General features: G+C 40.5%; 1 protein-coding gene and 2 pseudogenes across 1 annotated transcript; all 3 read left to right on the top strand.

The window, feature by feature from the left end:
• The first annotated feature begins 43987 nt into the window (after nucleotides 1-43987).
• Nucleotides 43988-45506, top strand: LOC130542588 (zinc finger protein 280A-like; annotated as a pseudogene).
• A 5563-nt stretch (nucleotides 45507-51069) lies between these two features.
• Nucleotides 51070-55470, top strand: LOC130542587 (uncharacterized). Its single transcript, XM_057306481.1, has 3 exons — nucleotides 51070-51445; nucleotides 52248-52308; nucleotides 55170-55470. Exons 1-3 carry the CDS (start codon nucleotides 51070-51072, stop codon nucleotides 55333-55335), a joined length of 603 nt encoding a protein of 200 aa, XP_057162464.1. The 3' UTR covers nucleotides 55336-55470.
• An 8148-nt stretch (nucleotides 55471-63618) lies between these two features.
• Nucleotides 63619-70171, top strand: LOC125283147 (zinc finger protein 280B-like; annotated as a pseudogene).
• Nucleotides 70172-72089: the final 1918 nt, after the last annotated feature.

Below are 72089 nucleotides of genomic sequence, written 5' to 3'. Positions count from 1 at the left end.
GGATTGTGGCATCGAAATAAACAGACTTCGTGGAATACCATCGTTTTTGCCTGAGGAAAGGTTCATCTAGAGTTTCCGACATGGACGTGCTCCGGCCATGTAAGCAGATGCTGACGCCCTAAGGAAAGTTGAGTCTTCATTCCTGCACTCACGCTTGATGCACGTGCCGGTGCTGTACTTCGTTCTCTGTAGAGATTTGGACCAAGTGGGAAGATTTGATTTCTCAGATGAATTAATTTCCTAGGACAGCCTGTTCCCTGAAAATCTGAGAAGTCTTGTTGCAGACAGTGAGTTCGGAATGCGAAAGACTTGTCAGGGGTTACAGCTGTGAACGTTAAAGGGAGGAAACGTGATTCAGTTGGGGGAGTTACTAGACCAGGATGCTGCTCCGGCAGTGTCTACCAGCTCAGTGAGAAGCCCTGGAGCAAAGACTGCCCTTTTTAGAAGTATCTCATGTTGGACGAAAATGACTATGTCCCTGAATGACTTTCTCACGACTTCTCCGGAAGTGGCACCATCACCTTCTTTAGCTCTTCTGCTGGATCTGTCCTGAAAAAAGCATGATGTTGGCTAGAGAGCTGAAGCAAACCCTGAAGGAGCTAGCAGTGAGCTGGCAGCGATCAGCTAGCCATTTTCTTCTGAGTTGGACGGATTTCCTCTCTTGAAGGGGTCCTGAGAGCATATCTGTATCCCTGCCACACCCTACCCTAACCTGCTTCTATGAAAACCTACTTTGCAGAAACTAGCAGTTACACAGGATAAAAAACTTGGAGTCATTACTCTCTCTTCTCTTTAATAACCCCTGTGTGATCTATCAGTCTTGTTGCTTCTCCTTTCAGACACTGTCCATGTCCCTGCCTCCATACCTGCTGCCCCAGTTCAACCCATCATAATCTTTTTTCTTGGATTACTGTGATAGTTTCCTCACTAGTCTTACTGATTTTAAGCTTGCCTCTGTAGTCTATTCTCTGCACAGTATATTATATCTCCTTTGTGTTCTCAAATCTTGCTGTCCATATCCTTGGGTCCTATCATATCTTTCATTTACTCAGACTCTCCAGTGATTACCCTTCTTACTCTTGAGAAGAAAACCACATTATCTAGTCCTCTCATTGTTATTATTAATCTTTATTCTGACCTCTAATTCTCTACTTACTCTGTTCCAACCTTAGTATTCCTTAAATATGCTAGGCACCTTTTAGCCTCAGGGCCTTGAACTTGCTATTCCCACTCCTTTCATACATATTCAGGTCTTTGATAAAGTGTCATCTTTTCAGAAAGACTTTCCCTGACAACTCTATTAAAAGTGCAATTCAAACCATAACTCCAGGTTGAAAGATGGCACTGCCATTTCTCCATCTATTATTTTTTTTCATAACACTTAACAACAAGTGTCAACTACTGTATCTCCAGGACCTAGACAGATTTTGACATTTGTTATGTTTTCGAATGAGTATTTGTCGAATGTGCAAACTCTCAAAAACTATCATTTTCCTACCTTCACTCCGTGATGGTAATAGGAACTGTGTATTTGCACATTTTGTGTGGTTATCAGTGAGAGACTCGGTTGGGCCTGATCCAAAAATAACCAGAAGATTATTAGGAACAAGACAACAACATAAAAAGAGATCCATGATGGGGCGCCTGGGTAGCTCAGTCAGTTGAACCTCTGACTCTCAATTTCAGCTCAGGTCATGATCTCAGGGTTGTAAGATGGAGCCCGACATCAGGCTCTGCCGTGGGTGTGGAGCCTACTTGGAATTCTTTCTCTCCCGGTCCCCCTGCTCTTCCCCCTTTCCCCCTCGCTCACACAGGCACTCACTCTCTCTCTCTCTCAAACATAAATAAGCAAGTAAATAACAAAAGAGACCCGTGACATAAGAAATGTAACGCCAAGTAACGTTAAATGCTTACTCTGTGACTGGCACATGCAAATTATGAATAATTAATTATTTAATTTGTCCTTAAATAGGTATTAATATCATCTGGTCTACTGATAGAAACAGGTTTAGAGAAGTAAAGTACTTAACCAAGTCTCTGTTTATATGGAGAAGTAAAGATTATCTTCCCCATCCCTTTATCATTTCTACTGCATTCTGAGAATTAAGTACAATAACCATTTGTCAGGAATCATGCAATAACTTCCTGAATTTCACCAAAAAAATTCTGCATTTCCTAGTCTTTTATGGACCTCCCTCAAATGCACATTATTTTTTTTATCCCAACCTTGATTTAAATATATAACTCAGTCTTTAGCATAGATTTGTAACTCTGTAAACTCAGATTTTTCACAAAGTAGCATTTACTCATTCATTGACAGTTCTGCCTATCCACCCACAATTGATTCAGTCACGCATCCGTTCACTTATTAGATTTTTCTTTAACTGTGCAATCTCCTGATGGTTTATTTGAAGATCACAAAGACAAAGTTTATACCTTCATGGGAATTAAATATATATAAGCATTTTGTATAAGCTAAGTGACACCGGTATTAAAAATAAGATTTTCTGTCAGTGGGTGCAGACATCATGAGGCTCTAATTTAGTTTAGAGATTAAAGCATTCACATAAACCCCACGTACACCAAGATGAAATAACAACATCTTAAGAATGTGGTCTTGATGGAGCCAAGTGAAGAATAGCTCAGGACTGTTCCAACCCAAAGGAATTGCCAAAGTCAAAAAATGGGGGCATATGTGAAGAAATGAATTATGCTTAGCTGAGCTTTCTAAGCTAAGTGTATCTTATCTTGAGAGAAATTGGAATCCGTGAAAGTATTTTATTTATTTATTTATTTTAAAAAGATTTTATTTATTTATTTGACATGGAGACAGCCAGTGAGAGAGAGACAAGCAGGGGGAGTGGGAGAGGAAGAAGCAGGCTCCCAGCAGAGGAGCCTGATGTGGGGCTCGATCCCATAACACCAGGATCACGCCCTGAGCCGAAGGCAGACGCTTAACGACTCCGCCACCCAGGCGCCCCCCGTGAAAGTATTTTAACTGAAAGACTGAAGTTGCCAGAACTGTATAATTGAGGAATTACTCTTACAATAATAGGGAAAAAGGATTGAAAGCGAGCATCTGCTGATACCTGGTTTCCCATGCCCTAATAGTTGAATGAAACTATTTTCACTAAATTTAACAATGACTGCCTGTTGCTAAATATTGTTTATATATGTCTTATACCTTCATCTTGTTTGACGTCCCATTATCACTTAGTACTTACATAGTAATAGAAAGTAAGCAGCAGGACAGAAAGGTTAAAAACTCAGATGAGATACAGAATGAAAAATAGAAAAGACCCTAAATGGGGCATACTGGGATAGACTCAGAACCCAATTAGCAAGACTTATCTTTAATGCAAGTAGGAATGTGAGTGTCATGGGGGAAAACAGCTTGAAAAATGTAGACTTGATTTGAATTTGGTCATTTTGGAGAATGGCATTGGAAGTTGATTACTGAACCATATGTAGATAAACCTAATGGGATTACTGGGCCATAAATTATACGGACACAAATCTTGGCTTTCATGCCTTTGTCTCCTATAGATCTCAGCTAACAGGTGCAAGAACCAAGTCCTGACCCTTGGAGTCCATACCCTATTCTGGTTTTGACAGGCGCAAAGGAGGGAAGAAAAGGTAAGAGTTTGGGATGCGGGCAGCAGGGTGACTGAATTTGGGCCCCGACTTCTAGTAAAGTGAAGAGAGGTTAATTAGAGTTAAATGAATAATTATTAAATAAGTGTTGTTCTGAGTTGCCATGTACAATGAAGTAAAGGTGATATTTCGTCAATTATGTAAGTTTCAAATTTTTCTCTGAAAGCAAGGTTACTTAAATAAATTGCTGGACTTGTCCGGACCAAGCATGTGCTTAACCCATGTTATTCCAGAATTTTTCAGGCCTCATAAGCTGCATTTAAGTTGTTTTTGTTGAGCTACCAGAATGTTAAAAAAAAAAAAAAGTGTTCCAATATCTCTAGTTTTAGAGCTTCACCGCAACTATTGGTTTATAAGAACCTTTTTAATCTATAAATGAAAATTGCTTAACCTTTAATGGCATTTGAATATAAATCAAAAGAAAACAAGCATATATGTACAACATGAGATATAAAGGCAAACTATAAAGATAAGGTATTTTCAATAATTAAAAATCATTATTCGTAGAGCTTATATTCTTGTGAGATTTTCAGACCCACATAAAGTATCTTTAAGCATGTCATTTTTTTTTTAAGATTTTATTTATTTATTCGACAGAGATAGAGACAGCCAGTGAGAGAGGGAACACAAGCAGGGGGAGTGGGAGAGGAAGAAGCAGGCTCATAGCGGAGGAGCCTGATGTGGGGCTCGATCCCATAACACCGGGATCATGCCCTGAGCTGAAGGCAGACGCTTAACCACTGTGCCACCCAGGTGCCCCTAAGCATGTCATTTTTAAAGAATTTTGGTATAAACTAAGAAATAATGCAAATGTAGCTAATTCTTAAGCAAATATAACCAATTCTTAGAGCGTGCTCTCAAAGATTTTAAGGTCTTTTAATGACAAAGAAGTGAGAAATTCAAATATCATAACTGCTTCGTTGTAAGTTTGCCTCCATGTTATAAATTTGTCTTCTCCGCCCACTCCAAACTTCACACCTCATTTCACACAACCCTATATACTTGGAAGAGCATTCTGATTAATGTTTACTCTTTTCCCTCTGTCTGAAATCATTTTTTTTTCTCTTTCTTAAGCCCATCTGTTTTGTGGCAAACCCACCTGCTTCAATTGCTCCTTTGTCTTTTTCATTTTTCTTAGCACCGTCTATGGTTGCTGATAAAACCTCTCTTCGTGAGAATTGCGAACTCATTGAGTTAGAATTTGAATGTGCTTGACCTGTTTTCTTTCCTACACATTTCTGTATGAAAGCTAGGTACTGGGGCGCCTGGGTAGCGCGGTGGTTAAGCATCTGCCTTCGGCTCAGGGCGTGATCCCAGCGTTCTGGGTTCGAGCCCCACATCAGGCTCCTCCACCAGGAGCCTGCTTCTTCCTCTCCCACTCCCCCTGCTTGTGTTCCCTCTCTCTCTCTGGCTGTCTCTCTCTGTCAAATAAATAAATAAAATCTTAAAAAAAAAAAAAAAGAAAGCCAGGTACTCATAAATAATATTAGGAGTAATAATATAATTAAAAATACTAAACAAAAGATTTATCCTCTCAAATCAGTAAAGATGCATAAAATTCTGAGATGTACATTTCTGATTTATAGTTAAGTGCTGAAAAATATTTGAAGACATAGCACTGAAATATATTAAGTAGTGCTTTTATATAGCTCACTAAAGGATAGGATAAAATTTCCACTTTCCTGTAACAACAACTTTAAAAGTATTTGAGAGTATAATTTCAAAAATCATATTTACGGTGTATGTTGCTGACATATATTTTATGCTATAAATGCCAGAGTATTGAATTACAGTATTTCCACCTTGTTTAATGCATGCTTTTTCTGTTAAAATTATGAAACATTGATCATTTTGAAGACTGTCCTTTTTTTTCTCTCAACATCATAGATAGGTTTGTTTTTTCTAAGATTTTATTTATTAGAGAGAGAAAGAGAGAGAGCGCAGGGGGAGGGGCAGAGGGGAAAGGAGAGGGAGAGAATCTCAAGCAAACTCTGTGCTGAGATCATGACCTGAGCCAAAACCAAGAGTCAGATACTTAACTGACTGAGCCACCCAGGCGCCCCTCTCAACATCATTTATACATTATTTTTTCCATAAAAAGCCAAAACAAAAAAAGGTTTGACGAGTACAGCTTCAACTTTTCAAAGACTAAGTCAGAATGTTTTTATTCGGAAGTACAGCTGGATTCATATATGACATAAATTTGCATAATAACTAAGCAAAGGCAAAACAGGGTTTATAAACCACTTTTTTGTTTGTTAAATAAATAAATAAATAAATAAATAAATAAATAAATAAATAAAAATTTCCCTCAACATCATTTATAAAAATTTTTATAAAATTTTTAAAAAGTAGTTCTACCTCGGGGGCGCCTGGGTGGCACAGCGGTTAAGCATCTGCCTTCAGCTCAGGGCGTGATCCCGGCGTTATGGGATCGAGCCCCACATCAGGCTCCTCCACCATGAGCCTGCTTCTTCCTCTCCCACTCCCCCTGCTTGTGTTCCCTCTCTTGCTGGCTGTCTCTATCTCTGTCGAATAAATAAATAAAATCTTTAAAAAAAAAAAAAGTAGTTCTACCTTCCTGAACACATAAACACACCACACCCACATTCTATTGAATACCAAAAAGAACGGTGTCCTAGGTTTTATTTTTAAGATATTAGTAAAATTACCAGGGCCATTGATTGTTGAGACCTACCACTTTAGAAGACTGACGGTTCTCAATAATGACTTTGTGATTGATTATAGGGTTGCAGTTCCATTTAAGAGTGATTGTCATACTGTCTTGTCAGTTTGTGTTTCTTATATAGTAGAAGTCTCGTGGATCCTCTGCAATTTCTGTCTCTTAACCGTCTGGAGAAATATGGTTTTGGTTTTGTTTTGTTATTCCCATACAACTGTGTTCTCAGCGTGACCAGATAGAAAACACGTATTAATGCACAAGAAACATCACATATAGGGCGCCTGGGTGGCACAGCGGTTAAGCGTCTGCCTTCGGCTCAGGGCGTGATCCCAGCGATCTGGGATCGAGCCCCACATCAGGCTCTTCTGCTATGAGCCTGTTTCTTTCTCTTCCACTCCCCCTGCTGTGTTCCCTCTCTCGCTGGCTGTCTCTCTCTCTGTTGAATAAATTAAAAAAAAAAAAAAGAAAGAAAGAAACATCACATATAGATAACTTCACATCTTTTTCATAGCAGCCTGTCAAAAGGGAGACTTGATGACAAGATCCATTCCACACAGATGTTATTTTTTCTATCCCCTGTGTTCAAATGGACTTTCGGGCTTCTATGACGGCGTTTATTCTATTTGTGTATTAGGGCTCTATGTGCATTGATCCCCATTTTAAAGTATATTTAAAGAACTTGCAGGTAAGGGATAATTTTATTTTTCATCTTTGCATATGCTGTAATACCGAACAAAAACTTTTTGCGCATCAATGCATATTTATTGAAGTAACTACTTAAGAATACATTAAGCATTCAGTTTTTTTTTAAACCTACCATGTGGATTTAAGAATTTAATTGTATTATATTTTATATTAAAGTGTTTTTTTCATATAGCAGTTGTAATAGTATGTATGGAACCTGTTGTTGTAACTCATTGCCTGGGTTCAAATGTTAGAATTCTTCAGTATAAGTGTGTTCTTCGAAGACAGGAAACTACTATTCACCTAGAATGTGAACAACAGGAAAATTGCAATGGCCATGTATTTTACTTAAGGTTCTGTGAGCCATTTGAAGTAGAAGCATACCAATAGAATGAATAGACCTGTAGTGAACACAGCCAAGAATCAAAGAAAAACAGGGGCGCCGGGGTGGCGCAGTCCGATTAAGTGATCGACTCTTAATTTCAGCTCAGGCCTTGATCTCTGGGTCCTGAACTCAAGCCCTGCGTTGTGCTCCGCACTGGGCCCGGAGCCTACTTAAAAACAAAACGAAACATAAATATGAAACTAAAAATACCAAAGGACATAGGACCACAGAATTAGAGGAGCAAATTTACATAAGATTATGCATATAGTTCTCACTTAATAAATTGTCAACATCACAAACAGAATTCACTGGGAAAATGTAAATGACCAAAACTGAGCCAAGAAATAGACAACCTCAGGCGGCCAAACAGCAGAGAAGACATCGAAAATGTCGTCAAAATACTACGTCTAAGAAACGTGGCAGGCCTAGCCATAAAGGCGAATGCTTTTTGTATATTCCAAGAAGAGATCCGTTGAGGATGTAATATAAACTCTGCCATAGGAAAAGATGGCATGCTTGCTGGCTTATCGTATGAAACAACATAACCCTGGCAGAAAAACCTGTTAAAATGTGGGAGGAAAAAAAATATACATTGATATTTGTGCAAATATAATACAAATACAGCTATAAATAGAGATTCGGAATGAAATATTAGTGCATCTCTTCAAGGATTCAGTATGGATAAGCCATCGTGGGTGGATAGACAAAAGGCATTTGGTTAAAATTAGCATTCGCTCGCAATCCAAACTCTTAGTAAACTAAGAATAAGACATTCATCCTCAACTTGATGAGGAGCGTGTCCTGGAAACTGGCACACGGCATCACACTTCAGCGCTGTCACGTATTCCCATTCGCCAGAAATAAGAAGTGAGGTCCGGTAACACCGTGGTTAGAGCAGTATTCAGGGTTGCTCTATCCAATGCAAGGAAATGCGAGACATGCATTTGAGACCAAATTGTTATTGTGTGCTGATTATATAACTGGCTAACAGAATCAACAACGAATACTTTCAAACAATCAGAATTTTATCATATATTTATTTTTTTTAAGAAAATACATTTTTATTAGATTCTTTTTCTTATAAGTTTTCTTTTTTTTGGTGTATTTTTTTATAATAATATTTTTTATTATATTGTGTTAGTCACCATACAGTACATCCCTGGTTTTTGATGTAAAGTTCCATGATTCATTAGTTGCGTATAACACCCAGTGCACCATGCAATACGTGCCCTCCTTACTACCCACCACCAGTCTATCCCATTCCCCCACCTCCCTCCCCTCTGAAGCCCTCAGTTTGTTTCCCAGAGTCCATAATCTCTCATGCTTCACTCCTCCTTCTGATTACTCCCACTTTCTTTATCCCTTTCTTCTCCTACCGATCTTCCTACTTCTTATGTTCCATAGATGAGAGAAACCATATGATAATTGTCTTTCTCTGCTTGACTTATTTCACTTAGCATTATCTCCTCCAGTGCCATCCATGTTGCAGCAAATGTTGAGAACTCGTTCTTTCTGATAGCTGAGTAATATTCCATTGTATATATGGACCACATCTTCTTTTTTTTTTTTTTAAGATTTTATTTATTTATTTGACAGAGATAGAGACTGCCAGCGAGAGAGGGAACACAAGCAGGGGGAGTGGGAGAGGAAGAAGCAGGCTCATATCAGGAGCCTGATGTGGGGCTCGATCTCATAATGCCAGGATCACGCCCTGAGCCAAAGGCAGACGCTTAACTGCTGTGCCACCCAGGCGCCCCATTGCCACCCAGGCGCCCCATGGACCACATCTTCTTAATCCAGTCATCTGTTGAAGGGCATCTCGGCTCCTTCCACGATTTAGCTATTGTGGACACTGCTGCTATGACCATTGGGGTGCATATGGCTCTTCTCTTCACTACGTCTGTATCTTTGGGGTAGATACCCAGTAGTGCAATGGCTGGATCATAGGGTAGCTCAATGTTTAACTTTTTAAGGGACCTCCACACTGTTTTCCAGAGTGGCTGTACCAACTTGCATTCCCACCAACAATGTAGGAGGGATCCCCTTTCTCCACATCCTCTCCAACAATTGTTGTTTCCTGCCTTGTCTATTTTTGCCATTCTAACTGGCGTAAGGTGGTATCTTAGTGTGGTTTTGATTTGAATTTACCTGGTGGCTAATGATTTTGAACATTTTTTCATGTGTCTGTTAGCCATTTGTATGTCTTCATTGGAAAAGTGTCTGTTCATATCTTCTGCCCATTTTATGATTTATTTATTTGTTTCTTGTGTATTGAGTTTGAGAAGTTCTTTGTAGATCTTGGATACCAGTTTTTTATCTGTAGTGTCATTTGCAAATATATTCTCCCTCTTTTCCCTTGTTTTGATGTACATGTATGGGGACTCCATAGGCAAAACAAAACAAAACAAAACAAAAAACCCAAAACAAAACCCACTGAGGCTCTTTCACCAAATTTACTACCATATGGTATGTGTGATATTTCAGTTTCTGCAAAGTTGGGTTAAACTTGACCCATCTTCAAACACAGAAGAGAATTTAGCTTCAAAATTATTTCACCTGTCACGGAGAAGTTTATACAGGTCACGCCGGTTGCTATTATTTTGTCAGTAGCGTGCTCTCTTGGGTAGAATGGGCCTTTCAGTGGGTTGTAGGATGTCATTCTGAATTCTGCAAGTCTGGTGGCTGCTGCTCCCCTAAGAGGCATTAGCGGGACCCTCAGAGTTCACCTCCCAAGCTGACAGCCGTGCCCCTGTTGTCGATCTCTGCTAACACCACCCTTTTTGCTCAGACCACAGAACTATGGCAGCAAACAAGACTTTGGGGTGTGGTTGCACAAATACATTTTGCACTGAGCCTGTGTTTGCCTACAGTTGGCTCTGAGGGAGCCTCTTACCCTTAGGGACTGAGTTAACTCTTAGAGAATCTCTAAACCCTGTGATGCGAAGGAGCCCTGAGCCATGTTACAGTTCAAGCCTGAGGCACCAAAGAAGGTCCAACCTGTAGCTTCTAGGCCAGCCTAGAGAATGACCTGAACTTAGTTGCAATGACAACAGCATAGGAAATAAAATTCATGAAGGTATTTGTGAGAGCAACACAAATTGAATTGGAAAATATAATTATAGGGGCGCCTGGGTGGCTCAGTCAGTTAAGCGTCCCACTCTTGGTATTGGCTCAGATCATGATCTTGTGGGATCGGGCCCTGAGTTGGGCTCACGCTCAGTGGGGAGTCTGCTTGAGATTCTTTCCCTCTATGCCCCACCTGCCCTGCGTGCTCACTCTATTGCTCGCTCGCTCCTTCTCTCTCTCTCTAAAATAAATAAATAAATCTTTTAAAATTTTTAAAAAATTTAAAAATTAAAAAGAAGAAAAAAAACACATGTAATTATAATCATTGCTGAATTAACCATGAGCATATCCACCAAGCAACTGAGGGATGATTTCAGAACCATTGGTAGTTTTCCTGCTATGCTCAGTCTTTTCTTCAAACACTCCTTCTAATAAACATATCCTATGGTATCCTAGAAAAAGGGGCTTGAAACTTTCTTGGGATGAACGATGTTCACACATGTGAAATATTTGTTTCAATGCCCATAATAGAACAACACAGTTAAGTTTGGGGAATGAATTAGAAAGAGGGCAAAACTTCAAAATAAATTTTAAAATTTCATGAAATCAGCCCATGGCAATTTGTGTCTGCGTTTTAAAATAGAGATAATTTACTGTGCTACTGAAAATAGCCTATGAAATTATAAGGGGATAACAAAAATTAAAAGATCAAGGGGGAAATGTTGCTATTCCTGGAGAAGAAAGCTGAAAAGGAATGCTGTTTAAAAAAAAAAAAAAAAAAAAAATTGTCAGGGGCAAGGTCATGCTCCATAGCTATGGTACTAGCGCCACCCACTGTTCTAAGTATAAATTGCAGCTATGCCAGAGCCTATTCGTTCTGAATTTTCAGAATTCTTTTAAAACCTGCCCTTTCATGGCAGAAACAGGTGTGTTTTTGTTTTTGTTGTTTTGTATAATAATTTTTTATTATATTATGTTAGTCACCATACAGTACATCCCTAGTTTTCGATGTAAAGTTCCATGATTCATTACTTGCGTATAACACCCAGTGCACCATGCAATACGTGCCCTCCGTAATACCCATCACCGGCCTATCCCAATCCCTCACCCCCCTCCCCTCTGAAGCCCTCAGTTTGCTTCCCAGAGTCCATAGTCTCTCATGGTTCATTGCCCGTTCTGTTTACCCCCCCTTTCTTCTTCCCTTTCTTCTCCTACCGATCTTCCTACTTCTGTTCCATAAATGAGTGAAACCATATGAATATTGTCTTTCTCTGCTTGACTTATTTCGCTTAGCATTAGAAACTGGTGTTTTGTGTTGCTTTCACTATTTCCACTTACCTAAATCTTATTAAGGATTACTGTGCTAAGAGCTTTACATAGATCTTTGTACTTACTTGTCATAACCTTATCAGGCTGGTAGTATTTTTATCCCCATTGGATAGATGAACAGAACAGAACTTAAGAGTCCCTAAATAACTTAGCCAAGGTCCCATAGGTGGTGACGGACAGAGCCAGGGGTAGAACTTTCTGATCAGCAATCAACCTCAAGGCTGCTGTTCTGCCTTTGTCTGCTTTATGGCTATGTCTTGGTATCTCTCCTGTAGGAGATCTTCCAGAATGTATGTTTCCATCACTTCAGCCTTCGCTTATCATCTTTAGAAGAACTCACACAGAGGAACGAATTATTATAAAACACTATTAGGGCAAAAAAGAGCATCTGCAGGATATTTTGGGTGGTCCTTCCTATTTTAATTAAAAAAAAAACGGGTATCGAGTTTCAGGCCTTTATGTGCCTTTGTACTAATTTGTGTGTCTGACAGTGATAACTTGTATTTGGATATTTTCAGATTACCGTAAGTGAGAGATAGGAAGATGGGTCAGATTTTCCCTGAAAGGCACCCCCTCTAAGACTAAGGATTCCACCACCAATGTATTTCTATCAGGGGGACAAGAATGGCTTATTGGTGCTTACTTTGTATAGAAGGCTTGTTATCAAACCTTCACTGGCTGTCATATGGAGATGCTAAAAACTCTTAGTACTATCTTCCAATGAATCCCCGGGTTGTGCTAAATGTAATGGTATTTTGTGTCCAAGGTTTGAAAACACAAAACGGAGAGAGGAGGAAGCAAATGGAAAAGTATAGACTGGATGAAGTCCAGGAGGGCGGAGGGCAAAAGTAGAGGGAGACACGGACAGGGTCGCAAATCCAACTGGAGGAGAGAAGCAAAATCAGGGAAGTGTACCCAGGAGCCAGGTCCTAGGAAAAGCAGAAGTTGGAGATCCAGTGTCAGCACGCAGCCACGAGCTGCACAAACGCCGAGTGATGTGGAGTTGAGACCAGTTGGAAGCCCACAGTGGGGACTCCATGACAGTGTGTTGGTTGTTAGGAGGACAGCTTTCAAATCAAGAGAGTCAACACCAGATGCTATTAGAGTCCCTTCAATTCAACGGCATAAATATTTATCCAGTGCCTTTGGAATGAAAAGCACTGTGGTAGTTGTGCACTGTGAGTAGTCAAAAAATCTGCCTCAACAGACCTCTTCCCCTGTTCTCTCTGCAGATTAGCACAGGTAGTATTTAATGCCATCTAGCGGTAAAGACCGGTAAAGCTCAATGGCTGAGTTCCAATCTGATTAAGCATGGTGAGCCCGAAAGCTACAGTTTAGTTACCTAGTTACAGCCTAGATTGGCATCTCCAAGCTGTGTAATGATTCCCGAGCCAGCATCCTACTTCTAGCCTGGAGAACCCTACTTCTTACGTGTGTGTATTAGTTGTAATTTTTTTTCTCTTTTTAAAAATTGTGGTTAAAAAACACATAACATTAAGTTTATTATCTGAATCATTTTTAAGTGTACAGCTCAGTTGCCTGAAGTATATTTACATTGTTGTGCAACAGATCTCTAGAACTTCCTCATCTTACAGAACTGAAACTCTGTACCCATTAAAACAAATTCCTCCTCCCTCCTCTCTCCAGCGCTTGGTCACCACCTTTCTATTTATTGATTACTTTAGAGACGTCATATGAGTTGAATCACACAGTATTTTTCCTTTTGTAACTGGCTTAGCATAATGTTCTCAAGGTTCCTCCAAGTCTTAGCATGTGACAGAATTTTTTTTCTTTTTTTTTTTTAAGGCTGCATAATATGTGCTTGTATATACCACATTTTCTTTATCCGTTCATCCATTGATCACATCTCTTGGCTGTTGTGAATGCTGCAATGGGCCTGGTGCTTATTTTTTAAAAACCCAAACTACCCCACCTAGAGGTTTAGCAGTCTACGGAGTGTTGATGGAAACAGAGGCAGAAAGGTGATGGGTTGCAGGCTAAGTGTCTCAGGAAGCAGAGCATGTAGCAGAATTGTTGGCTGCCATGCCTCACCGCCTGTACCTTTCACTTAGAAGAAAGTGTAACTGTTGGTATGACCCCTTGGGTTTACAGAAAGACAAACTTGCAACAAAGGGCTGGAACTTCTCTTCAGTGACTCATGCCGGTCACATAGCTCAGATCTCTAGTGTCCTTGTATGTCCCCCAGAGATTTCATGGGAGTCATCCTCATCTGCTTCCGACATGGACACATGTGTGCTTTGTCCAATTCCACAAAGGAAGGCATGCTAGAGGGGAAGAAAGAACACGGATTCTGAACTCTGGCCTCTGAGGATACTCGTTTTAGTCCATTGTTTTTAAACTTGGGAAAATCATTTAAATTCTTCGAATTTCAGCCTTCTCATTTATCAAATGAGGATGATAATGCAGACTACAAATTTTTGGTGAGGATTTAATGAGAGTAATTGTCAATTCTAAAAAAAAAAGCCCAAGGAGGGTGAGCTAATTTAGGGGTTATCAACAGCTGCTACCACCACTGGGTCCAAGGGACAGAGGGAAATGATATAGATTATATCATTGTTCCCATTTATTCACTACGCTCCCAGGTTTGTATGTCTTGCCTCATGGGTATGTGACTTGCTTGGCTAAGAAAGTGTGAGCAGAAGTGATAGACACTTACAAACAGCTGGCATCACAGTCTTTCTGACAGCTGGGCAGCTTGATAAGTAGGCAGCACTGGGCTTGGAGTCAGGACATCTGTATTAAATTCCTGGCTCGGCCACTTACCACCTAATAGATCTTGGGTCAATCACTGGGCTTCACCTGAAGGCAATTTCTTCACTGGGGAAGTGGGCTCTGTGATGGTTTTATACTGATCTGTCAGTGTCCTTTTATCCTGCTACCATATACCTTGGCTCAACCATACAACAACGGTCCCTTAAAGGAGGAATTCTTGTCCCTAGATTGAGTACTTTATTTTCCCTGTTCTTTGACTAAACATTGTCTTTGTCCTGGTACTTATGCACCAAGCAGGGTTTTTTTGTTTGTTTGTTTGTTTTCTGCTAAGAATGACTATTTCTTCTATCAACCAAAGCACTGCAAAGTCGACTCATTCCAATTTTTAATAGAACGATTCCATTGGCTGGGAAAAAGAGTGTCAGTTTCAGGAATGATTTGGCAGGTGCAGGAAAAACCTCAGCACTGTAGGGCCTCAGACAGATGCAGATCCTTTCAAGTGGCGCTGAGTGTTGTGATAAAGCAGTTTTCAAAAAGGAGCTGTAATGCAATCTTTTAGTCCCCCACCTCCCCCCAACTACACTTCCAAACTCCCAATTGGGCTTGTCACCTGCCCTGCCACCACCTTCTTTTCCCCCTTTTCATTGGAAGAAAGATTGTATTTCACTTGAGTTACTCCAACCAGATTTCCTGGACTGACTACCAAGGACATCTCTGGTGGTTTTAAATCCTGCACACAGTTGTGATAAAAGTGAAGGGGTAAGGGTGAAGAGTGCCATTTTAGGTGATCACCAGTAAGTCTGAGAGTTGTGGTGCTTTCCAAATCACTATATCAATATCCATTAACGATGTGCTTACAAGTCATCCTGCTAGGTACTTCTGAAGTGTAAAGTCCCAGCACTGGGGAAAACAGTCACCCCAAAGAATGGTAGAGAGGGGATGGGATGAAGGAAGGGAGGTCTCTCGCCTACCTGGCTGAGACAGAGCTATGCCCATCTTTCCTAGGCACCGTCTTGGAATCTCTTACCAATCCTACCTGATGGCCACACTGATTTCTAAATAAAAGGCCACGAGTGGGGCCATCACCCTCTCACAGGGCCTAGATTGCTCAGAGATATCCATATGTACAGGTGTCAGCTTGATCCCTAGGCCAACCTCCCTGGGCAGCACCACGGTGGGTGGGATGGCAGAAAGTTCTTCAGGTTGAAAGTCTTTCAAAACAGATTATCATGTCTGATAATCCCGTGTTTGGGTTTCCATGACAATGGATCTTCCTGCAGTTTTTCCAGCCTGGTTAAAACTTTTTAAATGAATACATGCAAAATCAAAATATGGCCTTCCCTGCTTTCACCAAGGAAAGAGGGTGGGATTTCATCCCACTTCCCACCTTTCCTCCACCAACAGGCTTACATCTGTTTGTTTCTATTTCTTTAAATTTTTTTTAAAGTAGTAATAATAATACACACGGAGTGTGTTCGTTTCCTGTTACTATTGTGCAAATGACCACGAACTGAGTGGCTTGAGACAACACAAACTTACTATCTTCGGGTTCTGCAGGTCAGAAGTGCAAAATGAATCTCAGGGGCTAAAATCTAGGTGTTAGCAAACCTGTATTCCTTTTGGAGACTGTAAGGGAGAATCCTTTTTGCTATGTTTTCCAGCTTCTAGAAGGCTCCTCGGCTCCTGGCTGCTTCCTCCTCAAGATCTGTCGCTTAATCACGTCTGCGAAGTCCCTTGTGCCATGTACATACAGTACCATAGTCCCAGGTTCCAAGGATGAGGAAATAGACATCCTTGGGGATCACGTTGCGTCTACCACACTTATTAAAAAGATAATAAGTAGTATAGAGAACATAAAATAAAAAGTCAAATCGTGCCCCAAGTAATTTTTAATTGCGTCTGTTGTACATCCCTGAAACTGTGCCTCTTGGAGGAAAAAATTCCAAGCATCAAGGCCAATGGAATCCCCCCACTCACCCCAGCAACTACTCAAAATTGGCTCACGTTTTAATTTGCCTCATAGAGACCTGTGACCTCCTTGGATAGAGGCCCTTCTGGCAAATTACAGGAGAAATCAAAACACAACTCCCAGGGCTAGAGCCCTCTGGGCACTTGAAGTGTGGGCCATGCCCAGTTAACAAGGACAGACATTAGCAGTCAGGCCATTTCTAACTGGAGTTTGTCTCCACAAAGAACATAAGCGAGTTTACTTCTCCTAAAAGACTTTTTGCCTCTGTGGTATGAATGGTTCTGAGAAACGAACCCTGAGGCCTAATTTTATGGGAGGGAAGGGCTTGTTTAAATAAGAACATTCTGCCACAGTAACATGACTAAGAAACTATGTAAGTAGAAAGCCCTGGGGCGCCCTCCCCCGATGCAGCGGAGCCCGGTGATCTGGGCAAAGTGTGTAGACAGATCTTGTTATCTTGAAAGAAGTGAGCTCGGGAATACTGCCCAAATAGGAGGCGAAACCATCTTGGGCTGAAGCCATACCCTGAGATTGCAGAGTATTACTTTAGAATGTTGACTGCATTTTAACGTGAAAAGTTTGTTAAGCTATCATTAATGGGCTTGGCAATCACAGATTTGCTTGATTCAAAGAATGGCTTTCGAACGATCCCAATTTAAAATCTTGTAATCCCAATGAACAATCCCTAAAACGTGGAGTTACTCGTACTGTGGCACGAACAATCCGAGGCTGAATGTAGGTTCTCTCAAGAGAATAAAAAGGCTGACGTTCAAAAAACATGAATTCTGAGACCAAGGACAGTTACAGAGAGCAAACAGCGGTCTCAGTGTTAGTGAGCTAATGAATGTGAAAGCATTTCAGAATATTACTTATCTGTGTGTCCAAACGAGATGAGAACAGGGTATTGAAGAGATACCTGCACTCCCATGTTCACTGCAGCATTATTCACAATGGTCGAGATATGGAAATATCCTATCAACGGATGAATGGGAAAAGGAAATGTGGTGTATTTATGCACAGTGTGATATTATTCAGCGTGGAAATAGAAGGAAATCCTCCCATTTGCAAGAACATGGATGGATCTTGAGGGTATTAGGCTGAGTGAAATAAATCAGACGGAAAAAGACCAATACTGTACGATCTTATGTATATGTGGAATCTAAAAAAAAAAAGTCGAACTTATAGAAATAGAGAGGAAATTGGTGGTTACCAGGGCCTAGGGGGAGGGGGAAAAGTTGGTCAAAGGGCACAGACTTCCAGTTATAAAGTGGATAGGTTCTGGAAATCCAATGTACAGCATGGTGATTATAGCTAACAATACTGTATTATGGGGCGCCTGCGTGGCACAGCGGTTAAGCATCTGCCTTCGGCTCAGGGCGTGATCCCGGCGTTATGGGATCGAGCCCCACATCAGGCTCCTCCGCTAGGAGCCTGCTTCTTCCTCTCCCACTCCCCCTGCTTGTGTTCCCTCTCTCGCTGGCTGGCTCTATCTCTGTCAAATAAATAAATAAAATCTTAAAAAAAAAATACTGTATTATGTCCTTGAAACTTCCTAAGAGTAAATCTTAAATGTTTTTACCACACACACAAAGTGGTAGAAGTGACAGAAGGGGACCTTACTGTGGTCCTTATCTCACAATATAGAAGTGTATCAAAATCTTTAAAAAAAAAAAAAAAAGGGGGCGCCTGGGTGGCACAGCGTTTAAGTGTCTGCCTTCGGCTCAGGGCATGATCCCGGCGATCTAGGATCAAGCCCCCCATCAGGCTCTTCTGCTATGAGCCTGCTTCTTCCTCTCCCACTCCCCCTGCTTGTGTTCCCTCTCTCGCTGACTGTCTCTATCTCTGTCGAATAAATAAATAAATAATCTTTAAAAAAAAAAAAAAGAAGTGTATCAAGTCATCCCATCGCACACCTTAACCACATGCAATTCGATATGTCATTATATTTCAGCAAAATTGAAAAAAAAAAAAAAGAACTCCTATCGGTCTCTGGTTCTACAGTTTCAACACCCTCCTTTCCCTGCCAAGTCTCCCTTCTAGTATTTCTGGAAAAGCCCAGAGGGTGTAACTCAGAATTCACACCCATCTGCCCACTTTGCTTTCTTTTCTTCTGCTCTGACCTTTGCCAGGTGATATCATCAGTAGCTACCTGGCCGTGCAAACGTTTTCACAGAGGTTGTCACATCTCCTTCTGGCACCGTGATCTGAGAACACCCATTGTCATTTCCACTGGGATACTCAGGAGAATGCCCCCTCCACTCATTTCCCCCTCAGCTTTACTGAGATATAATTAACATATAACATTGTGTAAGTTTAAGGTGTATAACATGTTGATTTGATACCTTCATATATTGCAAAATAATTACCCCCGCGGCTATGGCTAACACCTTGATCACATCACGTAATTACCATATGCTTTCCTGTATAGTTCAGGTGAGAACATTTCAGATCTACTCTCTTAGCAGCTTTTAAGTATATAATACAGTATCGTTAGCTATAATCACCGTACTGTACATTAGATCCTCAGAACTCATTCATCTTTGACCTGGAAGTTTGTGCCCTTTGACCAGCATCCCCTCGCTTCTCTCAACCCCCAGACCTGGCAACCACCATTATACTCTCTATGAATTTGGCTTTTTTTAGACTTCACCGTTAAGTGAGATCATACAGTATTTATCTTTCTCTGTTTGACTTATTTCACTTAGCATACTGCCCTCGAGGTCCATCCGTGTGCTATCACACATGCCTGTCTTTCTCATGACTGAACAGTAATCTATTGTATGTACACACCACATCTTCTTTATCCATTCATCTTTGGATGGACACTTAGCTGTTTCCATATCTTGGCTGTTGTGAACAATGGTGTGATAAATGTTCCTCCCCCGTCCACCTGTAGATGTCTACTTGTTCAGCGGGTAGCAAAGCAGTTGCTTGTATGCTGTCTTACAGAGGTTTAGTTATGTTTATTTATAGTTCCTGTCATCCAGAATAGAGTTCAGAGGGCTAGGCCAGGAGACAATTCCCCCAAACATACTGTTTTCAGAAGTGCCCCAACCTCTAAGGTAACTTGTATTACTTGGAGTCCTTCTCTTCACTCAAACTCATACAGCGGACTTCTGGTGGAAAGTTCCTACACTGATGTCTCCCTTGTCACCCTGACCCTTCTCCTGGTGGCACCCTCAGCCTTTCCGCTCACTTCAAAATGTGGTAGTAATGGTTTTGAGCAGGAATTGGCCAACTATGGCCCCGGGGCCAACAACAACACACAACCTGTTTTTGTACAAGCTTCAAGTTAAGAATGTTTTCTACATTTTTAAAGGATTGAAAAAGTAAAAAACAAAGATTATTTCATGACACATGAAAATCATATGAGATTCAAATTTCACGTCTACAAATAAAGTTTTATTGGAAAACGGCCCCATTCATTTGTTCACGTATTGTCTATGGCTATTTTCCTGCTCTAATTACAGAGTGGAGTGGTTGCAACATAGACCAGATGGCCTGCAAAATCTAAAATATATATATGGGCCCCTTATAGCAACGGTTCACTGACTCCTGGTTCAGAGCATGGACCCTGGAGCCAGTCTGCTCAGGGTTTGAATTTCGTTCTGACACTAACTTATGATGTGGGCAATATCTTAGCATGTTCTGGGCCATGCTTTCCACATTTGTAAGGGGGGAGGATGAAAATAGTTTGATTTATCTCATTAGCTTGTGTGAGGATTAAACAAGTTGATTTAGAATAGTGCCAGGCACAGGCCGTGAATATTAATTATTATTGTTACACTACAGCTGGTGACCATGGAAAATCTATCTGGTGTTAAATAAAAATTCTAGATCGAATGTGTGTTTCTTAACTGACCATGAAGTAATAGGAAGACAAATCTGCTGACTATGACAGTCACTTAAACAATATAGTCACAGTGTCACTGTTACCAAGGGGCTGCAGAATGAAACTTCACTCTTGTCCCAAATAAAGGTCAAATTTAGGCATTTAATTTCCTGGTTTCCTACAGCGTCCAGGAATCTCAGCAACCAAGTGGTTTTCTTTTGCTTATTTTATTTTGAAGAAGGCTGAGTAAAACTTTCCATTTTTTAATGGTCCTCTATAGTAATTTTTCCATGTAAAATATAATTTTATATAGTTGTATTATGGCATATACAATTTAATTATTTTTTACTTAAGCTTACATTATAATTTTTTCACATTGCTTCTTAGTTCCCACCATCTCTTGTTTTAAAGAGTTTAAGGAAGACAGATTTTCAAGTTCATATAGGAACTTTTCAAGATACATCTATAAGCAAAGTTTTGAAAACTCAGGTGGTTTTCATTGCTTCTCACCTACGTATTGATCCAATTTTCATCAGACTGATGACTTTGAATTGCTCATGTCATTGGTTTCTCCCAAAGGTGATCTTGGAGCATATTTCGATATTTGCAGCAACGAGCATTCGTTTTAGAGGGTTTTTTTTTTTTTTTTAGATTTTATTTATTTATTCGACAGAGATAGAGACAGCCAGCGAGAGAGGGAACACAAGCAGGGGGAGTGGGAGAGGAAGAAGCAGGCTCCTAGCGGAGGAGCCTGATGTGGGGCTCGATCCCACAACGCCGGGATCACGCCCTGAGCCGAAGGCAGATGCTTAACCGCTGTGCCACCCAGGCGTCCCAGCAATGAGCATTCTAGAAACAAACTAAAGGCTTTTTGCTGTATTCATGAAGAGGGTTCCCAAGCATAAATCTTGCAGCGATGGGGATGAGGATATGACTGGCATTAGAACACCGACCATCATTTCTCACTCAGCAGAGAAACAGGACCTACAAAGCCACATGGCAGAGGCAAGAACAGACCCAAAGATGCTTACCAGACAAATCATTTGGGGGACAGAGAGTAGATAGTGATGTGAGTTTGTAGGGTATATTTTTAAAAAAAAATTTGCTCCTAGGGGTGTGGAGGTCAGTTCCTTTGTCCCATTTAGCTCACAGGTCCCAAATAACCATGCATCGCCCTGCACCTGACCTACATACAACCACCTTGTCCTAAAGCATTTGCCCTTGAAAGACCTTAAAGTGGTGGTTAGAGCCAATTACGTTTTTCCTCTATTTTGGGGGGGGGTGCATTCTAGCAGCTACATTCACTCATATGTAGGCTCAAAGAATGAGCCTCTTCTACCTAGAAAAAAAAAGAGACGCTTTTTAAGCAGAATCCATAACTTCCCTCAGAGAAGCAATCAAGTCAGTGCAAAATAAACCTGGTAATCAATGGAGGAAGTGAAGCTCTTGCCAGTTACCCTCACATGCATCTATTCTCTTAGGCATTGTAAGGGATAGCCACAATTTTCATGTCAAACTAGCCTCCAAATTCATGTATCCTCATTTCTTTCTCCAAGGCACCTTCAAGCAGAGTGTGCTGGTGCATAAATATGTTTGTATTTGTGTAGATTTTGGAGTCTGAATATCTCTGGTTGTGAGGTATGCTTACTGTTTCTTCTGAAAAGATATCAGAGGAAAGAGCAAGTGGTATTTCTGGGAATCCTGCTCTTATTCCACCCACCCATCTAGTTGACTCCCTAATTCTCAGCCTCATTTTAATAAAAGACATTGAGTAGCTCTGCGTTTATGATTTAAATGGACTTTCAAATTGGGATTTAACCATCTGATATAACAAAGTGGGCGGACTTCAGTCTTCAGAGGAAAAAGAATAAACATACCGAAAGCTGTAATTAAAATTTTGCCTTTGCCTCCAACCCTCTTCATGCAACTATTGTCAAACTTGAAATATCCAGTGCCCAAATTCCAACCTCAGGTTTTACAAAAAGTGGTAGGGGGTGGCAGCTGAAAACATTCCAGAAAAGGCAGCTGAAATGATTTTGGTAGAAATCCAGATCCTCCGGATGAGCATGAACACGCTGATGTGTATTAAATTCAGAATGTACCGGAGGTTAGAGACCATTGGTCAATTTCCTTGAACAGAGGGGGTTAAAATAACTTTGTGAAGCCCGCATTCTAGAACGCAAATGCTTCAGCTCCTAACGGTCCACGTGGAGGCATCACCGAGGAAGGTATGACCAAGTAGGCCCTAAAGAAATAAGAAAGAAAAACTTCAATACAGAACAATTGGGTATATTTACCAGTTACTCAAGCCCCCAACCTTAGAGTCATCCTTGACCCATCTTGTCTCTCACACCCAGGGATGAGATCCAAGGTCTCTGGGGCCTGAAGCATATATAGTAAAGATCTTAAGAAAAGACACACACACACACACACACACACACACACACACAGACACACACACACACACACACACACACACACACGGGTTTTTTTTTTCTTTGCAAACTTTCCAGAAACATAAGCTAATGAAAGTGTCCAGAAGCCTCACAGTAAATTCCCCTCTGTGCACACTGCGCTCCTGTTGGTTCTGCCTTCAGTATATGTAAGAATCCAGCCTCTTTTCCATCTCTCCCCTACCATCCTGGACCCAACTACTTTCATTTCTTGCTTGAACTACTGAAATATTACTATGTCTTCCCTTGGGCCTTTGTAGTCTGTTCGTCCCACAGGCAAGCAAATTAGATTGTGTCCTCGGTTGGCTTAAAACCCTCCAACTTCGTCTTCTGTTGTACTCTGTAAGTCCTTACAGTGCCTTTCAGGGTGCCACTCTATCTGGCCACCCTGTGCCTCTTGGACCAAGTTTGCTCCTCACTCACCTCTTACCGACCAGGATTCCTTGCAGTTTTGGGAACCTGCTAAACATGCCTCCAGGCTTCTGCATTTGTCATTCCTGATATCCAGAATACTTTCCCCTGGAATCCATACTTCTGTCTGGTCTTACACTTCAATGTCACCTTCGCAGACCACCCGGTATAAAACAGCAGCAGCCTGTCCCCCCAGACATCCTCTCTTCCCTGCTTTGCATTTGTCTCTACATGCTCAGCGTCATGTGGCATATCTTTGTTTGTTTTACTCTCCTCTTCCAGACTGCAGGCTCTATGATGGTAGGGATTTTACTGTATTCACTGCTGCGATCCATTCTTACAACAGTGCCTAACGTTTGTGGAAAGAAGAGATTATCTAGCCTGGGTCATTAGGTTAATCATGATGTCATTGGCAGGGAAAGAAAAAAATATATTCAGGGAGATGGTGGAATGCCTTCATGCCTTCTGGATGTTAAGTCTAAAGTGACAGATTCTTAAATTATCACTCCATGCTGTAAATAAATACCTATTTTTAAGATTTTTTTTTTAAATTTATTTATTCGACAGGGTAGAGACAGCCAGTGAGAGAAGGAACACAAGCAGGGGGAGCGGGAGAGGAAGAAGCAGGCTCACAGCAGAGGAGCCCGATGTGGGGCTCGATCCCATAACGCCGGGATCAGGCCCTGAGCCGAAGGCAGACGCTTAACCGCCGTGCCACCCAGGCGCCCCAATAAATACCTATTTTTGATGGAGAAGAAAGTGAGTGCTAGGAGTAACCCACCTAGAACAGGACCTTTTTTTTACATTTTTTATTTTATTTTTTAAATATTTTTTTATTATGTTAGTCACCATACAGTACATCCCTGGTTTTTGATGTAAAGTTCGATGATTCACTAGTTGCGTATAACACCCAATGCACCATGCAATACGTGCCCTCCTTACTACCCATCACCGGCCTATCCCATTCCCCCACCCCCCTCCCCTCTGAGGCCCTCAGTTTGTTTCTCAGAAGTTGTGGTCCATACACACGTAGTAAAAGGGAGTGAAACTTGACTGGAGAATTCGTGCATTGTAACTTTAGTAACTTTTGTAAAACCAGATATGAAATTAAAAAAAAAAAAGCATGAGAGAACTATGGACTCTGGGAAACAAACTGAGGGCTTCAGAGGGGAGGGGGTTTGAGGATTGGGATAGGCCGGTGATGGGTATTAAGGAGGGCACGTATTGCATGGAGCACTGGGTGTTATACGCAAATAATGAATCATGGAACACTACCTCAAAAACTAAGGATGTACTGTATGCTGACTCACATAACATAATAAAAAAAATATTTAAAAAAAGGAAAAAAAAGAAATCTGTGTAACTGATGGAATGTCCCAAAAAAGAGAGTCAGGAAAAGATCTCATTTTTTCCTGACATGCACCTTGTCCTAGCATCCCTAATGTAGACCCAAGTTACAGGGACTAATTTCCAGAATGGGAACCAACAGCTCTAGGATTTGAGCAAAAGTGTACAAAATGGACAGCTTCTCTGGGAAGAAGAGGAAAAAACAAAGCATCACATGATCTCAGCATTGGGTTGCTCAATCACAAAATAGAGACAATACTCCATAATGATGTGGTGAGATTTACCTATGGGACTAACATGAAAAGCATGCATTGGAGTGCCCTGTTCATGGATGACCTCATGTAGGAAAGTGATGGTTATATCTGCCCAACACAAGTAAAGGAAGAACAAAAGTCACCACTGCATCTTGATTTTAAAGCAGGTTGTCCTACAGTCAGGGCTCTATTTGGCTGACCTCATTTGAGAGAAATCTGGCAAGATTCTTTACTCGGAATTTAGGCTCTGCCGTCAAAATGTTCAAAGAGGCATGTTATCAAGGCAATGAGGTTTTTAAAACCCGGGATTGGTTGGAGAGAGTCCTCATCAGTAAGGATGGCCATACAAGGGGCCTGGGGAGGTAGTGACGGCTGGTGGCAGAGGGACCATATAGATGAAGGCCCTGTTGGGGGAGATAGGAGTCTCCAGGTCATTAGAAAGCAGGCAGGAGATTATGGCACACATAGTAGATTGTTCGGTAATAATTCACCTTGGAGCCACTTGATTTGCACAGGAGATAGGCATATTGGATTTAGGGCAGCTGGAGATAAGGATGTGAGAGGAAAGAATATGGATAGAAAAGAATCAGAGGGCAATCTCATGTAACAAGACTGGGGAATCATCCGGAGGCCGAAAAGACCCTGGAAGGAGACCGGAGGCCTGGGCAGAACGAAAATGTCAAATAATTCTAGGAGAGGGAGTTGGGGAGAACTGAACTGTAGTAGTTTCAGTAGTAGTTTCACTTTTTTTTTTAATAATAATATTGTTTTATTATATTATGTTAGTCACCATACAGTACATCCCTAGTTTTTGACGTAATGTTCCATGATTCATTACATGCGTATAATACCCAGTGCACCATGAAATACGTGCCCTCGTTAATACCCATCACCAGCCGATCCCATTCCCCACCCCCACCACCTGAAGCACTCAGTTTGTTTCCCAGAGTCCATAGTCTCTCATGGTTCATTCCCCCTTCTGTTTACCCCCCCCTTCATTCTTCCCATTCTTCTCCTACTGATCTTCCTACCTCTTATGTTCCATAAATGAGTGAAACCATATGATAATTGTCTTTCTCTGCTTGACTTATTTTGCTTAGCATTATCTCCTCCAGTGCCCTCCACGTTGCAGCAACTGTTGAGAAATCATTCTTTTTGATGGCTGAGTAATATTCCATTGTTTATATGGGCCACATCTTCTTAATCCAGTCATCTGCTGAAGGGCCTCTCGGCTTGTTCCACAATTTAGCTATTGTGGACAATGCTGTTATGAACATTGGGGTGCATATGGCCCTTCTCTTCACTACGTCTGTATCCTTGGGGTAAATACCCAGTAGTGCAATGGCTGGATCATAGCGTAGCTCAATTTTTAACTTTTTAAGGGACCTACACACTGTTTTCCAAAGTGGCTGTACCAACTTGCATTCCCACCAACAAGGTAGGAGGGATCCCCTTTCTCCACATCCTCTCCAACAATTGTTTCCTGCCTTGCCCATTTTTGCCATTCTAACTGGTGTAAAGTGGTATCTCAGTGTGGATTTGATTTGAATTTCCCTGAAGGCTAATGATTTTGAACATTTTTTCATGTGTCCATTAGCCATTTGTATGGCTTCATTAGAAAAGTGTCTGTTCATATCTTCTGCCCATTTTTTGATTTGTTTGTTTGTTTCTTGTGTATTGAGTTTGAGAAGTTCTTTGTAGATCTTGGATACCAGTCTTTTATCTGTAGTGTCATTTGCAAATATCTTCTCCCATTCCGTGGGCTGCCTCTTAGTTCTTTTGACTGTTTCCTTGGCTGTGCAGAAGCTTTTTATCTTTATGAAGTCCCACACGTTCATTTTTTCTTTTGTTTCTCTTGCCTTTGGAGATGTGTCATGAAAAAAGTTGCCGTGGCTGAAGTCAAAGAGGTTGCTGCCTATGTTCTCCTCTAGGATTTTGATGGGTTCCTGTCTCACATCGAGGTCTTTCATCCATTTGTACTTGATCTTTGTGTATGGTGTGAGAGAGTGGCCAAGTTTCATTCTTTTGCATATAGCTGTCCAATTTTCCCAGCACCATTTATTGAAGAGACTGTCGTTTTTCCACTGGATGTTTTTTCCTGCTTTATCAAAGATTAGTTGCCCAAAGAGCTGAGGGTCCATTTCTGGGTTTTCTATTCTGTTCCATTGGTCTATGTGTCTGTTTTTGTGCCAGTACCATGCTGTCTTTGTGATCACAGCTTTGTAGTACAGCTCGAAATCCGGCATTGTGATGCCCCCAGCTTTGTTTTTCCTTTTCAACAGTTCCTTGGTGATTCGGGGCCTTTTCTTGTTCCACACAAATTTAAGGGCTGTTTGTTCCACTTCTTTGAAAAATGTCATTGGTATTTTGATCAGGATGGCATTGAAAGTGTAGATTGCTCTGGGTAGCATAGACATTTTAACTATGTTAATTCTTCTGACCCATGAGCATGGAATATTTTTCCATCTTTCTGTGTCTTCTTCAATGTCTTCCAAGAGTGATTTGTAGTTTCTAGAATATAGCTCCTTTTCATCTCTGGTTAAGTTAATTCCGAGATAACGTATGATTTTTGGTGCTATTGTAAATGGGATGGATTCCCTAATTTCTCTTTCTTCAGTCTCATTATTCGTGTATAGAAATGTAACTGATTTCTGAGCATTGATTTTGTATCCCACCACATTACTGAATTGCTCTATAACTTCTAATAGTTTGGGAGTGGATTCTTTTGGGTTTTCCATGTAGAGTATCATGTCATCTGCGAAGAGAGACATTTTGATTTCTTCTTTGCCGATTTGGATACGTTTTATACCTTTTTGTTGTCTGATTGCTGTTGCAAGGACTTCTAGTACTATGTTGAATAATAGTAGCGAGAGTGGGCATCCTTGTCATGTTCCTGATCTTAAGGGAAAGTCTTCCAGCTTTTCCCCACTGAGAATAATATTTGCTGTAGGCTTTTCATAGATCACTTTTATGAGATTGAGAAATGTACCCTCTAATCCTACACTCTGAAGGGTTTTAATCAGGAAAGGATGCTGTATTTTGTCAAATGCTTTTTCAGCATCAATTGAGAGGAATATATGGTTCCTGAGTCTTGTCTTGTTGATATGTTGTATCACGCTGATTGATTTGCGAATGTTGAATCACGCTTGCATCCCAGGTATGAATCCCACTTGGTCATGATGGATAATCCTTTTAATGTACTGTTGGATTCTATTAGCCAGGATCTTGTTGAGCATTTTGGCGTTCATATTCATCAGGGGTATCGGTCTGTAATTCTTTTTGATCAGGTCTTTGCCTGGTTTGGGGATCACGGTCATACTGGGCTCATAGAATAAGTTTGGTAGTTTTCCTTCTGTTTCTATTTTTTGAAACAGCTTCAGGAGAATAGGTATAATTTCTTCTTTGAATGTTTGGTAGAATTCTCCGGGGAATCCATCAGGCCCTGGAGTCTTGTTTTTCGGGAAGTTTTTGATCACTGCTTCAATCTCTTCATAATTAATTGGTATGTTTAAAAAATCAATTTCTTCCTGTTTCAGTCTTGGTAGTTTAGAAGTTTCCAGGAAGGCATCCATTTCTTCCAGGTTGTTTAGTTTATTGGCATAAAGGTGTTGATAACAATTTCTAATGATCCTTCCTATTTCGTTGGTGTTGGTTGTGACCACTCCCTTTTCATTCATAACTTTATTATTTTGGGTCCTTTGTCTATTCTTTTGAATAAGTCTTGCCAGTGGTTTATCGATCTTATTTATTCTTTCAAATAACCAGCTTCTAGTTCTGTTGATCTGGTCTACTGTGGTCCTGGATTCTAATTCATTGATCTCTGCTCTAATCTTGATCAACTGCTTTCTCGTGTGCAGGTTAGGCCTGTTCTTCTGTTCCTGTTCCAGCTTCTTGAGGTGAGAATATAAAAACTGCATTTTAGATTTGTCTATTCTTTTGAGTGAGGCTTGGATGGCTATGTATTTTCCCCTTAGGACTGCCTTTGCCATGTCCCATAGGTTTTGGACCGTTGTGTTTTCATTCTCATTGGTCTCCATAAATTGTTTAAATTGTTTTTTGATTTCCTGGTTTATCGAATCATTCTTGAGCAGGATGGTTCTTAGTTTCCAAGTGTTTGAGTTTCTTCCAAATTTTTCCTTGTGATTGAGTTCCAGTTTCAAACCACTGTGGTCTGAGAATACGCAGGGAATAATTTCAGTTTTTGGTATCGGTTGAGACCTATTTGTTGACCCAGCATATGATCTATTCTGATGAACATTCCATGTGAATTCGAGAAGAATGAGTATTCTTTGGTTCTGGGGTGTAGTGTTCTATATCTATATATGAGGTCCATCTGGTCTAGTATGGCATTCAGAGTTCTTGTTTCTTTGTTGATTTTCTGCTTAGATGATATGTCTATTGCTGATAGTGGAGTGTTGAGGTCCCCTACTATTAACGTATTTTTATCTATATGTCTCTTTATTCTGGTTAAGAGTTGGCTTGTGTATCTTGCTGCTCCCCTGTTGGGGGCATAGGTATTTATAATTGTCATATCCACTTGTTGGATACATCCTTTAAGAATAATATAGTGTCCTTCTGTATCTCTAACTACAGTCTTTAGTTTAAAATCGAATCTGCCTGGTATGAGAATCGCTACCCCAGCTTTCTTTTGAGGTTCATTGGCATGAAAAATGGTTTTCCATCCCTTCACTTTCAGTCTGAATGTATCTTTAGGTTCAAAATGAGTCTCTTGTAGACAGCAAATGGATGGGTCATTTCTTTTTATCCAATCTGCAACCCGGTGGCGTTTATGGGAGCATTTAGGCCATTCTCATTGAGAGTGATTATTGAGAGATATGATTTTAATGATGCCATGTTGCCTGTAAAGTCTTTGTTTCTATAGATTATGACTTTCTGTTCTGTATCACTCTTGGGGCCTTTTTACTTTTACAGAACCCCCCTTAATATCTCCTGTAAGGCTGGTTTCGTGGTTATGCAATTGGTCAATGACTGGCGATTCTGGAAGGTCTTTATCTCTCCATCAATTCTGAATGGCAGCCTTGTTGGATAAAGGATCCTTGCCTGCATGTTTTTCTCTGAAAGGGCACTAAAAATGCCCCGCACCAACCCTTTCTCTCATTCTAGGTCTGTGTAGACAGGTCTGATGTAATTCTGATACCTTTGCCTTGATACGTGAGAAATTTCATTGCCCTGGCTGCTTTCAATACTGTATCCTTGGATCTAATATTTGTGAATTGCACTATGATGTGACATAGGGGACGTTTGTCTTGGTTGATTTTGGGAGGGGTCCTCTCTTCCTGTTTGACATGAATGCTTGTTTCCTTTGCTAGATTAGGGAAGTTTTCAGCTACCATTTGTTCAAATATCTCTTCTAGACCTCTCTCTTTCTCCACCCCCTTGGGGATGCCGATGATTCTGACATTGGAACCTTTCATTGAGTCAGTAATCTTCCATAACCTATATTCTTGAGATTGGATTTTTTTGAGCCAAGTTTCTGTTTTAGCTTTCTCTTCTACCATCCCATCCTCCAATTCACTAATTCGTTCTTCTGCCTCATTCACCCTGGCCGTCAGAGCATCTAGTTTTGACTGCATTTGATTCATAGCATTTTTAATTTCTGCCAGATTCGCTCTCATTTCTGCCCTTAGAGATTCTATATTCTCTTTGATATTTTCGTTAATATTTTTTTCAAGTCTACACATCATCTTGACCATTGTTACTCTGAACTCCATTTCTGATAATTTGGTTATATCCATATCCATCAGTTCTGTGGCAGAGGTCACAGACTCATTATCTTTTCTTTGCTGAGGGGGGGGGATTTCTAATTCTCGTCATTCTGATGAGGAGAGGTTGCAGGGCTGTCCAGAGCCCAAATTATTGACCAGGACCCAGGCAGCATGCTCTTGTTTTATAGGGACCTTAGGGATGTGGGCTTCTTGATTTTCAGCCTGCCTTCTGGGGGAGGGTCCTGCCGTGCCGATACTCAGGCAACCCTTTTTGAGTAGAGTCTCCCTGTCCCCGGCGAGGGGGGATGGGGATGGGCACAATGTGAGCTGGTATTTCCGGGCTTTTGTTCTGTGGTAGCTTTCCCTGGCGGTTTTCTGTGGCTCTTCTGAGAGAGCAGCAGTGGCAGAATCCTAGCCTCTGTCTCAGAACCGAGAGATCACAGTCCGCTCTCCACTGAGCTGTCCTGGCCTCTTTAACCCTATTTCTGTTGGTGTTATTAAAAACCCTATAGCATCCCGGGTTGTGCACCCCACAGCTGGCGTCCCAGCCCTCACTTCCAGGGCCTTCACGTCTCTGTCCTTTATGTTTCTAACCCCCCCAGCCACCAGCCGCCCCCGCGCGCTCCCGAGCTCCCTGTTTCAGTATGGCTTGGGGGCGCTCCGGAGCGCCGGTTTTCAGTCTGGTTGCACACGCGTTCCCAGGTTCACGATCTCAGTCTGCTCTCTCATGGGTGGCAGTCCGTGAGTCCGGCCCGCTCCCCAGTGCAGGTGGCTACCGCTTCCTGGCACCTGAGTGTGAAGACTCCTCCCCCTTCCATTTATCTTCCAACATCTGTGCACAGATTCACGGCTCCCCACTTCATACCTCAATATTCAGTGCTGGAGATGTTCATTTATAGAGATCCAGATGTATCTTCCTTCATTTCAGGCTGATTCCGTGGGTTTTCAGGATGGTCTGGTACCTATCCAGCTCGACTCAGGGGACCAGCTGAAAAAGGGGACTCCTACCCCTCCGCCATCTTAACTCCTCCTCCATTTTTTTTTTTAAGTAGGCTCCAGCCAGTGCAGAGCCCAATACAGGGCTTGAACTGAAGACCCAGGGATCAAGACCTGAGCTGAAATCAAGAGTTGGACACAACCTACTGAGCCACCCAGGCATCCCCTGGATCAGTATTACAAACCCAGATTATAGCTACTACTACTACTACTGAGGACAAGGGTGGTGGCTGTACAATGAGAAAGAGAGAGAAATAGCCCAGACTCTGCCACTGACATGAAATCATTGTGAGAAGCATATTTTCATTACCTGACCAATCTTGTGTCTTACTGGTGATCTTGGGCTGTGAAACTTAAAAAGATAAATCAACTGAGCAGCAGGAGGCCCCTCGGGCTGAGCTCGATTCTGGTTGGGATTCATTTGCTGCTCCAGAGGGAGAACTTCAGCATTGAGAGGAGACAAACCTGGGATTCTCCCAGGATGCTGTTGGTCCAGATACCTAAGAGTTGTCAAGATGAATTTAGAAAGAGCAGAACAAAAGGAGAGTCAACCCAGCATTTGGACAAACAGAATTTAATATGATGAAGCAGGACCTCAGAGGGCTGGAGCACAAAGCCATTGTCCACAGGACTTGTCTGCAATGTTTTCTTCAATAATCTGATGGAATTTTTGTTTGTAATAACCCTTCCCAGCCCTCAGCCCACCTTTCCTCTCTAAAAGAGCAGTCCTCTGCTTTGTTCTCCAGACTTGCCTATGGTTTTGCCACAACTTCTTGGTTGTGAATTCCAATTCTCTGCTATTCCTGAATTATTTCACTGGTTAAATAACTGAGTTTTTTTTCTTCTTTCTTTCTTTTTAACATTTTTAGACTTTTTTTTTTATTGAAAGATAGTTGATGCACAGTGTTATATTAGTTTCAAGTGTACAACATAGTGATTCAAAAACTCTATTTGTTATGCTCTACTCATCACGAGTGTAGCTACCATCTGGCACCATTGCCACTATTACAATACCATTGACTATATTCCCTATGTTATACCTTTCATTCCTGTGACTTATTTCTTCCATAACTAGAAGCCTGTACTTCCCACTCCTCTTTACCCACTTTCCCCATTCCCTCATCCCCCAGATAACTGACAGATTTATTTCAAGGGTAACAACGTCCTATCATGCTTTGATGACATGGATCTATATTTTCTTCACTTTACTCCTAGGTGAAGAATCATATGCTATGTTTGCTTCTTCCTTCCTCCTAGCTCAATTTGGCCAATGCTTTAGCTGAGGGGTAGAGGAGTGCTTCTACACAATTCCTTAAAAAGGCCAAAATGGAAAAGGACAGATATGAAATATGATTGACATATAACTACTATTGCTTAACAAGCCTTCAAGCTCACCGAGCAAGGAGCCTATGCTCCTAGTAGGGTGCCTGTTCTAATTGGTGGGTGTCAACCCATAAGATATAGAAAGAGAGAATGTGAAATGTGATGAAATTGTGCTGGTTTGCTAATTTATACAATAACAAATACTAAAAGGTTTATCAACCATTAGTCAAATAAACAAAAGTTCATTACCTGTTTCTAATATACTAGATCCTCTGCTAGGTACCAGGGGTACCTAGGATGTAAGGTAACAGGGTTGCCTTCTTCATGGTTCTTGGAAGGTCACAATGGCCTCAGGAATGGATTAGTGAGGCTGAAACATGGGTGCGATTATGAGCCACTATAGGCTGGCCCCCCACCTGAGGTTACCCCTCAAGCATTTCCATTTCCTGAGACTGTGCTATGGCAACTTCCAGAAACACAACCTACACAGCAGAGCCCAGGGGATTAAAAAAGAGTCTGAGATACTATCCCTCCTATTTCACAAATTTTAATGTGGAGTAAGAGCTACCACTTACTGAGCACAACCTCATTTAATCCCAAGATCATTCCTCTTGAGTATATATGAAGTTGTGATTGGTAATAAGAAATATAAATCCTTGTTCCTCTTTCTGGCACAGAGCTCCTGAAACCTTTGGTATTTCCCAAGTGGTGAAAGCAATAAAGGTGTCTTTTGTTATGTTAATGGAGTGACTTTTGGAAAGCAAGGAAGGATGGGGGCTGTTTGCCTATGAAGCCAACCATGTGGTTAGAGGGTTGAAATTTTCAGTCTCACCCCTGGCCTCTGGGGAGGGGAAGGGCTGGAGATTGACTTCAATCACCAATAGCCAATGATTTAATCAATTGTGCTTCTGTACTGAGGCCTCTATAAAAACCCAAAAAGATGGAATTCGGAGTGCTTCCAGGTTGGTGAACATGTGGAGATTTGGGGACTGGTGTGCTCCTCGAGGGCTTGGAAGTTTAGTGTCCTTCTCCCATGCCTCACCTTATACATTTCTTCCATCTGGCTCTTCCTAAATTATATCCTTTTATAATAAACTTGCAATCTAATGAGTAAACTGGCTTCCTGAGTTCTCTGGGCCTCTAGCAAATGAATCAAACCCAAGGAAGGGATTGTGGGAACCCTGAATTTATAGCTAGTCAGTGAGAAGCACAGGTGACAACCTGGACTTGACATTGGCATCTGAAGAGGCAGTCTTGGGGGACCAAGCCCTTAACCTGTGTGATCTGATTCTATCTCCACGTAGATAGTGTCAGAATTGAGTTGAATTGCAGGACACCCAGCTGGTTTCACAGAAATGCTTGGTGGGAGGGGAAAAAAAAACCCAAACCTATGCATTGTAATTGATGTCTAGAATCCGAATATTATTTCTGCTTCACTGATGAAGAAGGAGACTCCAAGGACAAGTATATGGAGGCTCCATCAGATAATTTTGCTATTCAGGTTCAATATGCCCCCTGTAGTGATCTTTGTATTAAGTGCTCTCTCAGATACCAAGTCAATGAGCATAGTGTTTCTCGGAGGCTCAAACACTGAGTATTCAGCTTGGACGACAGTGATGTCGACTAGAAGGTAAGTTTCCCCAAAAATGTCTCCTGCTTCTGATGAGGTTTTTAGTAACTCAGTCATTCTTGAGGGTAAAGGTGGTATCTTATGGCACTATGAGTCACCTTTGGAAAAGCCTTGGAGTAGAAACTATTCTAATGGAAACATACAATCAACAAATACAGATATGTCCAAACAGCATCCTCTGATATTTATACATAAGTTGCTTTGACTTCTGAGTTTGGGATACCCCAGCCTTTTTGTTAACGAAGGATCTCTTGCCTCCTTTTGTAATATTTTCCCACAAACTCCTCAGAAGAGAAGGTGCATTCTTGTTTGCCTCTGAAACTTTGAAATCAAATGACAATAATCGTTAAGGTCCCTGATGGATTTCTACCCATCCAAGTTGAAATCATTCAGTAAAATCATGTTAATAAGACTCAATTTCGATGCAGGGTATGAAAATTTATTTGCATAACATGTCAGGGGAAAAGGGGAAGCATACTTCTAGATGAAGAGAATGTGCTTTGAAGGACCCATGAGAAATTCTTAGCAGTAGTTTATTTTAGAAATTGAGGCAGGTAACTGTGGTCTTGAGCAGGAGGGAGAATTTACAACTGATGAATGATCTTTTGTGTTGTTTGATTTCATTTTTAACTGTATATAAGTATGACTTTTAATTGAAAAGTGTTTCTTAAGGCACAATGCATTATCCCTGAACACATTGTTATAAACATGCTTTTATGCCACTAATATCCCCACACACACATGCTTTACTTTATTTTGTTTTTAAATTAATAAAAATGTGTACAAGACAAAATATTTATTCAAAGGCTGACTGAAATCCATTCCCAATCACCAAAGAAAGCATCACATCCAATTTCAGGATTTCAGTGTTTGATTTAACTTGGAGTTTTTCTCCTTGGCATGATTCATCTGTAAGTTAGAGTTTTTAAATTAACCCACCTGGTAAAGACAGCATTTTCCTAAAGACTGCTTCTCCGCCGTCCTTGCAGTGCTAAGACCTGTGACTAACTCAACCTGCTCATCAGAGCACTTTGCTGGGACCACTTCTCAGGTCTCTTCCTTGGGGGTACCCATTAGAGTTGGGACCTCCCTCTATCTCTCCCTTTCTTGCACCTGAAGGAGCTGGAGCTAACAGGGGCCACCATAATTTATCATCTAGGAATGCCTGGATATTAGTATCTCCCTACCGTTTTGCAAGCAGGTGATATAAGTTATCATTTATTAAATTTTTTAGTGTGTCTCGTTTCTGTGCATTTTGATCCCTCTGTGCCCTACCCTTGCATTTAAGCTGGGAAACCATCCCACTGTGATTTCTTACTCCAGGGGCAAGACAAAACAGAACAGAGAACAAAAGCAGCAGGAAGCCAAAGGCACTGCCATTGATTACAAAAGCCAAGTCTCTTGAGATAAAGCTTTCCCAGGAAGAGGGGAAGAGGAAAAAGTTTGTGAGAATCTTGGGAGAGCCATGACCTCCCCTGGAGAGGGAGAAAGGCAACAAAAGCTGACCACCCTGATTAGTGCCCTCATGAACACTGGTGCCTCCTTGAGCCGTGTCCTAGAGACCGATTTCCACATAGCTTTTGTCTGCATTTAAGGAAGACCCTCAGTCCTGTGGACCTCACGTCCTGGGTACAAAGTTCATAGGCTGTGTGAGACACCCAGCCCTCCCTGGTGGTGAATAATCACAATGACCATATATCACCCTCACTATTGTGACCTTGGGTCCCAGAGACAATGTTGAAGTCAAAGAGCTGCCTCCTTTGATTATGAACTGGGCTTCTTTGGCCATGGGGCTACTTAGGGAAGGAAAATTGGGAGTAGGCAATTTCCTGAGCCCAGCATGCTGCCCAGAAGTATCCTGATGTTGACTGGTGACAGGCAGCCCCTGTGGTGACAGGCTTTGAAGAAATCAAAACCAGACATTCCTTGAGGGCCTCAGAGGGGAGGGGGTGGGGGAATGGGATAGGCTGGTGATGGGTAGTAAGGAGGGCACGTATTGCATGGTGCACTGGGTGTTATACACAACTAATGAATCATCGAGCCTTACATCGGAAACCGGGGATGTACTGTATGGCGACTAACATAATATAATAAAAAATCATTAAAAAAATAAAATAAAATAAATAAAAAAAACAAAAAACAAAAAAAAACCCAGACATTCCTTTCCCTGACTCCAGGGAGTCCTTGTGCCCAAGGCTCATTTCATGGAGGCTCCTGGAGAGGGAGAGAACTGAGGAATAGCATATTCCCTCTTTCTGGCCCTCTCCCTACTCACATTCCTTTATTGGCTACAGGCCCAAATTCCTTCTGATAAGTTGGTCTTCTGTCAATACAGTCTGCAGAAGGCATCCCATTTCTCCATGGAAACCACTTTGGATAGTCACTTCCCTCCGTGGACTCTCCTGGTGTACGCAGAGCAGATTGAACTTGAGCTCTCTTGCTTATTCATAACTTAACATTTTTAAGTTCCTTCTGTAGGTCAGGTAATTAGATTTCAGACCATTCTGCTATATGGCTTATAGTTTGTTTTTCTTCCTTTTCTTAGCTACAGTAGACGGCTAGAACACAGGTATTTCCCCTCACATTTTAGAGTAGGATCAACAGAATCAACCAGGCCACAGGTACTTTTTCAAAGCTGCCTAGTCCTTCCTGTTCAATATTTGGTCTGCGGCCAAGAGGCACGGGCATCATCTCGAAGCTCGTTAGAAATTCACACCCTCAGGCTCCACCCAGAACTTTCACAAGAGCTGTAGGTGATTCCTGAGATTCATTGACATTTAAGGAGCACAGCCCAGGTTATTCAAAAGTGCTTCTCAAATTGAGAGGTTTGGACCCAGATCCCTGGGCTTTGCTTATAAATCCCAGCCTTCCTGAACATTCCTGGACATCCAGAAGCCCCTGAAAAGGAGATGCGGGTCCTTCCTGAAGACTCTGAGGGGGAGAGAAGTCCCCAGCTCAAGCACCAACTTTAAATTATCTATTGGGTCACCCAACAATATGTTTGTCCTGAAATAGGTGCTCAGTGTGTCAGATCAATGAAGGAAAAAGGAATTCTTGACCTCACACACCCTTGGGCTTCCCTTGAAGGAGTGGGTGTATGAATATTTTAATTATGCTGGAGAGATCAAGGCTGCCCAAAATATTTTTGCGTAAGAATCAGAAGAGGCAAACATTGAACATGCAGATTCCCAGACCCCTCCCCTGGCCATCTGAGTTTCCCTGGTGTGAGATGCAGCCTTGGAATCTGTCTGTCTGACAGTGTCCCTAGAGATTGTGAGGTTTGACAAATCTCTTAGAGGCATGGAACTAAGCCTGTAAGTAGTCATTTTTTTTTCTTTTCCCTTAAACTATTTTTGCAAATCTATATTCATCACCAAACATTTTTAAGTAGACACCTAAATTTTTTTCATCATAAGTTTAAACCTTGTAAAGGATGTGATTTCTGGCCTAAAATAAAAATGGACACTTTAAATAAATAAAACTGTTTATATCACTTTTTTTTTATGATTTTATTTCTTTATTTGACAGAGAGAGACAGCCAATGAGAGAGGGAACACAAGCAGGGGGAATGGGAGAGGAAGAATCAGCTCCCGGCAGAACAGGGAGCCCAGTGTGGGAGTCAATCCCAGGACCCTGGGATCGCGCCCTGAGCCGAAGGCAGCCGCTTAATGACTGACCCACCCAGGTGCCCCTTAATATCACTCTTTTAAATGTATCCAAAAGAATGTAAATAACATAGGGTTCTGATATTCACCATCATCCATTTAAAAAATATGAGAAGGAGCCCTTAGTAATGGACAGAACGTTTACACTGTTTTTCTTTTTTTTCTCATTTAGTCTTCATTTCTAGTCCACTTCCCCCATAGGATTTTATAGAACATGATCTATTTATGCTTGAAAGTCTTATTGTTTACCCTCTCTGTATGCTCTCCTATTTCTCATATTTATAAATTGATATTGAAATTAAAAAAATAATTTCCTGGAAACACAAGGCCCCAATTTTTTTTATTGATTTACCATTATAATGATTAATAATATAGAACTGATAAAACCATGTAAATATATTGTAAATTTTTACAGGTAATTTTTAGACATAATAAAATCTTACTGGAAAAAAAATAGCCCTTATTTCTACAGTTAAAAGAAAAGAAAACTCTCAAGATAATTTAGTTACAAACACTTAGCACTTACATTTTATTACAGTCTTGCTGCAAAGGGAAAGGTTTCAAGCAAGCCAAATCAAAGATTCACTCTTGTTAGGAACATTTTGTAGGAAAATAGAAAAGTTAGTCATCACCATCGTTAACACCAAATCTAAAAGGAAAAGATTAAATGTCAATAACTTCACTGGCAGTCATCTCAGGGAGAGGATGACTAATTTTCAAAAATACATTTCAGTCCTATTAAAGTTTATCAGATAACTATCTTAGCACTTGGTCAGGAATGCTGACTCCTTGCTATAAAGAGGTTGCCAAGGACATCATGCAGAGAAGGAGTGGGGCAGTTTCTTTCACTCTGGACCAGGGTTTCTCAACCCAGGCACTGTGGACATTTTGAGCTGGATAATTTATTGTGGTGGTGGTGGTGGGGTCATGGCAGGGACGGCATTCTGAGTATTGTAGGATGTTTTAACAATATCCTTGATGTCTACCCACGAGATGTTAATAGTGATAATCAATATACCATGACAGTCAAAAAACATCTCCAGGGGCACCTGGGTGGCTCAGTTGGTCAAGCGTCCGACGCTTGATTTCAGCTTGGGTCATGATCTCAGCATCATGAGATAGAGCCTCGAGTAGGGCTCTGTGCACAGTGGAGAGTCCACTTGAGATTCTCTTTCTCCTCTGCCCCTCCCCCCACTTGTGTGTTCTCTTTCTCTAAATAAATAAACAAAATCTTAAAAACAAAACAAAACATTTCCAGACATTATCAAATGCCCCTTAAGGAACAAATTGCCCCTCACTGAGAATCAGCACTCTAGAATGAGACAGGCTTCAGTATAGATTCTACTTTTAGTTTTTCCAGATGGAAATGTTGAAAAATACATAATAAATAAGTCCATGAGAATAGAAGGGGTTTTCTTGTAGTAGCTTCACTTACTTCTCTGAATGTCTTCTGGGCTATATGCCCCAAATCAGAAGCATTATTATGCAGTCATTAGAGGTGGCATTCCTGTTCTTACCTCTGTTCCAAATTGTCACGTTGATTGTCGCCCACGGAGGAATTGACACCCTGGGCTATGCACTCTAAAATGGATCTGAAAAAGTGAAGGGAAAGCCTTTCTCCTGTTAGGTGGAAGTGGGAAGAGGAATTCCCAAAGCCACTGGCGTTTTCTCAGGTGGAGGGCACATGGCTGTTGAGGATTTGTAAAGGGACTCCCTTAAATTTTCATCTAATTGGCCATCAGTTGGTTTGGGCAAGTGTGTTTCTAAGAGTTCCCTGGGCAATTCTAATGTGTAACAGGATGAAAACCACAGGCTTAGACCTCATAGATTAAATGGCTTACAAAAGTGATAAACTAAAATACCACTTTTAGGGGTGGGAGGTGGGAGGTGGGATTTGGGCTGATTCCAAGACTGAGCTACTACTAAAATCACCAGTAGGATCTCTATGGAGAGTTTTGGACCCTATTATTCCACATCATCCCACCTTACATGGTACCACTGACTACGTTATGAACTAGTGAATTGTAAAATTAACACATCTTGGAGCACCAAGCTGGTTCAGTTGGTGGAACAAGTGACTCAGTCTCAGGCTTGTAGGTTTGAGCCACACATTGGCTGTAGAGATCACTTAAAAATAAAATCTTTAAAAAAAAATAAAAACTAAATTTAATTAACATACCTTTTTTTAAAGATTGTTTATTTATTTATTTGGAAAAGAGAGAGCAAGAGACAGAACACGAGAGGGCAGGGAGGGAGAAGTAGACTCCCTGCTGAGCAGGGAGCTGGATGTGGGACTCCATCCCAGGACCCTGGGATCATGCATGACCTAAGCCAAAGGCAGATGCTTAACCAACTGAGCTACCAAGGTGCCCAAATTAACATATCTTTAAATTTGAAGTGCCTAACTGATAGTTCACAGACCCAATAACCACACAGTTGTGGTCTATTTGGCTTTATCATATTTTACAACTTTAAATATTACTATCAAGTGCAAAGGTCCTAATGCAAGAAGGGCTGTGTGGCTGGAACAGAGTGGGACAGGACAAAGTAGTAGGAAACGATGGGGGTCCAGGAGGACTTTCTCACCATTGGGACTTTCTGCTGTGGAACACCTGTCACTTCATTTAACCCTGCTTTCCTACTGGAAATGCCCAGAGCTACTTGAAAGGCCCAAAAGACAGTTCTTCCATAGTTCCCAGGCAAGATTAAGGACCCTCCGTTACAATACCACTTTGAGTTTCATTTGTCACATTTACACAGAATGACATTTTAGTTGTTTATCTGTTTATCCAGCTTTATTGACATAATACTGTGTAAGTTTAAGATGTACAACATGTTGGGGCGCCTGGGTGGCACAGTCGTTAAGTGTCTGCCTTCGGCTCAGGGCGTGATCCCGGCGTTCTGGGATGGAGTCCCACATGGGGCTCCTGCTACTTCCTCTCCCACTCCCCCTGCTTGTGTTCCCTCTCTCGCTGGCTGTCTCTCTCTGTCAAATAAATAAATAAAATCTTAAAAAAAAAAAGATGTACAACATGTTAGTTTGGTAAGAGAGGTATTTTTAAAGTCATATCAGTTTATGGCACTTTAGAACATTTTAATTAGCAAACTGGATTTCTGTTCTAATTCTGTGACTTGGATGCACTGGAAGGAGTGGGACTACAAATTTTTTTTTTTTTTTTTTTGGCTGTCAGGGGAGCTTGAAGCCTTTTCTTCCCCGAAGAAATCGGTAGGCAAAGAGGGCTGTAGCGCATCCGGAGGGATAGCCTGAGATTCAGTTTAGAAGATGCTGAGGGAAGGGAGAGTGAAGAAGGTGAGAGGTTACCAGAGCAAACCGGCATATGAACTTTGATCCCTGAAAACAGATTCAGAAAGGAGTGGGCTGATATAAAGTAAAACAAAACAAAACAAAACAAAAACAAAAACAAAACCCTTAAAAATGTAAAAACCATTTTAGTTCACTGGCTGTGCAAAAACAGGAGGCCAGCCAATCCCTGATTTAAACCATTTGCAAAAATGCCCCTAGCATCCTATTAGTGAATTGCAAAATAAATTTAATGGGCTGCAATCAGCTTATGGAAAAAAATTAGAATTTTTCATTGCATCTAAGATGCCATCAACTGTAAGACACAACATTATTTCTCCCATCACCATACAATACAAAGAATATATGCTGCCAAACAAACTATTAAATGTTACTGATGAGACACAGTCTTTTTTTAGAAATGGGAAAATGTAAACACTAACTGTTCCTTTGCATCGATGAAATTTGTTAATAGCATAGAAGGTTGCATATCCATTGTAGGGAGGGTATTCTTTGAAAAACTTTTATTTCAACTACACATACCCACCCCTACATACTGGCTAGAATGTTCTCTCGCATGATAGTGTTAAATCGTTTGGATTTGGATTTCACTAAATGCTTGGAGAGCCTGGAATTAGTGGGTTTGGGTCTGTTGTACACATAAACGATCATATTGATAACAGCTACTAATTATTTGGGTAGCAAAGATTTAGCATTGACAGTATGCCAAACATTGCTCTAGGAACTTAGGATACAGCAGTAAAGGAAACACAAGTCCCTTTCCTCCCTCAATTTACAGTCTAGTGGGTGGAGATAGAAAATAAAAGCAAGATACATTTATATAGAGTTGACCCTCGACCAGCATGGAAGGGGTTAGGAGCACCAACTCCCTGCGCAGTAGAAAATCTGTGTAACTTTTGACTCCCCCAAAGTCTAACTACTATTAGCCTACTGTTGACTGGATCCCTTACTGATAATATCAACAGTCAACTCACACATATTTTGTATTTTCATGTATTGTATATTGTATTCTCATAATATAGTACGCTAGAAAATGTTATTAAGAAAATCAAGAGGGGGGGCACCCGGCTGAGTCAGTAGAGCATTTGACTCTTGAACTCGGGGTTGTGAGTTCGAACTCTATGTTGGGTTTACTTAAAAATAAAATCTTAAAAAAAAAAAGAAAATCGCAAGAGAAAATACATTTATAGCATTGTGCTGTATTCATTGAAAAAATTTGCATATAAGTGGACCTGTGCAGTTGAAACCCTGGTGTTTAGGGTTAACTGTATTGGGTGTTAGGCAGGTGATAAATACTAAGTTGAGAAATAGTGTTGGGGGTGAGTAGGACATGTGAGTTGGGAGAGGAGGTGATTTTTGATAGCATGGTTAGGGAAGCCTTGCTGACAAGATGCGGACCTAAAGCAGGCCAGGAGCTGGGATGGGGATATCTGGGGGAAGAGCATTCAAGGCAGGGGGAGCCACAGAAGTCTTGAGATAACACAGGGTGTGGTGCCTTCCAGACTCACAGAGTACCTGCAATGGAGGGAGGGAGAGGCAGAAAAGGAAGGACTGGTGGGTGTGGGCCAAAGTTCTAGGGCTCTTTTTTGACATTTCATGTTCATTGGCCTTCTGAGTGAGTTGGGAAGCCATTGGAGTTCTATAAGCAAAAAACTGCCTGCCAGTTTTTTTACATATTTTAACAGGCGCACTGGGGACGCTATGGGGAAATATGACAAAAGAAGTATGAGGTGGAAAACTTCTGCAATGATCCAGGGAGAGAACGTGGTGTTTTCAAACGTCATCCAGGGAGAGAATAAGATGCCTGTAGTCATGATCTAGGGAGAGAACATGGTGTCTTGGATCAGGGAGGGGGCAGTAGAGGTAGACGAGGGTTGTCGGGATTCTGGATATCTTTGGAAAACAGAGCAGGCAAGGTTGGCTCATTGACTGGCTGTGGGGTATGGGGGAAAGATTGGCAAAGGATGTCTCCAAAGTTTGTGAACTGAGTGACTAGGAGTGTTTACTCAGAAAAGGAACACTGCAGGAGGGGTAAGTTGTTTTTTGTTTGTTTGTTTTTAGGGGACTGAAAAGATCTAAATTTTAGATATCCCAGAGGGTACACCTGGGAGTAGGGGGAGGCTAGTGAGATGCCTAGGGTACGGAAATGCAGGAGGCAGGTGCTCTGAGATGCTGAACCTGTGCCTCTTTGAATCTTGCCCTTAAATATTGTGCCCTAATCCCTCACTTGCCTCACCCTAATCATGGCCCCAGAAGAGGGCATGTTGAGCTTGCAATTGCTAGAGACCTGGGGGGCTGGAGAGGTAACTCTAGGACTATCCTGTCACCTACATAGTTGGACCCTGTTTCCTCAGGTGGAAAATAAGGAACTTGCTAAGAGTCATCTCAGCATTTCAGGGGAGGATTAAATAAGGTAATGATTTTGGTTTTTGAAATAAATACTATTGGTTTTACTCAGATGCTAATTTACAAAAAGAAAGCACTGGAAGTTGAAGGGACCTCTTCAAGCAAAAACCAGTTTGAAAATGGCAGGTCTTTCCTTGTCATGTGAGGAAAGACAAGTGCCAGAACCACCAGAGAACAACACAGAATCCAAACACAGGAACAGGGAAAATGAAGATGCTGAGCTGATTTTCACAGGGGTAGCGCATGTAAATGAAGATGCAGAAATTCTCTTTATCAGAGCTATTTCAAATTCAAAACCAGTCATTTCAAACCTTTTGAGCAGAGTGACCCTGGAATGATATTCTGAAAGAAAAAAAGGCTACTGGAGTCAAGATCCTGCTTGTGCATTGTAGCCTGCAAACCTCGTGACCCATCGGGACTCAGTGGCCACCCCAATGCGAATGGAAAGTGATAGATCCTCCTATTATTTTTGAGCCCTCATCTAAACCTGATTATACAATGAGCTCACCACAAGTCATGCCTCACAGTACCTCAGATTTGCTGCTTGGAGCTGTACTTTCTTTAGGAGGCAAGGGTGGAAGTCCTCGAAATTCAGAGCAACTTCCCACTTCCAATATAAACAGTGGAAATCCCAAAAGACCTAAACTCAGTGATGGAATCCCAAGAGGACATTCCTCAGCTGTGGTCATTTCTCTCCTACAGGGAGCATGAGCACAACCTCAAAGGTATCCCATCCTCATTAACCCATGTTCAGAATGGAGCATTATTTTCTTGGGCTTAGGCAAATGACTGGACACATTTCAATCTTATGGATCTAGACACAAAAAATAAATTCAAAAGGCTGGAAAAAACAGACTTTTTGAGTCTAGCAAGTCAAAACCAGACTGTTGATCCTAAGAAAGAAAATCCGATCATGTTACTTCATGACTTTTACTATGGGCAGCGTAAAGGAGACAGGCAGCCAAAACAGAAGACTCACACAACCTTTAAATGCCTCAGCTGTTTGAAAGTTCTAAAGAATGTCAAGTTTATGAGCCATGTGAGGAGCCATTTGGAACTTGAGAAGCAGAAGGGTGACAGCTGGGAAATCCACACCACCTGCCAGCACTGCCACCCCGGACTTCCCACTCCCTTCCAGCCGCAATGTCACATTGGAAGTGTACACACTAGCCAGGAGCCCTCCGCTGTCGTTAAAGTTTGCGAATTTTCATTCAAAATGGACCACGTTTTCTTATAGCATGAGAAGGACAATCATAAGCCTGGCAAAATGCCGTGTGTGCCAGGTTTGCAATTACAGATTGTCAGCTTTTGCTGATGTGGAAACACATTCCAGAACATGCCCTGAAAACACTAAGACTTTGCTTTGTCCATTCTGTCTCAACATTTTCAGAGCTGTCAGAGTCTACATGAATCATTGTTGGAGGCACCAGAACAAGAGCCTTTCAGTGTTCCGAATGCCGGCTACGCTTTTTGACTTCAAAGGAGAAGACAGAGCAGGAAACCAAGAAGCATCGAGCTTGTAAAAAGCCAAAGTAATTGGAAGGGTTGCCTCCTGAAACAGAGGTTATGATTCAAACTGCAGTTCAACTAAGTTCAAGAGGTGCAGCATCGACTATTGTGAGCAACACTGATCTCTAGTTGTCACCTGTAAAATCTAAAAAGAGGATTGCCATGAACTCTAGGTATTCCAGTTGTTACCACGGCTAGCATCAAAGCTCAAGTTATGTTCTACCCACCTCTAGGGATACTGAAAGGCAGAACTGAGGCTAGGTCATCTGTACATCATGGCTGTAGAATGATAATAGTCAGTGATAGGTTTTACGGTGACAATTCTTCAGGTCCCTACTGTCAAGAAGTAGCTTAGAAGGCTTCCTCGTGCTCCTTCCCAGTCAACCTGTCCCTGAAAAGTAAACACTATTCTGACATCTACTACCATAGATTTTGTTTTTCTGTTTTTTAGCTTTAAGTAAATGGGATCACACAACAGATTTTTGTCTTTGTTTTTCTTTAAATAAGTGGGATGCATGCATTCTTGCTGTATGCAGGCTTAGGACGTTCTTTTTCATTGCTAGGTAGAATCTCATTGAATGAATGTGGTAGAGTTTTATATGTCCATTTTACTCCTGATGGACTTTGAGGCTGATTCTTTTGCTATTTCGAATAAAGCTGCAGTGAGTTCGTGCATGTCTTTTGGTAGACATATGTAGTCACTTCTCTAGAATATATGTATACTAATGAGACGTTCCAGAACTACATCGATTTAGTTTTTAGAGCAGATTCTGCCAAACACTTTGTCAGAGTGATTGAAATAATTTACATTTCCACCAACAATATTGAGAATTCCAGTGCAGCAGATACAATACTTGGTACTGTCAGTCCTTTCCATTAGTGCTGTTCTCTTGAAGTTGTAGTGCTATGACGTTGTTTTCATCTGCATTTCCCTGATGAGTAATGAATGGAGAATATTTTTTTATATGATCATTGGCCACTTGACTACCATCCTCTTCTTTTAAGTTCCTATTCAAGTTTTGCCCCCTCTCTTATTTATTTACTTACTTATTATTTTAGAGAAAGAAAAAGAGAGAGAGAAAGAGGGGGAGTGGGAGGGGCAGAGACAGAGGGAGAATCTCAAGCTGACTCTGCACTGAGCGCAGGACCCTGAGATCATGACCTTGAGCTGAAACCAAGAGTCAGATGCCCAACTGACTGCACCGCCCTGGTGCCCCTTCTTCTTCTTCTTCTTTTTTTTTTTTTTTTTTTTTTTTTTTTGACTATACTGTCAATTGGGAAGGGCATGGGGCACTGGAAATGTCCCACATCTTGACCTGGATGGTGGTTTCATGGGTGTGTATATGTGCATTAGGGTTGGTGCTTCATGGTGCATCATATTTAAGAAATTATTGTCTACCAAAGATGTAAATATATTCCTTCTAAGTTTTCTTTTTTTTTCTTTCTTTTTTTTTTTAAAGATTTTTTATTTATTTACTCAAACAGAGATAGAGATAGCCAGCGATAGAGGGAACACAAGCAGGGGGAATGGGAGAGGAAGAAGCAGGCTCATAGTGGAGGAGTCTGATGTGGGGCTTGATCCCACAACGCCAGGATCACGCCCTGAGCCGAAGGCAGACGCTTAACCACTGTGCCACCCAGGCGCCCCTCCTTCTAAGTTTTCTAGAAGAAAACTTTACTCTTTAGCCTTTTGCATTTAGAGATTAGCATGTGAATCAGCAGACTGAGTAAGCAAGATAAACCCTCAGCAACATGGGTGAGCATTATCCAATCTAATCCATTGAGAGCCCTAAGAGAACAAAAGTGAAGGAAAAAAAAAATTCCTCTCTCCTTTCTTGAGATGGATCATCCATCTCTTCTGCCTTTGGACATCAGAGCTCCTGGTTCTCAAACCTTCAGACTGAGACTGAATTATGCCACTAGCATTCCTGGTTCTCTATCTTTCAGAAAGCATATGATGAGACTTCTTGGTCTCCACAATTGCATAAACCCCATCTCTCTCTCTTTTCATCCTTGGTTCCGTCTTTCTGGAGAATGCTGACTAATAAAAATATCTGGGAGATTAAGTTCTCCAGCGTTGTTGTTCAAAGTTGTCTTGGCTAGGGGCGCCTGGGTGGCACAGCGGTTAAGCGTCTGCCTTCGGCTCAGGGCGTGATCCCGGTGTTGTGGGATCGAGCCCCACATCAGGCTCCTCCGCTGTGAGCCTGTTTCTTCCTCTCCCACTCCCCCTGCTTGTGTTCCCTCTCTCGCTGGCTGTCTCTATCTCCGTCGAATAAATAAATAAAATCTTTAAAAAAAAAAAAAAAAAAAAAAAAAAAAAACAAAGTTGTCTTGGCTATTCAGGTTCTTTGTTGAATTGAAGTGGTTATAAAGGCCATACTTGTCTTGCTCTTAGACTCATATGCAATAGTTCATCATTAATCATGGTGTTAGCTGTAGGGCTGTTTGTAGCTACCCACTGACTTTGGGGGAATTGAGCTAGAAATCAATAACAGAAAGATAATTGAGGAAAAAAACCCAAAGTTCAAAAATTAAGCAATATAATTAAAAACAGGGCTGGGACTAGGGTGCAGGAGGCCAGGAGCCTAAAGTGCAAAATGCCATTCTTGCACTTTCACAAACCTCTTGCATACTGTTCTCTATGCTCATTATAAGATGGAGCTAAAGCAGTTAGAAGGAATTCATATTTAAACTGCATACATTTGAAAAGAAGAAGGGTTGGGGTGGGCAAAATGGGTGAAGGAGATCCAGACTTTTGAACTTCCAGTTATAAAATAAGCCACGGGGAGGTAATGTGCAGCATGGTGACTATAGTTGATAATACCATATTGCATAGTTGAAAGTTGCTAAGAGAGTAAATCTTAAAAGTTCTCATCATAGGGGCGCCTGGGTGTCTCAGTTGTTAAGCATCTGCCTTCGGCTCAGGGTCCTGGGACTGAGCCCTACATCGGGCTCCACACTTTGCTGGGAGCCTGCTTCTATCTCTCCCACTCCCCCTGCTTGTGTTCCCTCTCTCGCTGGCTGTCTCTCTCTCCGTGTCAAATAAATAAATAGAACCTTAAAAAAAAAGTTCTCATCACAAGAAAAAGAATTTGTAGTTATATTTGGTGATGGATGGATGTTCATCAGACTTATTGTGATCATTTCACAATATATACAAATATTCAAATATCAAATCATAATGTTGTACACCTGAGGCTAATATAATGTTTATGTCAATTGTCCCTCAGTGAAGAAGACGAGGGAAAAGAAGGAGTAGAAAGGTTGGAAAAATAATGATTTAAATCAGTGCTGTCAAGGGTGCCTGGGTGGCTCAGTTGGTTAAGTGTCTGCCTTCAGCTCACGTCATGATCCTGGGGTCCTGGGATCAAGTCCTGCATCGGGCTCCCTGCTCAGTGGACAGTCCCCTTCTCCCTCTCCTTCTGCTGCTCTCTCTCTGTCAAATAAATAAATAAAACCTTAAAAAAAATAAATCAGTTCTGTCAATAGAAGCTTCTGCAGTGATGGAAATGTTCTATATCTGCTCTGTCCAATATGCTACATGTGACTACTGAGCCATTGAAATATAGCTAGTATGACTGAAGTACTGGATTTTTAGTTTATTTACTTTAGATTAATTTAAAATTAGATTTAAAGGCAGGGTAAACAAATTTTCCTTACAAATGAAGTCCAAATAATTTCTGTACTCTCAATAATTTGTGTATCTCATAGACATTCTCCCCTCAATGAGACTACATGTAGCCCCTTAGGGTGGGCTAGATTTAGTGACTTGCCTCCAAGGGCAGAATATGGAAAGGAGAAAAAAGTAACTTTACAGTGCAGAAATCAGTGGTAAGTCATAGTGATAGCATGTATCCCTGGTGGGAAGTGATAAGGACATATCACTTCTGTGGTATAATTCTTTTTTTTTTATTATGGTATGTTAGTCACCATACAGTACATCATTAGTTTTTGATGTAGTGTTCCATGATTTATTGTTTGTGTATAATTCTAAAAACCTATGTCCCCAGTGTAACCATGAGGAAAACATCGAACCCATATTGAGACATTCTGCAAAATATCTGACACTTAAAGACTCCTTAAAATTGTCAAGGTCATGAAAAACAAGTAAAGTTTAACAAACTCATAGACCTAAGTAGGCTAAGGAGGCACTATGACTAAGTGTGGTGCAGTATCCTGTATGGGAATCTGCATCAGAAAAAGGACGTTGGTCAAAAAACTAGTGAAATTTGAATAAATGCCTGGAGCATGGTTAATAGTAACTTAATGAAGGATATTGAAGTAATTTTGAGGCCTAAAGGAGGGCATTTCCCAAATACACATTTTAGACATTGAAAATACTTTCTCTGTATCTATATCCTCTTCATTTTGCCTATGGTATGCTTCACTGAACAGAAATCCTCTAATGCAAAGGATCAAGAATATTTAGACTGTGTGATCTGACCATAATGGAACAAGATGAGAAATTCATAAAGGAATAGCTTTTTAAAATCCCACAGATTTGGAAAATAGGGGCGCCTGGGTGGCACAGCGGTTAAGCGTCTGCCTTCGGCTCAGGGCGTGATCCCAGCGTTGTGGGATCAAGCCCCACATCAGGCTCCTCTGCTATCAGTCTGCTTCTTCCTCTCCCACTCCCCCTGCTTGTGTTCCCTCTCTCGCTGGCTGTCTCTATCTCTGTCAAATGAATAAATAAATAAAATCTTTAAAAAAAATAAAACAAAATCCCACAGATTTGGAAAATAAATACCATATTACTACATAATGCTTGTGTTAAAAAGAGAATCATAGGGAAGACCTACTTGGATTTGAATGATAATGAACATATTATGAAGCAAAAATTGTAGGATACAGTTAAATTGTACTTAAGTAAATGAAGGTAAATTTGTAGCATTACATACAAAAGAAATAACCGGGAGTTTACAAATAAACCACCTAGGCATTTATCTCAAAAAATTATAAAGAGGATAACTTTGTATGGCGACAGATGGTAACTACACTTATCATGGTGATTACTGTGTAATGTATAGAATGTCATATCGCTACACTGTACACCTGAAACTAATATAACATGTCAACTACAATTAAAGAAAATTATATTGTAAAGAGGAACAACAGAACCTATAGAGATAATAAGATAGTAAAGAGTGGAAAATATAAATGAACTAGAGATGAAAATCACATTATAGATTAACAAACCCAAAAGCTGTCCTCTTCTTTTTTTTTCTTTTCAAAACATTACTAAAATAGACAGACTTCTGGAAGTAATAGCAATTAAGAAAATTTGTAAAGGGCCAGATATAAATATTTTAGACTTTTGAAAATGATTTCTGGCAATTAACCAACTGCTGTTTTAAGAGGAAAGCAGCCATAGACAATACCTAAAGGAATGGGTGTGTCTGTATTCCAATAAAACTTTAGTTATGGACCCTGAAATTTAAATTTTACATAATTTTCATGTTACAAAATAATGTTCTCTTTGTGGCTTTTGCCAGACATTAGCAAATGTAAAGTTCATTCTGCAAACTATACAAAAATAAGTGCCAGGTTATTTTTATATAGCTTGACCAGATGCAACATCAAGAGTATGGGCATCAAGACCCAGGTGTGTGGTCAAGTTCTCTTAAACATGGGGCCAGCAGCTGGTACTTTTATGAAAAAGGGATAAACTCCAGGTCGGCAAAAGTATCCCCTGATGGACTGGGGATACTTGAACCCCGGTCAGCTCTGCAACCTTCACCTTCCAAGACTCTTCAAGGGACTGTGGGTCATTGCTGCGGCCCTCACCCCTCTCAGCCTGACCCCGCGCCCACGGATCGCCACCAGGGGCGCCAGAGCGCGCGCAGGCGCCGGACTGGCCTCGCCGCCAATCAGGTCGCAGAGCCCAGAGCCGCGCCGGCCTGGGGCCCGCACCTGGCAGCCAATCACAGATCTCAGCGGGCGCGCGTGCGGAGGCGGCGGCGTCGGCGGCGCCTGGGGCCTGAGGAGGCGTAGTCCCCTCGGGCTTCGCCTGGGGAGCGCCTTGGGGCGGTGCGCCTCCGGCCGCTTAGGGACTGCTGCGGACGGGGCCGGTAAGGACGGGGGCGTGGCGCGGCCCCAGTGCTCCCAGAGGGGCGAGGGGAGGGATTGCGCGGCCGTAGCCCCGCGGGCCACACCGCTCCTGGTCTCGCTCCACCCGAGCGGCCTGTGCCTGTTGCTGAGGCCTCCGAAGGGAGTGTCGGGTAAGCGGCCCCCGGCGGGTCCTGAGACCCCCTCAAGTACACCCCCTTCCCCGATCTCAGCGGGAGCCTTTCGGGCAGCGTCCCCTCCCCCACCCTGGCGGGCCGCCCCACCCCCAAGCCTGGGCCCAGCCTGGGCCTCCTGGAGAAGGGGCCTGCCCTGGCTCCTAATACCTTCCCCTCCCCCGGCCCGCTGGGGTCTCTTGTTAAACTGAAGGCGTTTAAATGTCCCCAGCCTGCCTCCTCCCTGTTCAGGACGTCTGTTGGCCCAGAGCCTTTAAGGCAACTCAGGCGTTTGTAAATTCATTTATTTGCTCCCTGTCCCCTACCTCAGCGCCTTGTTCATTTTTCTAGTTTGCTGTATCTCTGCCTGGACTCTATTTCAGACTCTTCCACCCTCATGACGTCCTCCTGACAGCCAGGACCCAGGGTGGTTTCCAGGCTTTGGGTTTGGGCAGTTGGCAGGCAGGGTGTTTTCTTTACTGAGCGAGGGTAGACGGGAGGAACAGGTGTGGGGGAAAGGAATCCAGCTCTCTTCTGGTAAAGTGTGAGATGCTTGATGAACGCCCAGATGGCAATATCAGGTAGGCAGTGTGATACAAAATATCCCTGTAACGTGTAAGTAACCCTCATCCTCCTCTATGGTTGCCTCAAGGATGTGACCTTCTCCTGCCTGGAATATCTCAAGTTCTTAGAAGTTTCAGTGCACACCTGAGGTAAGATGAGAGGTCTTTATAAGGACCGAGACGGTATCATTTTTCTTCAGTTTTCTCTTATTTTCTCCTGTATTAAAATACGACTATTTAGACAGTGTTTTCTGATTGTGTATGGCCTGAATATGTCTGATGAATTCAAGCCAATCACTGATTTCGGTGATTCCGGAGGTCTCTATATTGCTTCCTTAAAAACAGGGAGGGAGGGTGGCATTCTTTCACCTGCTCTCTTGAAAGGAAAAAGAAAATAAGAGGGTCATAGATTTTAAGCTATGTAAAACTGATTTCTTTTACAATGGTAGTAGGAGGCTAAAATGGGCTGATACACATACCTAAGAATTCAGCTAATGTATTAAAGTGGTTCATTCAGAATAAATGTGTATTGCTTAGACATGATTGCATAGGGTTAGTTTGTTCGTTTCTACAACCATTTCCTGACGGCTTTATTTCATGAAGTAATTGAATGTGACTGGATAGGGGAGGCCATATGAATTCATTTCATGCCAGTAGGCAAAACAATAAGAATGTTGTATGCCCAGTGACTTGTGTATGTAGCGCAGTGAGACCCATTACATAGTTATCTATTGCTGCGTAACACATTGTCTCAAACTTAATGACCTAAGAAATGTTTATTTCATTGTCATACTCTAGGATCTAGGACTGGCTTAGCTAGGTGATTCTGTCTCGGGGTATTTTATGAGGTTTAGTGAAGCTTTTGGCTGGATTGGCAGTCTCTGAAGACTTGAGTTTTGTTGGATGATCAATCTCTGAGCTTGTTCATTTGACCATTAGCACGGTTCTCAGTTCTTTACTCTGTGGGCCTCTCCATGGCGCTGCTCCTGTCATGGCAGCTGGCTTCCCTCAGAGTGAGTGATTCAAGAGAGAGCTTGCTCCCAAGATGAAATGCAGAGTCTTTTTCAGAAGTTACATACCATTACTTCTGTATTTGCTTAGTCACATAGGCTAACCCTATGATAGTGTGGGAGAGGACGACACAAGAGTGTGAATACTAGGAAGCAGGATTCATTTGGGGCCATCTTGGAGACTGACTAGCACACCCATTTATCCACCATTCCTGCTCTTCTCTATATTGTTCTATTATTATGAGTGAATTATTTGGCTCCAGGCTAAGGGCAAAACTTCCCCTTGTGTACTAAATCCAAGAAGTTTTTGTTTATTCAGGAATATTGTTCAAGCAAGTCTCCTCTTTGTCCTGGATTAAGTTTTCAGTTTCTCTGGATCATTCTCATCAGCAAACAGACTGATTGTATTGTCACCTGTCATTAAAAATCCATCTTTTAATTGCACGTCCCCCTTCTGCTTATTTTATTTCGTATTTGCTTTTGTTAGAGGAAAATTTCTCCAGAGTTGTCCATATTTGCTTCCTCCAGTTCTCCCATACTCCTTTAAATCCACTCTTGTCAAGATCACCAGTGAATTCCACAGTGCTTAACCCAGTGGTCAATTGTTACTCATTTCTTTTTAAGATCTTATTTATTTATGTGAGAGAAAGAGAGAGCGCAAGCACCGAGGGAGCATGAGAGCGAGAAGCGGACTCCCTGCTGAGCAGGGAGGCCATTGCGGCACTTGATCCCAGGACCCCAAGATCATGACCTGAGCCGAGGGAAGATGCTTAACCAACTGAGCCACCCAGGTGTCCTGAATTGTTAGTTATTAATTTATGTGACCTATTGCAGCATTTATCAGAGTAATTCATTTTCTCTTCCCTGAAGATAATTTTTCATTTGGATTACAACATGCTTTTTCTCTATTCTCCTTCTCTATTCTCTTTTCTCTATTACTGCCTGCCCCCCCCCCCCCCCCCCCCCCCCCCCCGCTTTGGCTCTGAGTAACTCTTCCTTCTTCATATCCTTTTCTGGTTTCTTCTCACGTTCCTGACCTCTAACCAATGGAACGCCCCAGGATTTGGATATCAGACCTCTTTCCCTATATGACCTCATCCAGTCTTGTGTTTTAAATAACATTACATGCCAAAGACTCCAAAATTTACGTACTTAGCCCAGGTCGTTCCCTGAGCACTGGTCTCATGTTTATTTGCTCAGCATCACCCCTTATATGTGTCATCCTCTTCTTCACATCCCAAATCCAATCTGTCAACAAATCTTGTGGACCTTCAAGGTTTTGATCTAAAATTTGACCACTTCTCAGTATCCCTGTCTTGTATTATAATAATCTTTTGTCCGTATTATTTCAGTAGCATCTTAACTTGCCTTCCTGCTTTGAGTTATTACCTTCTAAAGTCTTATTTCTTCACACAGCAGCCAGAGTGATCCTTTTGAAATGAAAGGTCATATCACTTCTCACTCAAAATTCCCAGTGACCAATATATCATACTCAGAGTAAAAACCAAACAACTTAGAATCGACTGCATTAACATACTACAACAAAATCATTCTTTGATCTCCTTTCCAGTTTCTCTCCTTTTCCATTGGCTTGCCTATGTTAGCCTTTTGACCAGTCCTTAAATTTGGTAAGCATGCTTCAGTCTCGGAGCCTTTGTATTTGTTCTTCCTTCTGCTGGAGAATTCTTCCCCAGATCTCCATAACCATGCCATACAAGTATCAGCCTGCCTCCATACTACCTGGCTCATTTCCTCCTTTATTTTCTCTATAGCATTTATAACCATTTGAAATTTTATATATATATATATATATATATATATATATATATATATATATACACACACACACACACACACACACATATAATAATATAAGATATTTTGTATGTTTTATATTATTTATGTATTGAAATATGTAATACGTGATACTATAACATTGTACATAATAACATTGTATGTGTGTATCTCTTTAAATGTATTTTCCAATTACCTCTATTGCAGTGTCACCTCCCTGAAGAAAGGGTCTTTGTTTCAATCACTACTATATCCCCAGTACCTAGACCAGTACCTGGCATATGGTAGGCTCACCAAATACTTCCTAATACTCAAATTCCTCACAAACACCCTCTTGATGCTTCTCCCTGCTCTTTTCTCTGTTAGGGGTTAGGGTTAGGAGACTGTCAAAACTGTACGGTTCTTTATCATTATGCTCCTGTGTCATTTGTTTGTTTCTCAGTCTTTTGTGGAAAGGGATATGTTCTAATTCTACTAATTTAATATGTTTTATAGTTGTAGTTCATCCAAAATAGTGACCATCAGAACATTACCAACCTTATATGTATGAACACCCATAGAACTTCTTATGATCTTTTCATAGAGTAACAATTTCTTCCTAATTTCCTTAAAAGAAAGGAAGGGAGGGAAGGGCGGGAGGGAAGGGAAGGAAGGGAGGGGAGCAAAGAGAGGGAGGGAAGAAGGAAGGGAGGGAGGGAGGGAGGGAGGAAATAAATTCCTGCCTCCTCCTTTTTTTGTACCCAGGAGTTCTAACACAGCATTAATATGTTAGGGTCAATTTGATATGAAAAAAATAATGACTTTCATCTTTTGGTTTCATAACAATTAAAAAATTTGGGTACAAGTTATTTTAAACTATCCTTTGTAAGTTCCTTATACTTGTCAACCACAGGTATTCTTAGGTGCATTCCTTATCTTTCCTTTAAATGTATAAATTAGTCATTTGAGTAACTCTGAATAGTAGAGTTCTGAGAGTTCAGCTTAAGCATTATTATTGTATACATTTGAAAAACAAAATATGGATACTTTGTGGAAGTCTTACCAGGATTTTTTTCGTTGGGAGCTTTCCAATAGCAGGAAGATATATGTTACATAGAGATTCATGACAGGGCACAAATAGTGTGCACAGAATATGCTCTCACCACTTTCACAACTTCAGATTCCTTACAAGTAGGTTGATTAACTTATCACCGAAATCATTTTTTTAATGGGGGAGGGAGAGAGAGAAAATAAGCACACATCCTGCTGAGCACAGAGCCCAACATGGGGCTTGATCTCACAACCCTGAGATCATGACCTGAGCTGAAATCAAGATTCAGACGCTTTACCGACTGAACCACCCAGATGCCCTGAAATCGGCGTATTTTTAAGAGTGAAAAGTGGCACTATTAAAAAATACACAGGGGCAGCAGGTCAAACTGGATTGTCCTGGTCAAATCAGGATATTTAGCAGTCCTAATGATAATTAAGTTGATGTTTCAAGACCTTAGTATCAGAGTGGTGTCCACTCTACAAGAAGATATCCATCCATCCCTAGGAACATATGCCTCCCACTACAAATTTATAAATTGACCATCTGATACTAGTTTAACTCTCTTTGTGGGCTAGATTAGTTTGCATTGTTACCATAATCCTAATCACCTAACTCTTGTTACGTGAATGGAGTCTGTTCAGGGGCTTTGAAAATTTAGTATCAGTTGTTGGGTTGGGGGGAGGGGTCACACCAGCCTATTGCTAGGCATTTTTTTTTCTTTAATTGAGATATAATTCACATACTATACATTTCACTCTGTAGAATGCAAAATTGAATGATTTTTAGTATATTCACAAAATTGCGCAATTTTTACCACTATCTAATTCCCGAACATTTCATTAACCCTAAAACCCTGTATTAGTTTCCTGTGGCTACTATAACAAATTACCACAATCTTGGTGGATTAAAAACAACAAAAATTTATTCCCTCTCAATTCTGGAGGCCAGAAGTTAGAAATCAGTATCACCTGGCCTAAATCAGGGTGTTGGCAGGGCCACGCCATCCGGGAGACTCTAGGGGAGAATGCATTGCTTGCCTCTTCCAGCTGGCATTCCTTGGCTCTGGCCATGTCACTCCAGTCTTATTACAATGCTTTCTCCTACTGTAAGTGTGAATACTTCTGCCTCTCTTCCTGAGGATACTTATGATGGCATTTTGGGCCCATTTATATAATCCAGGATAATCTCCCCATCTCAGGATTCTTAATCACATCTGCAAAGACCCTTTTCCCAAATCAGGTAACATATGTATGTTTCAGGGAGTAGGATCTAATATTTTTTGAGGTCATTATTCATCCTACTACATTTCCTCATTCTTCCCCCCACCCCACCCCAGCCCATGGCAGCCACTAATTTATTTCTGTCTCTGTGGATTTGCCTATTGTAGACATTTTATACAAGAGAAATCATATAATATGTGGCCTTTTTGTGTCTGGCTTTATTCACTTAGCATCTTTTCAGGGTTCATCCATGTCATGCATATACAGCAGTAGTTTCCTTGTTTTCATGGCTGAATAATGTTCCATTGTATGGCTATACCACAGTTTATCCATTCATCAGTTAATGGGCATTTGGATTGTTTGCACTTTGTGGCAATTATGAATAATGCTGCTATGAACATTGTTGAGCAAATTTTTACATGGACTTATGTTTTCAACTTTTTGGGATATGTACCTAGGAGTGAAATTGCTGGATCATATACCTCTACATTTAGTTTTTGAGGAGCTGCCAAACTGTTTTCCACAGAGGCTGACCATTTTACAACAGTTGCACTAGCAATATGAGGATTCTGATTTCTCCACATTCTCTGGAACACTTTTTACCGTTACTCTTTTTGATTATAGTCAGCCCAGTGGATGCAAAGTGGTATCTCGTTGTGATTTTGATTTATATTTCCCTAATAACTAATGGTGTTGAGCAGCATTTCTTGTGCTTATTGTTTTGTATTATTTGTGTATCTTCTTTGGAGAAATGTCTATTCAAATTTTTTGCTCATTTTTTTTTGCGGTAAAAAATAGATAACATAAATTTTACCATCTTAGCCATTTTAGTGTTAAATGTATTAACATTGTTTTAAAATAGATCTCTAGAACTTCTCATTTTACAAAATTGAAACTCTGTATCCATTCCATTAAACAACAAAGTCCCTTTTTCCCTCTCTCCCTCCACCCTGGTATCCACCATTCTACTTTTTGTTTCTTTTCTGTTGCTTTGACTACTTTAGATACTTTGTATAAGTGTAATTAATATAGTATTTGTCTTTTTTGTGACTGGCTTTTTAAATTTAGCATAACGCATCCTCAGGATTCATGGATGTTGTAGTATGTGACAGGACTTCCTTCGTATACCTGGATATATCCCAATGTATGTGTATATATACATTTTAAAAATTCATTCATCAGTTGATGAACATTTGGGCTGCTTCCACCTTTTAGTTACCAGAATAGTGCTGCTGTGAACACGGGTGTGCAAGTATCTCTTTGAAATCCTATTTTCATTTCTTTTGGATATATACCCAGAAGTGGGATTGCTAGATCATATGGTAGTTCAGTTTTTAATGTTTTGGGGAGCCTCTGTTGCTTTGCATAGCAGTTACACCATTTTACATTCCAACCACAGCACCTAGGGATTCTAATTTCTTCACATCCTTACCAGCAGTTGTTATTTTCTGGTGTATTTATTTATTTTTATATATTTTGATAGTAGCCATCCTAAGGGGTGTGAGTGATATATCATTGTGGTTTTGATTCATAATTCTCTGATTACTATCATGTTGAACATCTTTTCATATACTTGGCCATTTGTTCTATCATTTTTGGAGAAATATTTTTTATTTAATAATAATATTTTTTATTATATTATATTAGTCACCATACAGTACATCCCTAGTTTTTGATGTAAAGTTCCATGATTCATTACTTGCGTATAACACCCAGTGCACCATGCAATACGTGCCCTCCTTACTACCCATCACCAGCCTATCCCATCCCCACCCCCACGCCCACCCCAAAGCCCTCAGTTTGCTTCCCAGAGTCCATAGGCCTTTGGAGAAATTTCTATTTAATTCCCTTGCCCATTTTTTTTTTTAAGTTTTTATTTAAGCGATCTCTCCACCCAACATGGGGCTCGAACTCACGACCGTGAGATCAAGAGTCACATGCTCTTCAGACTGAGCCAGACATCCCCCTTAAATAGGGGTGTCTTTTTATTCTTCTGATATAAGAGGTCTTTATGTATTGTGGATAAACGTCCCTTATCACATATATGATTTACAAATATCTTCTCCCATTCCATGGGTTGTCCTTTTACTTTCATGATGGTATCCTTTGAAGGACAAAGTTTTTAATTTGATGAAGTCCTTCTTTATTAAATTTATTTAAATTTGATTAATTAACATATAGTGTATTACTGGTTTCAGAGATAGAGTTCAGTGATTTATCAGTCTTATATAAATATATATATATATATATTATATATAATGCTCATTACATCCAGTGCCCTCCTTAATGCCTATCACTCAGTTACCCCATCCCCCACTCCCCTCCCCTCCAGCAACCCTCAGTTTGTTTCCTATGATTAAGAGTCTCTTATAGTTTGTCTTCTTCTCTGATTTGGTCTTTTTTTATTTTTCCCTCCCTCCCCCTATGCTTCTCTGTTTTATTTCTTAAATTCCACATATGAGTGAAATTGTATGATAATTGTCATTGATTGACTTATTTCGATTACCATAATACCCTCTAGTTCCATCCATGTCATTGCAAATGGCAAGATTTCATTTTTTGATGGCTGAGTAATATCCCATTGTGTGTGTGTATATATATATATGTGTGTGTGTGTGTGTGTGTGTGTGTGTTTATACAATATATATACAATATATATACACATACACACACACACATATATGTATAGACACACACACACACACCCCACATCTTTGTCCATTCACCTGTTGATGGGCATCTGGGCTCTTTCCATAGTTTGGCTGTTGTGGACATTGCTGCTCTAAACATTGGGGTGCAGGTGCCCCTTCAGATCACTACATTTGTATCTTTGGGGTAAATACCTAGTAGTGCAATTACTGGGTCATAGGGTAGCTCTAATTTCAACTTTTTGAGGAACCTCCATACTTTTTTCCAGAGTTGCTGTACCAGCTTGCATTCCACCAACAGTGTGAGAGGGTTCCCTTTGATGAAATCCTGTTTATTTTTCTTTTGTCATTATTCTTTTGGTACCTTGTCTAAAAAACCATTTACTTCTATTTTTTTAAAAAAAGACTTACAGTTAGCTCTTACATTTAGTTCTACAATTGATTTTGAGGGTTTTTGTTAATATGCTGTGAGCAGGGGTCCAACTTCATTCTTTTGATGTGGAGGATGTTCAGTTGTTCCAGCATTTGTTGAAAAGACTTATCTGTTCCCCACTTAATTATTTTGCTATTCTTATGGAAAATCAATCAACCATTAGTGTATGGGTTTATTTTTGGACTCTGAATTGTATTTTATTGATCTGTGTTTCTGTCTTCATGGTAGTACCACACTCTTGATTACTGTAGCTTTGTAGTAAGTTTTGAAATCAATGTGAGATTTTCATTTCTTCTTTTTCAAGATTGTTTTGGCTGTTCTGAGTCTTTTGCATTTCCATATGAATTTTAATTTCTGTGAAAAAGCCAGCAGGGATTTTGATAGATCAGTATCAGGAATCTTGCCATCTTAACGATATTAAATCTTATCCATGAACATGGGATGTATGAATTTCCTTAGGTCTTTTTTAATTGCCTCAGCAAAGTAGTCAGTATAATTCAGCGTTTTCAGTATGAAAGTCTTACATTTTTTTGGGAAATTTATTCCTAAGTATTTTACCCTTTTTAATGCTAGTGTACATAGAATTGCTTATTTAATTTCATTTTCAGAGTGTTTGTTGCTAGTGTATAGAAATAGAGTTGATGTTTTATATTGATCTTATATTGTTTATAAGTTCTAATACTAATTCCTCAGGATTTTCTGTATACAAAATCATGTCCTCTCCAATATAGTTTTACTTCTTTTTTCCGGTCTGAATGCTTTTTTATTTATTTATTTTTTTCTTGCCTGATTGTCCTGGTTAAACAACCTCGAGTATAATGTTGAATCAGAATGGTAGAAGTGGACATCCTTGTGTTGTTCCTGGTCTTAGAGGAGAAGCTTTCAGTCTTTCTGCCATTAAGTGTAATGCTAGCTGTGGGTCTTTTACAGATGCCCTTTGTCTGAGAAAGTTCCCTTCTCCCAATTGTTGAGTGTGTTCCCCACCCTCCCCCCCGCAGAAGCTAGATTTTGTCCAGTGCTTTTTTTGTGGGCAGATGTGGGATTTTTGGTCCTTTATTCTATTAAAATGGTATAATGTTGATTGATTTTCATATAACGAACCAACTTTGCATTTCTTACATTAATCTCACTGGGTCATGGTGTATAGCCCTTTTTATATGTTATTAAATTGTGTTTGCTAGTATTTTGTTAAGGATTTTTGCCTCTATTCATAAGAGATATTGGTGTTTAGGTTTTTTTGTTTGTTTGTTTTTTGGCGTTGATATCTTTAATTTTGGTATAAATAGTACTGACCTCATAGAATGAGCTGGAAAGTTTTCTCTTCTAATTTTTGAAGAGTTGATGAAAGATTAGTGCTAATTCTTAGATTGTTTTGATAGAATTTACCAAGATAGTCATCTGATCTTGGATTTTTCTTTTGGAGTTTTTTTTTTTTTTTATTACTAACTTCATCTCTTTGCTTGTTTTGGATCTATTCATATTTTCTAGGTTTGTTTTTTCAGAGTCAGTTTGGTAGTTTGTGTCTTTTTAGGAATTTGTCCATTTCATCAGAGTTATCTTATTTTTCAAATAGAATTGTTCATAGTGTTTCCTTAATTTTTTTTTTTTTTAATTAATTTCAGGGAGGCCTGGGTGGCACAGTTGGTTAAGTGTCTGCCTTTGGCTCAGGTCATATCTTGGCATCCTGGGATCCAGCTTGGGTTGGGCTCCCTGCTGCATGCTGCTTCCTCTCCCTCCGCCCCTCCCCCGCTCCTGGCACTCGCGCGCTCTCTCAAATAAATAAAATCTTAAAACACATTTTTAAAAAAAATTCTGTGGTTGGTAGTAATATCCCCTCTTTATTTAAAAAAAATAATGTATTGAGGGCGAAATTTGCATAACATAAATCAGTCATTTTAAAGTGAAAGATTCAGTGGCATTTGGAGCATTGTACATCTGCTGCTTCTATCTAGTTCCAAATATCTCAAACATTCCAAAGTAAAACTCTACCATTAAGCAGTTTCTCTCCATTTCTCCTCTCCCATCCCCTGGCAACTACTAATCTGTGTTTAGATTCTATGGCTTTATCTATTCTGGATATTTCCTGTAGATGAAATCATACAGTACGTGAACTTTTCTATCTGACTTCTTTCACTTTGCATGTTTTTAGGGTTTATTCAGGTTGTAGCAAGTATCAATACTTCATTCCACTTTTTAAAAAGTAAGTTAATTATTTTTATTGAGGTATAATTGGCATATAACATTATATTAGTTTTAGGTATAGGGCATGATGTGGTGTTTGTATAAATTGTGAAATGTTCACAGTAAATATAGTTAACATCTGTCACCATACGTAATTATTTTTTGTCTTATGATAAGAATTTTTAAGATCTACTCTCCTAGCAACTTCAGATATGCAATACAGTATTATTAACTATAGTCACCATGTTGTGCATTACAGCTCCATAACCTATTTATTTTATAACTGGAAGTTTGTACCTTTTGATCCCCTTCATCCACTTTACCCCTCTCCCTTGCCTCTGGCAGTCACCAGTCTATTCTCTCTATGAGCTTATTGTTGTTCTTTACAATTTCATGTATCAGTGAGCTCATGCAGTATTTGCCTTTCTGTTTGACTTATTTCACTTAGCATAATGCCCTCAGGTCCATCATATTGCTAATGGCAAGATTTCATATTTTTTATGGCCGAATAATATTCCATTGTTTGTATATACCACATTTTCTTTATCCACCCATCAGTGGACACTTAGGTTGTTTCTGTATTTTGGCTATTGTAAATAATGCAGCAGTGAACCTGGAGATGCCTTTATTCCCTTTATGGTTGAATAATATTCCAGTGTTTGTATATACCACAATTTGTTTACTCATCCATTGATGGATATTTGTATTATTTTCACCATTAAGTTCTTGTGAATCATGTCTATAAACATGCATGTACTTTACATGTACTTGTCTGAGTACCTGTTTTCAGTTGTATCAGGCAATACCTAGAAGTGGACTTGTGGAGTCATATGATAATTCAGTGTTTAACTTTTTGAGGAACTGCCATAATATTTTCCACAGAAATCCTCTGGTTTTTGCAAGCTTTTGGTTAATTTCTAGGATGAAAAAGCTTGATTTTGACAATTTTTGCTGTTGTTCTCTTTGCTTTTATGAGGGAGGGAATATTTGTAGTTTCTTATTTCAGCATTCACTTTGACCTTACCTTATTGCTGGCATTTAACAAATTAACATTGTCCTTTTTTTTTTTTTTTTTGGTCATCTTTTTTTGTGGTTCTCTGTAGCCCCTCTTTAAATCATTCACCATTCACCTGATACTTCCAAACCCTTTCGAAACACTTGGTCTTAGAGAAAGAACTTCCTTCTGAACTAATAGGCCACTTTTAGGTTGAACTGCCTCCCTGCTCATCTCTACTTTGTGGATTCTTCTAAGATCCTGCTCTTGGGAGGTGAGGAAGGGCAAGGGAGAATGGCTGAAAGTGACTGACCATAGTCATTCTCCTGAGGTTGAGGGTACAGGGTTCTCACATTTGCTGTAATAGTACACTTCAGTGGGTCCCGGACCTGAAGAAAATTGGCTGTTCCTCAAATCTGAACATTTCCTACTTCTTCCCTCAGCCCACTTTCCTTTGTTAAATTTTTGTAACTCCTAGATAATTGTTTTCCTTTCACAAATATTTAAGACTTATGTGCCAGGACTGCTCTAGGATTTGGGAGAAAACAATGAAAAAAACAGACAAAAACAAACAAAACAAACTAAAAAACGAAACAGAACTTTTCCAATGGAAAGAACTGACAGTCCAGTGGAGAAAGAAAGGTATATAATATAATGTTAGGTATATATATATATATATACATAGAATATATATATATATATGTGTGTGTGTGTGTGTGTGTGTGTATAAAATACATTCTTTGGTGATACAGAAGGTGATGTTATGAAATTAGGAAGAATATAATAGAGCAGGGTTATAGGATTGAATGTTGGGTAGGTAGGAGTGTTGTAGTTTTATTTTTTTATTTTTATTTATTTTTTTAAGAATTTATTTATTTATTTGAGAGGGAGAAAGTGAACACACAAGCAGGGGCAGGGGCAGGCAGAGGGAGAAGCAGTCTCCCTCCTGAACAGGGAGCCTGATGCAGGACTCGATCCCAAGATCCCGGGATCATGACCTGAGCCGAAGGCAGACTCTTTTTTTTTTTTTTTAGAAATTTTATTTATTTATTTGACAGAGAGAGAGACAGCAAGAGAGGGAACACAAGCAGGGGGAGTGGGAGAGGGAGAATCAGGCTTCCCCCTGAGCAGGGAGCCCAGTGCAGGGGTCCATCGCAGGACCCCGGGATCATGACCTGAGCCAAAGGCAGACTCGTAAGTGACTGAGACACCCAGTCATCCCAGGAGTGTTGTAATTTTAGATCAGGTGATCAGAGCGAGTATATGGTAAAGGTAAGTTTGGACATGACTTAAAGGAGATAGACGTGTTAGCCGTGCAGATATCTGGGAGATAAGAATTTCAAGCAGAGCCTAAAGGGAACAACAGGGAAGCCACTGTGGCTGGATTGCTGGGCTTCAACATACGAATTTTGGAGGGACACAGTTTGGTCCATAGCATAACTTAAAATATATTCTCTGAAATTGGAGGAGTCATTTAACATGTAGGAATAGTAGAGTGATATAAATTACAGGGTGTTTTAAGATTCCTCTAGTGGGGTATGCAGTTGGTGGTAATTTGAAGGACAGAGAGACAAGACAATTTGGAGCCTAGTGCAGATGTATAAACATGAAGTAACCAGTGGACTCAAACGTAGAAATTGGGGGGAAGAGCTTTAGTAGGAATGGAAATGAAAGGTAGTTAGAATGACTAATGCTCTAAAAAGTTATTTAGAACCACTTACAAGTTTCTGTGAATAATTTGATGGAGGTTGGGGGAGGTTTGAACAGTTTTTATAAAATACGAGATTAGAATTGGATCCAGTGAGACTCTGATCCTTAGAGACTGAGCAATTAATAGCACCATCACCAGAAATGTAGACATGCATTAAGTTAATAACACAGAATAGGGAATAACACAGAACTAGAATTCAGGAATCACGAATTTTAGTGCTAACTCTGTCTCCAGACCTCACATGTAACTTCAGATGAATCATAAATTTTTCTAGGCTTTAAATGTCTATCCTCAGATAATTCTGATGCTTACATTAGTTGTCAAATTAGATTTTATTCTATTTTTAAAAAATTTTTTAACTCTAAGTTTTAAATTATATTCTGATTTTTATGATATCAGGGAGAATATTAATAATTTCAACTTAGGGGGCGCCTGGGTGGCTCAGTCATTAAGCGTCTGCCTTCGGCTCAGGGCGTGATCCCGGCGTTATGGGATCAAGCCCCACATCAGGCTCCCTGCTGGGAGCCCTGCTTGTGTTCCCTCTCTCGCTTGTGTTCCCTCTCTCGCTGGCTGTCTCTCTGTCAAATAAATAAATAAAATCTTTAAAAAAGGATAATAATTTCAACTTAGAATTATTTCTTGAGATGATATTAGAGCATCATGTGGAATTACCTAGAAGACAGTTACTAGAAATGTGGAAGGTGATACTCCGGAGGTTAGATTAGGGTAGAAGTTCTCCCATAGAACATTTTTGATTGCACATGTAGGGGATTTCTACTAGCGTCTCGTAAGTAGAGGTCAGGGATACTGCTACACATCCTAAATGCACGTGACAACCCCCACAACAGAGAGTTATCTGGTCCAGACATGTTAGTGGTGCTTATGTTGGGAAACAGTGGACTAAGTGGCATCATCCTGGAGTTAGATGATTGAAGTTGTTATATAGACAGACCAAACCAATTTCAATGACTCTAAAGAGCAGTGTTTTCAGATGTGCCTTATATATTTTCTTGCATTACATATCTCCTAATTATGTACTTGATCTTAGTTTTAAGAAGGTTGTAAATCACTATTCATGACACACTTGACTGTAGACTTCATGCATTCACCACTTTCTTCTTAGTACTTTGTTAGTGTCATACCAGTGTTGGGCAAGCAAAATATAGTTGCAGAACAAGTGATGAAAATAATAAATAATTTTTCTGCTTATTGTTTCTTTTTTGACTTACTTTGAAGTTGGTACACACATCTCAGGATTAAGTATCTATGTGTTCCAAAATTATATGTTGATGTACTAATTAAATTAATGGGAGGTACATGGCACATATTAGATGCCAGTTTAATTTTTATAGATGGAGTTTGAAAGGTCTACATTGGACTACAATGAGTTCTGACATTAAGTTTTCAGCAACTTGTGAGTTATCCATAGTTTAAAGTACCTACATCTTGCTAGCCCAAAACCAGTGTTTTTCAAACCACGAGTAGTGAGCCATTGTTGAATCATAATTGATTTTGTAGGTCATGACCAATTTAAGAAAAATGAAATAGAAAATATTAGAATAAGCATCCCATGTAGTAAAGCAATTGTTATTTATATGTTTGTGTAGTGAGACTCCATACGCATTTTTTTTTTTTACTATGGGTTGTGATAAAAAATGTTCTTAAAAAGCTAGAAGCTTTCAGTCCTTCATGGGCCTACAGAATATCTGACATGGACAAGGTTCTGAGAGTGAAGCATAGAAAATGTGGAATTAATGGACTACATCTGTTCTACAAATAAAGATTGTTAATGAAAGTCACTATTAATTCATTTAACAAATTCTTTATTTGAGCTCCCTCCCATATTGTGCCAGGCACTGTTCTTTGTGGTTGGGATACAGAAGTCAACAAAAGATAATATCTGTCCTTTGGAGTTTACATTTTACTGGATGTACAGTAGAAAAGAATCAAGATTATAGATAAAGTTTATAATGTGTTAGGTGGTGATAAGGACTTGAAGGTGAGGGGAAGGGAAGAGAGACTGGGAATATGAATTGCAGTTGGTTGGAGTATTTGAGAACCTCTTTGAGAAGACTTGCAATAGAAGTCTGAAGATGGTGAGGATTCAGTCATGCAGGTATCTGGATGATGAGCATTCATATTAGGACAGCAAATACAGGGCCCTAAGCAAGGTAAAGTGTTTAAGGTGTTCAAGAAATAACAAGGCAGTTAGTGTGGTTAGAGTGAGGTGGATAGGGGAGAGTAGTGGGACATAATGCAGGGCAGTACGTAGGCCTGGAAGCATGGTCTTGCAGGCATTGGCGATATTAGAGCACTTGGCCTTTTACTGAGTGAACTACAAAGCCGTTGGAGGGTTTTGAGCTGAGCAATGATATAATCTGATTTGACAGTATTACTTTGCCTGCCATGTGGAAAAGAGACTGAGGTGGGCTGAAGGAGGAAGTTCTGTTGGATTTAAGTTCAGCAGGGAAGTCAGGATTAGAGGGAGAATTTTAGGAGACATCAGTGAATGGACTATAATTAAGGCCTTGAGTTGGGATGAGATTATCAAGAGAGTTTGTTCCCAATTTGCTAGGCACATGCTAAGCACTTGACATTGAATTATGCTGTTTGTTGACAATGAGTAGGTACTCCTACTCTGTTCTATGAATTTGGCACTTTATGAAATTAGTGTGTATGAATCAATTGAGATATGTACATTTACTCTAACATTTTCTTTAATTCAGCTACAAAATAAGGTACCATTGGATTGTTGGTGCTTTTTAAAAAAGAGCTGTTACCTTAAGTGTAAGAAATAAGAACTTTTGCCTTTAAGATAAAACGCATTTAAAAGGTTTGAACTTGCCAAAGAAGATGCAGCTGGTTTGTGGCTGACTTACAATTCCAGCTTAATCTTCTCTGACTCCAGAGCCCATGTGTCTAAACACTGCACAATGGTGCATACCCTTTACGTGTGATTTCACCTAGTGATTAGTTATTAGTTTTTTCCTCTTTTTTTTTAATAGAAGAAATCATAATCAGCTTAAAGCAAAGCTACGATTATAGAGTTGCATAGACAGAATAATTGTAGGCTTTAAGCTGTCATTTATCCTCTGTGAGTTTTAGTGTCCTTATCTTATAAAATAAGGGTGTTTATAACTACCTTAGAGTTTTGGAGAGAATTAAGTAAGATAATGCATTTTTCTGTACTTACTGATGTATAGTGTGTTTGTACTTAGGTGGCAGTTTATATAAAGAAAGCACTGGGACTGGCCACACCTTCAAGAATAAAAAAAAAGAAATTAAAAAATGGAACAGCCATGTATGTTATGTGAAGAAGAACAAGAACCAGAGCCAGAGCCAGAACCAGAACCACAGCAGAACGTAGAATAAACCAAAAAAGTAGATGATGAAGACGCTGAGCTGATCTTTGTTGGGGTGGAGCATGTAAGTGACGACGCTGAGCTGATCTTTGTTGGGGTGACTTCCAATTCAAAACCAGTTGTTTCAAACATTTTGAACAGAGTCACCCCAGGTTCATGTTCAAGGAGAAAAAAGTACGGTCATCTCAGAAAAGGTACTGCTCACAAATTGCAACCTATAAGTCATGTGACCCCTATATCAGAAGCAGTGACTGCCTTGCCAGTTTCTGAATCTGAATCAAGATCAACAGATAGTCCCATTATTATTGAGCCCTTGTGTAAACCTGATTATAAAAATAATTCACCACAAGTCGTGCCTAATAGCTCTTCAGAGTTATGTTCTCCTTTGATTACATTCACAAGTTCATTGCAGCATCCAGCAGGAGCAGCACTTTCTGGAGGAGGTATGAATAAAAGTACTTGCATATCAAAGCAACTTTCCACTGCTGAAGTAAATGACATAAATCCCAAAAGACCTAAACTCAGTGATGGAATCATAGGGGGACATGCTTCAGCTTTGTCCCCTTCAGGTATCTTTCATACAATGACTTCGCAGCAAAGCACACTCTCAAACAGTGTTCATACCTCATTAAGCCATGTTCAGAATGGAGCACCTTTTCCAACAGCTTTGCCAAAGGACAGTGTCCATTTCAAGCCTATAAATCCTGTTAAGGAAAACAGACTAGCAAAAACAGACTTTTTGAGTCTAGCAAGTCAAAACCAGATTGTTGATCCCAAGAAAGGAAGTCTGGTCATATTACTTCGTGACTTTTATTATGGGCAACATAAAGGAGATGGTCAGCCAGAACAGAAGACTCACACAACCTTTAAATGCCTCAGCTGCTTGAAAGTTCTAAAAAATGTCAAGTTTATGAATCATATGAAGCACCATTTGGAACTTGAGAAACAGAGGGGTGACAGCTGGGAAAGCCACACCACCTGCCAGCACTGCCACCGGCAGTTTCCCACTCCCTTCCAGCTGCAGTGTCACATTGAAAGTGTACACACTATCCAGGAGCCTTCTACTGTCTGTAAAATTTGCGAATTGTCATTCAAAACAGACCAGGTCCTCTTGCAGCACATGAAGGACAATCATAAGCCTGGCGAGATGCCCTACGTGTGCCAGGTTTGCAATTACAGATCGTCAGCCTTTGCTGATGTGGAAGCACATTTCAGAAAATGCCATGAAAACACTAAGAATTTGCTCTGTCCATTTTGTCTCAAAATTTTCAAAACTGCAACGCCATACATGTGTCATTATAGGGGACACTGGGAAAAGAGTGTTCATCAGTGTTCGAAATGCCGGCTACAGTTTTTAACTTTCAAGGAGAAAATGGAGCACAAGACCCAGTGTCATCAAATGTTTAAGAAACCTAAGCAGCTAGAGGGATTGCCCCCTGAAACAAAGGTAGTTATTCAAGTGTCACTGGGACCTCTTCAACCAGGATCAGTGGAAGTAGCATCCATTACTGTGAACACGTCTGATTCTGAACCATCACCCTCCAGGTCTAAAAGTAGAATTTCAAAAAAACCTCGTTAATTCTAGTTTCAGTAAATCTAAAACAGGTATTTCAATCAAAGTCAAAAATCCCATAAAAATTTTAAAAAAATACAAACCATACATTATTCATCAGCATCAAAAATAGTGAAACTGAGTCATTTATGAGTTTCTTTTTAAATTCATGAAATACAGTATTGTCTGATCTGAATTTTGAGATATTATTTAAGAATTTGTTACCTGGTTTTCATGTACTGTGTCTGGCTTAACACATAAAAGATGTTTTGTGTATGTATGTGTGTGAGAGAAAAAAGTGGAAACCTATTTATTATTTTGATATTTCATGTTACTTGTAAGTTTGAAAGCTCTCATTTCTGTATATAGAATCTATAGGGTTTTTTTAAGTACTTAATTTTAACTTCAACCTTTTCCATGCCCTGAAGATTTCAATATTAACTCTAGTCAGACTTGAATGGCTTTGTTTTATCATGGTTCCATTTGCTGCTGAGTGCCCAGAAGTGTCTGTCTTGTGTTAGTCTGAATCAATCTGACTCTGAAAGCCTGAGTATGGAGAAGTTGAGGGACGAGGTGTGGCATGAATGGGAACCAGGAACCGGGAGGTTAGTCAGTGGAGAGCAGTGGCTTCTTATTCTGGTTGAGGGCACGCACACACACACACACACACATTCACTCTAGTTTTGGAGCCAAGGAAGATAGAACACTGTCTCAGAGTGTCTTTTCCTAGCACAAGAACATCCAAGGAAGCAAAACCATTAAAATAAAATGCTTGGCATTTTGGCAAGGGACCCCTGCAGACATGAAAAAATTACTGTATCGTTGGTTTCAGATGGAAAAGCAGGGGTAATGAATAGAATGGGGTCTGGTGCCACTGGACCTCCTGTTGAGTGATCCAAAGGAACTCCATTTGTTCCCTTCCCTCTTCCTTCTGGCTGGCCTTTGGTCAGGACGAATTAGCCTTATACGCCTCTTAGTCACAGCAGTAAAGCAAGTAAAATTTCTCAAGGGAAAGAAGCCCTGACGTCCATAGTTTGAACTACACTGGACCCGTAGTCTGAACTGAAAAGGGCCCAACAAATGGTATCTATCCAGTTCAAGGACTAGGCTAAATTTAGTTCTTGTACTATTAAGCTGGAATGGGGTTGTCCAAGAATAGTAGGTAGTGGATAAAAGCAGCCCATGGTGACTGAGTAAAATTAAACCCATTATAGGGCTTTTCCTTATATTTTTCTGTGTACGTGGATCTTAGCCCAGTTGAACATGTGAAATTTGCAATTTTGTTTCTTGCCTTAGACATGAATGTATTACAGTTAACAGTTATTCTGTGTTGTGTGTATAGTTTCCCTTATCAAACTAGTTGAGGTTAAAGTTGTGCTGGACACACTCCGATGTGTAAGAAATGTCCCATTTATTTCATTAGGTATTAGGTCTTAGAGTTATTGTCCTTCACCTAATCTATTCAGCTGTCTAATCCTTGACTATACTGTGAGGGGAATATTTTCCCCTTGCCATTTCCAAGGACTCTGACATAACTGGAGTGCTCTCTGAATATTGGTTCCTGAACATCATCCTTGGCTGTTTCTGTGGGTTCCCAGGATTGAGTCTCCTGGATATTTTCTAGTGCCATCCCTTCTTTCTCCGCCTTGACTCAAGTACCTATAAGCCTGTGCATGACTTAAGGAACCTAGGATGCTGTCCATAGACCTGAGCAAGGAGAAGTGTCTCCTATTTTCCCTTGCTTTCTCCTCTTCTTTAACGGTACCTTATCTCTCCCCACTTTTTTCTTCCCTCCTCAATCTTGTTAAAGTCCCTAAGCTTTCACAGAAAGCTGGGAAGTGCTAGTCCTCAGGGGCTTAGCATCCCTTCTAGAATGGGGAAGGAGGACAGATAACAAGGTAGTTGCAAGTTTGTCTATGTTTTAAAGAATTTCCTGAGTATAGATTCTGTTGTATTTATTTGCTCAATGCTTGATTGATTTGCACTTTGAACA

This window comes from Ursus arctos, unplaced genomic scaffold (assembly GCF_023065955.2).
Source record: "Ursus arctos isolate Adak ecotype North America unplaced genomic scaffold, UrsArc2.0 scaffold_39, whole genome shotgun sequence".
NCBI classification, from domain to species: Eukaryota; Metazoa; Chordata; class Mammalia; order Carnivora; family Ursidae; genus Ursus; species Ursus arctos.
The sequence above is the reverse complement of the archived record's forward strand: the minus strand, read 5'-3'. Positions and strand labels throughout refer to the sequence as shown.

What these genes read in the sequence shown, in the direction of transcription:
- LOC130542587 (XM_057306481.1), top strand. Translation starts at nt 51,070, where the DNA reads ATGGACTGGGGATACTTGAACCCCGGTCAGCTCTGCAACCTTCACCTT. An exon ending in GACTGCTGCGGACGGGGCCG is followed by an intron (nt 51,446 to 52,247) that starts GTAAGGACGGGG and finishes GGTTGCCTCAAG; the next exon opens with GATGTGACCTTCTCCTGCCT. An exon ending in AGTTTCAGTGCACACCTGAG is followed by an intron (nt 52,309 to 55,169) that starts GTAAGATGAGAG and finishes CCTCTATTGCAG; the next exon opens with TGTCACCTCCCTGAAGAAAG.